This window comes from Panthera leo, chromosome B1 (assembly GCF_018350215.1).
Source record: "Panthera leo isolate Ple1 chromosome B1, P.leo_Ple1_pat1.1, whole genome shotgun sequence".
In the NCBI taxonomy this organism is placed as follows: domain Eukaryota; kingdom Metazoa; phylum Chordata; class Mammalia; order Carnivora; family Felidae; genus Panthera; species Panthera leo.
This window is the reverse complement of record NC_056682.1, coordinates 69,563,963-69,636,051: the sequence shown is the minus strand read 5'-3', so window position 1 is coordinate 69,636,051 and position 72,089 is coordinate 69,563,963. Positions and strand designations below refer to the sequence as shown.

General features: G+C 37.8%; 1 protein-coding gene across 3 annotated transcripts; it reads right to left on the bottom strand.

The window, feature by feature from the left end:
• Positions 1-25,004: 25,004 nt before the first annotated feature.
• GASK1B (golgi associated kinase 1B) lies at positions 25,005-71,851 on the bottom strand. Of its 3 annotated transcripts, none has more exons than XM_042935200.1 (5): positions 71,723-71,851; positions 69,325-70,463; positions 52,926-53,140; positions 28,642-28,868; positions 25,005-25,781 (listed from the first exon to the last, which is right to left on the bottom strand). In XM_042935200.1, exons 2-5 carry the CDS (start codon positions 70,220-70,222, stop codon positions 25,574-25,576), a joined length of 1,548 nt encoding a protein of 515 aa, XP_042791134.1. In that variant the 5' UTR covers positions 70,223-70,463; positions 71,723-71,851; the 3' UTR covers positions 25,005-25,573. The 3 variants fall into 3 exon arrangements, with proteins under 3 accessions (XP_042791134.1, XP_042791135.1, XP_042791133.1); XM_042935201.1 differs by lacking the exon at positions 71,723-71,851 and adding an exon at positions 71,185-71,334; XM_042935199.1 differs by lacking the exon at positions 71,723-71,851 and adding an exon at positions 71,194-71,334.
• Positions 71,852-72,089: the final 238 nt, after the last annotated feature.

The window sequence follows — 72,089 nt, the reverse complement described above, 5'->3', positions numbered from 1 at the left end:
CAGATAATTTTATTTTCAATCTACATAAATTCAACTAATTTCAATCTACAAAAATAACTCTGCAGAGACATAACGTGGCATAACATTCAAATCAAGACCTCTGAAGTTAGATTTCCTGGATTCAAGGCCAGAGATGACAAATTACTAGCCATATGACCTTGGGCAAATGAATTGACCTTTGTAAGCCTTCCTCAATTTTCCTGTGTATAAAACAAAGATTATAAATAATGCTTGCCTCAAAGGTATGTTTGTGTAAATGTAATGCCACTACAAGTAGTGCAACTATAACTGATTATTTTTCTTTTTTCCCATTTTCCAAAAAAAATTAAATTCAGTTATACTGTTTAAAACAGAATATGATTTTATGAAAGTCATTAGAGCAAATGGATTACAGTGGAAAACTTTAAGTTACTGTTAATGTTTCTTTCTGTATTGAATCTTCCAATTTCTACAAATAAGCCTCTTCCCCTCAAAACAAATACTTCTTACCCCAAAATGAGGCTTTACTACAGTCTAAACCCCACAGGGCCTATGCAGGGACTCACTGCTTGGCACAGATTCAACCAACACTTCACAGTTAAAAGTTCTGTTTTAAAACATCCCAAGAATTAAAAACCCATGTTTTGCAAAAATTCAAGAAAAACAGAGCTGACTTATTTGTATAAGATATGGACTGGTTTTATATCAAATGCTGAATTTGCATTAAACATTTCCTTTAATATATTGTCCAAACTTGATCTTACTAAAATTAACTGCTATGGATTGACTATTGTGTTAAGGAAGTGGGGAACATAGATATTCATTTAATTTCAGGAATGGCTTTTTTGATATCAAGATTATTCATGTCAAGTTCAGTATCTGGAAATCTAAAAGAATACATGATTTTAGGTGGAGGAAAGGGAATAAAATCTACTCACTTATTCCTTAACAATAAGAAATGGAGAAGTGATTTAAGGAAGTTTACAAAAATATATTTAGTAAGAAAACAAACGAAGCAACAAAACACTATATCCACACAAGAGAAACTTCTCTGGAAACAACTAGTGGACTTATGAATAACTCACTTTAAAAGTATTCAAAAGCCATTCCTAATGACCATATTAAAGCTGGTTATTTGATTTCTTATCTTACATGAATTTTGGAGCAATATTTTATAAAAAGGACAGAAAAGTTATGCATAAAGATAGGCAAGAGGTTTTTCATAACATTTCTTAATAAGGTTACAAAAGATGAGAATTTGGCCATGACCCATAAAATTTAATCTGAGTTCATTTCCATTTTTTTTTTTTTCCTGGTAGTGTGTCTAAGAAAATGCCTCATTGTCTCCCCTGGAATTTAAAAGTGTAAAATATCAGCACATTGTTGGACTTAGCTTCTCTGGAGATGGATGAGTAGAGAAGATAATCCAGGAGAATACTAACAAACACAGTGTCACCCCTAACAACAATTTGTACAGGAGAAATTAGGTAAAAATAAGTGTCTAAGATATCATGAAGTGACAAATAAGTCATACATAAAACCTAACAATCTGCCAGGATTCTTTTCCCTTGCCCCAAGCTTCTTACAGTTTGTGAAAGACCCAAGAAGTAGCCGTAGATGCCTCTTAAAGATGATAAGTGGAGTTCTAAGCACTGGCTGTGCACACGTCTTTTTTTTTTTTTTCCACCTACAGACAGGGGCCACCTCCTTATTTCTATCCCTGAAACACGTTATTCTCAATAGTACACACACCAGTACAAAGTATGAGTAACCCTGAAGGCACATGTGCTTGAGAGGTACATTAAAACGAAGAAGTTGGCTAAATGAAGTGCTATTTACTTCCTACAGAGATTTGTGAATACCAACCTAAGCAAGAAAGCACTATTGAAATATCATTGTTGAGGCTATCACTCTGAAATTTTTACAAGATCAAATGCAGACACCTCTGAGTAGGGAAGGTGAGATAGATTTTGTGCCCATCCAACAAGCAAATGTATAATTTATAAGCATTTTTCTTCTCCGAAAATAGCATATTCTCCATTGTTTTTTAACTGCAAAATATTCCCATTCTGATGAAATCATTTTTTAAAGAATTTTTTTTATTAAAAAAGAAGAATTTTTTATCTCACGGAGTGCCTGGGTGGCTCAGTCCGTAGAGCATGTGACCCTTGATCTCGGGGTCGTAAGTTCAAGCCCCATATTGGGTGTAGAGATGACTGAAATAAAATAAATATTTTTTAAAAAAGAGAGAATTTTTTATTTGCAATATGTTAAAAAAAAAAAAACAAAACAAAACCTGTGTTCTGTTCTTGGCAAATAACCTTGGCCAACTGCAGAAGCAGATGCTTGCCCACACTGTTATCCAGAAATAATAACAAAAACAAGGTCAGAGCTATCTGAAAAAATCCAGTAAATGAGAGACGAAGAAAATTACAGGAAAGGAGGGATAGACAAGAATGGCAGCTACCAGTAATTCCATGACTGAATTACACTGAATTCAGTAGTGCACGTTCATGACAGAAGGAAAGCAGACAGCCTCGTAGCATTCATTATGCTTCATTCTTACTATGAGCTCGTCACCTGTAATTATAAAATAATAGCTAACAGCTTTGTAATTAGGTTCAAGTGATCACAATTCCAACTTTGCAAAAGTCATTTTCCCTACTCTTTGTTGAAATAAAATAATTTAAAAAAAAATTTTTTTATGTTTATTTTTGATAGAGAGAGAGAGAGACAGAACGTGAGCAGGGGAGGAACAGAAAGGAAGGAGACACAGAATCTGAAGCAGGCTCCAGGCTCTGGGCTATCAGTACAGAGCCCGGTCGGCCCACGAACTGCGAGATCATGACCTGAGCCGAAGTCGGACGCTCTACCAACTGAGCCACCCAGGTGCCCCTGAAATAAGATAATTTTTTAAAATATTATTAAATATCAACTCCAATCTGCAAAACAGACTATGTACCCTGAGGAACAGTCAACAACAGAAATTCATGAATTGCTGGAATTAAATGGGATCCCTGTGCTGTTAGGACAGATATCTTTGAAAGGAACTTTGAAATTTTTTCATAGCTTCACAATGGAAATGCCACACAAATGATGCTCATTTGCAAGTTTGTTTAGACATTTCTTCTATGTACCTGGGTTTAGGGAACGAGTTAATCCTCAGCAAAGGAAAAAAACATAATCGCAAGGTTATTTGAGAATCAAAGCTAAATTCTACCAAGTGATTAATTTGCTCTAATTAAAAGTAATTCTGCGGAAATATTTGGAAATCCAATGGTCTGTAAAAATGGTAAATAAATGCTCCCTGACCAACTGTTGCATAGGATTTCACTGTGATTTTGGCACTTACTAATGCTCTCTTATGCTTGTCTGATATTGCTTATGTCTGCTTGGTTATGAGTTTCCAGGTTAATTTCCAGGTTTCAGACACAGTCTCTGTGTTTAGAGATGGAGTAGAGAAAAGCATACATTAGGATCAAGTGAACATGTCGATTAGCTAGGAAAGAAGCACAATTTTTATCTTCTGATAGTAAGTTCAGGCAGGCAAATATCTTGACCCAGATTTGAGTTCCAGGAAGTGCTTATTACCATTGGTCCCTAAGCGAAACGTTCCAGTTTTTACAGCTGTCCTTGTTCCTTTACCTCTCCTCCAGGGAAATGGGGGCTGGAGAGTGCTAGAAGCACCTGGGCCCAGGGGCAGAAGTGGGAGGTGGTTATTGAAGCAATACCCATTCAGAGAAGCTTTTTTCCCCTCCATTATATGGCTGAGAAATGATGGGAAATATTCCTAAAATACTAAAGAAAATAAAATCTTTAATAAGGAAGCATTTCATAAAGAAAAATATTGACCCAAATTTAACTAATATTTGGTTCATACGATTATTTAACTCAGGTAATATCTACCCTCTGATTACTTTTACTCGGGAGCCACTTGATATTTTATGTCTGTTTCTTTTTCTCAGAGATACCACAAGGTACTCCTAAATTTTTTAAAGGTGGTGACTTCACTGTATTCATGTATTTAATCTCTTCCCTGTTTATCCAGCACAGCAACATAAACAAATGCCTGTTACTGTAATCAGATATCAGCACCATATTTCACTGATATTTTCTTACCTCTTATGATATGGAAAGTCATCGAGTGTACATAGTTTATTCCAATAGGTTCCATGCCCAAGACTTATTTTCTTTTAACTCGCCTCTCCACCCATTTGCTCCAGATCTATTTTGGGGGGGGGGTTGTTTCGCTTTTTGTCTTTTGTTGGCTTTTTGTCAATCCTACAGAGAAGATGCAGGCCTGGAAGGTCATCAACAAATACATGGCATTGGATCGATTGAAAGTCATCAGGAAAGGCAGAACAAGTAAAGTCAAAGAAGGTATTTCAGGAAGAAAAAGGTACATAAAACATAAACCAAAGTGGTGCTTCAGGGATGCTTGATCATCCACTAAACATAGAACAAGAATCTCTGATATAAAGCACAATAACCTAAAATTTACTGTACAATTTGGTCTTTATGTTCTGAGAGTCAGAACCTGTCAAATGTGTGTTATTTACAGACACTAGTTAGTGAGAAGGAGCAGCCTGACTCTCTGCTGGGACATTCATGAAAATATCCCCACCGACACTGGCGTAGCTTTCTCATTAAAGTCCCAGGAGCTTCTGTTTTTAAGACCAAAAATAAAAAAGGTTGCTTTTCAATTTTTACTCTTCTCTCTCCCAAATAAAGATATTCTTCCAGAGAACAGACTGGATGATCAGCATGTTAAGCTTTGTGACAAAAAAATAACTTTAGAATCAAACATCAGGATAGGAAAATTATTTGTTTATATTTGAGTTGTTAATTGTAACTGCTCATAATATTAAAAGCCTATACCATAATGATAAGTATCTGAAAATGTGTAACTTATCTAATAGATCATTCCATAGAGTATGCTAAGAGAGACAAGTTTAAGGCACGCTTGACTTAATATCCTATTGGTTTGGTCACGTTGTGTGCAAATAAGTCTTTGGGGGCTAATTATTCTTTCTTGTCATATAGAGATCTTTCTCTAGGGTTGGGTTGATAGAGAAGAGTAAAAACATCATAGAGTATTGAAAATTCCAAAGAATAACATAAGAAAACTAGATTTTCCAGGGACTGTGAATTTCAAATTAATTTCTTACTACCTTAAACTATATTTCAGTTATACACTCACCATCTCCAATTTCTCTCCCTACATTTTTAATTTTTTTTTATTTTTATTTTTTTACTCCCTACATTTTTTAAAACCACTCCACTTGGACTTTCACCACCACTATTCCAATGAAACTGTTTTTAAGGGCACTAATGAACTGTCAATTCTCAGTCTTCAGACTCAGTTTCTCATTCCTTTCTCTTTGCTATGTTTTATTTTTATTTTTCTTGGTTCCAGGACACTAAAATAGCTTGGTTTTCCATCTATCTTGCTGGTCACTCCTTTTCAGGCTTCTCCATGCCTGATAAACACCACAATCTTAAAATTTACAAACGTGAACCTCTCTCCAACCCAATACCCATCCAACCTACAGTCTTCCTCATCTTGGTCGTCACTGATTCTTCTATATGTCTCATACCCACATGCAGGCTGCTAGCTCCACCATCAAAATGCATTCAGCATCTGACCACCTCCCTCCACTGCCACTGCTTTCACCATGAACCAAACCATCATCATGACCCACCTGGATCACAACAACCTCTTAACTGGCCTCTCTGCTTCTACTCTCACCCATGTAGTACATTCTTCACACATCAACTGAGCCTATCAAAAGGAAAGTTAGATGGTGTCATCCCTTAAATCCTTCAATCTGAATAAAAGCCAAAGTACTTACAATGGCATACAAGTCCTTACATGGCTCAACCCTTTGTTACTTCTCTGATACTATCCCTTGCAAGTCTTCCCATGGCTCCCTTTGCTCCAGTCATGCTAGCCCTCTTGTTCTTTCCAGAACACATGAGGCAGTTGTTACCTCAGTACCTTTGAATGAATGTTCCCTCAGTTTGAAATGCTTTTCCTGCAAATATATGTGTGCCTCAGTCCCTCCCTGCTTTCACAATGTCACCTCTTATGAAGGTCTTCTAATCACCCAGTTTAAAATTACAACCCTCACCTTGGCTCTCCTGATCTCCTTTAACTTGCTCTATTTTTTTTTCCATCCCATTTACAATCTTTCAACATTCTGCACCATTAATTCTTTTATCATCTGCCTTCTTCCTCCAGAATGTAAGCTCTAGGAGGGCAGGGATTTGTAAATTGTTATTTATAAATTAGACTCTATTAATAAATGATTAATTTGCAACAATAACACACTGTTTTCTCATGAAAGATTAAGAGATAGTCCCCTATAATGGTCCTGATCTCTTTATATGTATTTCTTCTTTCATCCTCCCCAACTGTCTCCTTTTCTCCTTCCCAGTGAGTGCTGACAAGCCCTGCATCGGCAGTTTGCAAACTGCTGTTCTAAAAATCTAGCGTCAGACCCACCCCACCCAACAAAGCAGTCACCAGTCTCTACTCAAACATCCTCAGAAGCAGAAATTTATGAATAGCTTTGATTGTGAAAAAATGTCTTAAATTGGAATGAAATCGGGCTCCCTATAACTTCCAACCACAGGTTCTGTTTTTGTTTTTCAGGAAATCCCTGATTAATTATTTTTCCTCTTCCACATGAAATCTCTTCAGGCATTTAAATAGAAAAATATTTTCCTTTTGCTTCCAAAGTTTCTCCTTCTTTTGCAAAATATCATCCATTCTTCCTATTACTTGAATGGTTCAAAATTTTAAGCCATAAAATTTATTCTAGAGCAATTTATGGCACTTACTCTACAGCAGGCACTGTATTAGTGGGCGTATCAAATGCAGTATCTCGTTCAATGCTCACAGCACCTCAGTCAGGTACTACTATTCTCACTTTACAGATGGAGAACCTGGGCTTCAGCGGAGCTTGGCAATTTGTCCAAGGACACAGAGCAAGAAAGTGGCCCAGCTGGAATTCAATGTCAGGCTTTGTCTAGCCCCGGTACTGGACTCTTATCTGCTGCACTTGATGTCTCTTACAAAATTACTACACAATTAAAACATCCAAGTTCCAAACATTTCCCAAGGGAACATTGTTCCGTAATCTTCCCAGTCAGACCTCAGCTTTTGGAATCTCTGGTTTACTGCTCACGCTCCTGTGCGCACCATACTGAAGCACTCTGGGTACTGTGCCCTTCATCTGTAAAACACGATAACGTGAAAGTTAGTTGAGTTAATATATGGGGAGGAAACCCGCAGTTAAGAGCACTAGCTCTGGAGTCCAGCACTCTGGGTTTAAATTCAACTCTGTTCCTTATGTGTTCTGATCTTGGGTGACCTGCCAATTTCTCTTAGGCTTCTCACCTGCAAGTCAGAGATAACGATAACACCTTCCTCACAGGTTGTTAGGAAACCTAAAAGAGAAAATCCTCACAAAGTATTTGCCACATAGAAAGTGCTAGATAAACTTGAGCCATTATTCATATTACATAAAAACATCTGGCAACTACAAATACTAATTATTAATATGTGTAAATAGAGCAAGTGTGCTTGGCACATGACAAAACAGAAATAAGTAACCTAAAGAAACCCAAAAATTGCAAAATTAAAGTTATACCAAGGGTAATGATCTTGACAATAACATAATATGACTAAAATTGACTTGTTTAAAAGCAGTCTATCAAATTGAAGTATAAATTTAGTGTGATGTTACTTACAGAGATACATCTAAAGTCAGATAATACAGAAACAAAAAATAAGAATATATTGGATATAAAAATAACATATTTATGTTACAAATACAAGGGCATAGAAAAATACATAAAATAAAGTCTATGTGAGATTAAAGAAAAATTCAACAGTAATATTAAAGAGGAAAATTCTAACTAAATGCTGTCAGCCTATAGTGGGAATCAAAACAAAAATTTTTAAAGTCATTGGGTATTTTTTTTAATTTTAAAGATGACATTAACAGAATCTACAAAATCTTCTATGATTCAGAGAATATATCCGTTGCAATGAGTCATGCAATATTTACCAAATGTATTAAGATACAAAGAACATCTCAAATAAAAAATAAATAAATATAAAGGCTATATTTGATTATCATAATTCAATAAAACCAGAAAGTTATTTTTTTTCACACAACAGAGTTGATTCCTTACCACTTTAATAAAAGAAAAGGGAAATTAAAATTTAAGACTGTTTACAGTTCTGGGACACCTGGGTGGCTCGGTCAGTTAAGCATCTGACTCTTAATTTTGGTTCAGGTCATGATCTCACAGTTCATGACATTGAGACCCATATGGGGCTCTATGCTGACAGTGCAGGGCCTGCTTCGGATTCTCTCTCTCTCTCTCTCTCTCTCTCTCTCTCCCCCTCGCTCTCGCTCTCGCTCTCGCTCTGGCTCTGGCTCTTAAAAATACATAAATAAGCATTTTAAAAAAAAGACTGAAGTTAACACCAAGTGAAAGTTTGGGGCTGTGGTTGAGGACCTTTGATAGGTGTGTGTTGAAACAAGCAGAAGGTCCCAAGATCAAACTAATATATAAAGAAACAGAATAGTTTTAGTCCTTGAGGTATATATGTTGTCCATGTGCTCAGGAGGAAAAAGAAATATATAGGTAGATTGATTTTTTTTCCCTCTTTTTGCTTGTATATAGTGAGTAGCAAAACCACACAGGAGAAAACTTACTCAGATTAATCTCCAAAACATTCTCTTAAACTTGATTTGCCTTCTCTAATTTTTAAGGTTCCTCAGGAATTGTTGGTAAATCCTCTTCTCTTCTGTCTCTGTCCCCTTTACTTCGATGACCACTCTTTTTAAATGCTTTGTATTTCATTTCACCAATCTGCAGTTTCCGACCCAGTACTTAAGCTGAATTTATAAGCATTGTTTTTTCAGTTCTTGCCATTTTTCTCTTTTTCCTATCCTAGCCTTTCAGAACTCCTAACAGATATGTGCTGGTCCACTTCATGCTATCTGCCATAAAGAAGTCATCTTTAGGGGCGCCTGGGTGGCGCAGTCGGTTAAGCGTCCGACTTCAGCCAGGTCACGATCTCGCGGTCCGTGAGTTCGAGCCCCGCGTCAGGCTCTGGGCTGATGGCTCAGAGCCTGGAGCCTGTTTCCGATTCTGTGTCTCCCTCTCTCTCTGCCCCTCCCCCGTTCATGCTCTGTCTCTCTCTGTCCCAAAAATAAATAAAAAAAACGTTGAAAAAAAAATTAAAAAAAAGAAGTCATCTTTAAGCTCTTTGATTGTCATCACCTAGTATCTATAATCTGGGATATTTCCTCAGCTCTATCTTCCATAGCTTAGGTTTCTGCAGAGCAAGAAGCTACTATCTAATTTCCATTGCATTTGTAATTTCACTTGTTATAATTGTCTTTTTGAGAATTCCATCTCCTCCTCTTTTTTCTGTCCTGGTGTCTCATTCTTCTTCTGTATTTGTTTTAATATTTTTAATTATTTTCCACATTACTGATTTATAGTCAGCTTTAGGTTATTTATTGTTTCAAGTGATTAGAGCAATAATTCTCCTGTGTACTGTGCCTATAAATTTTGTTTCATGATAAATGGGTTCTTTATATTTTAATTTTTAATTCAGTACTCCTGGAAAGGGGCTTGGTTTTTGCTGGAGTCTTGTTGTTGACCAGTTGTGGGAATGATCCTCTGAGGAAGTTTTGCCTCACTTCTATTTACACAAAAGGTATCATAAAGACCACCTTTTAGGTTAATTTCTCGGCTGGATGATTCTGGCCTTCTCAGATACTCCAAAGTTAGACTCCAACCAAAATGGGACATAACTTTAGGCTTCTGATTGCTTGGAGTAGCCTTTTTCCCAGACACTAGACAAGTATCAGTTTCCTCATCAAATCCTGGGCCATGGGGCAGATATTTACGTCCACCTTTCACTGAAGTTTCAGCCTTCCATGGTTCAGACTTTGTGAAAGAGTATTTTTCACAAAGAGTTCTGAACCTTTGCCTTGCACAGTCCATATAGAAGAACTAAAACTCCAGTCCTGTGCTATTTCACAAGGAGTATGGAACCCCTCTAACTCAAGTATCAGGGCCACCACAGCATCAGTTCTATGTTTATTTACTTAAGTTTCATTCTTCTTTATTATTTATTATTATACTATTGCTTGGATATTTTCTTTCTTTCTATGTTCTCAGTGTTAAATCTGTGATAGTGTTCTATTTTATCAAGCATTTCAAACATGGTGGGAGAGTTTCTGCGTCTATTTGCTATACCAAAAGGTGGAACTTAAACTCCCTGGGTGATTTCTTCTACCTGAATGGATTTTAAATTCCCTCTATATTCCATTAATTCCCAAAGTATATTGCTAAATTTGTCATTCTGAATTAGTGGTGCTTTGACCCCCAAAGGACATTTGGCAATGTCTTGAGATATTTTGACTGCCATAACAAGAAGTCAGTGCTATTGGCATCTAGTGGGTAGAGGCCAGAGACGCTGCTGAATGTTCTGTAATTCCCAGGACCTTATCTCAGCCCAAATATCAGTAGTGCCAATGTAGAGAGACCCTTGCTGAGCCCATCCGTCCCATTTGTTCTTGACACCTCCACTCGCATGTACATTGACATGTATCCAACCAAGTATTCTTTTTCTTTTTATCCACAAATTTGTTTCTCACTGATCTTTTCCATTTCAGTTAAGGGCACCATAATGAACCCAATTATTTAAGTTAGAAATCCGGCGGCCATTCTTGAAACCTTTGTTGCCAATCTTGTTGACTATGCCCTCTAAGATGTACCTGACATCACCAGATTTTCATCTCCACTCGCCTCATCATAGTCTACCATATCTCACTAGAGGTGCTAAATGGTCTTCTAATCTGTATCCCTTCCAAACTTGCCCATCCCTAGTTCTTTTCCACACAGGGTAATCTCATTGCACTCCTAGCAAAATTCAAAATCTTTAGCAGGGCCCTCAAGTCAGGGGTTCATGATCTGGGCCCTGCGGATCTCATTAACCACCTTTGTACTAGTCCCTGATTCATCACACTTTAGAGAACTTAGCTTTCTCTTTTTTCCTGGAGGATGACGCTTTTTTCACCTCCACAATTCTGCGCTCTGTTCCTTCTACCTGGAATGCTTTTCCTCCAATTCTCAGAGTAAATGCTGCTCAATCTACAGATCTGTTTAAATACCTCTCCTCCAGAAGGCCTTAACTTGTTCCCCAAACTGTAACACATCTTCTCTATTATTTCTCACAACATTTATTCAACTTTTAATGTTATTGTTCATATTTTCCCCTAAATGTAAGTCTCATGTAATCAAGAACCATGTCTGTTGAGTTCACTCTTTTTTATTGGGCCTGGAATAAGTATGGCAGGCATTCAGAAAATGTTTGTTGAAGGAATTAATGTATACCAGAAATTTAACAGGAATCATTACTTGGCTAACACCAGCTGTAGAGGTTCTGTGAGACTTGAATGTATAAGGACTTCAAGTTTTAGGTGTATGCCTGAATACAGACTACGTATGGACAGGGTATGTACAGCCGCTAAATCGTTAATGCATTATATAATATAGATACATATATGCATACAATATACATATATATATTATAAATGTCTGTATATATTATACGCATACATATATACATATGTGCATCTATGTATATAAGATGTATATATCTTACGGGTATATATGTGTATTAAATATATGCATGCACATATATAATATAGTATGCATAATATATAATAATATTTCTAATATAGTGCCTTAAATTCATATTCATATGTTCTATAATGTAAATATGTCTTATATATTATAATTTGGTTCTAATCTTCAAAACCAATCTTGGAATTAGTAAAACTTTTACATGGCTTTGACATCAGAGGCATTTCTTTCCCATATCTTCGTAAATCTTTTACAGTTTGATTGTCCTGGTCCCTAAGTGCCTTGCTCACTTTTTTCCTGTTTCATAAAGTCCTATATCCAATGCCAACATCTTCAAACTAATCACTTTATTTCCTAGTCTCTTTCTTTTCTATTTTCCAAAATTCAGGTTTTCATTGTCATTTGTATTTTTATAGCTTTAGGTATTTTGCTACTCCTACCTGGAAACTAGGTGCTCCAAATCCTTTTTAGAATGACATAGAGAAATACATTAATAAAAATAAGTCAATTACCATATAAATGAATGTCTTGATAGATAAAATATAGAGCTTTGTTTTCCAACAATAGCATTTTATAATGGGTTTATTAACTAGTTCTTTGGGAATGGCTTCTCTCTCTCATTTCCACATTATGGCAGTGAAATAGATTTGAGAGACTCTTTTGGCTTTATAAGAAAGAATATGGTATTCTAGGGGTGCCTGGGTGGCTCAGTTGGTTAGGCGTCCGACTTCAGCCCAGGTCATGATCTCACGGTTTGTGGGTTTGAGCCCCGTTGTCGGGCTCTATGCTGACAGCTCAGAGCCTGGAGCCTGCTTCCGGTTCTGTGTCTCCCTCTCTCTCTGTTCCTCCCCCACTCTCACTTTGTCTCACTCTGTCTCTCAAAAATAAATAAACGTAATAAAAATGTTTTTTAAAAAAGAAAGAATATGGTTTTCTTAAAAAGCACCTCATAACCGCCCCCCCCCCAAGAAACTGGACTGAAGCCATGAATTTCATATTGTTTTGTGTGTCACAATCTCAGATACCCTATTGACTATAAACTTTGAAGCTGCTTCACGCTCACGATGAGACAGCTGCATGGAGAGTCCCAATGTTCTTGAAAAACCGTGCATGCCTATTTATAAAAGGACATGTGTATATTTTACCTCTCAATCTTCCACAATCCTCAATATAAAGTTCCAAAGCTTTATTTAAGCCAACCAAATAGATATTTAATTGTTGACCATATATGTTGAGGACTTATACCATTTTTAAGAGTGCTGTCACTCATACAACTGGAAACAAGAATGCAAAACAATGTTTCAATTGCAGTAGTGGTATAAGAGTTTATCAAGTATCACTGTTTGGTCATGGAAATAAGCTTTTTTATATGACTCTAAGTGAAAGTAAGAATTCTTTCCCAGCACAGAGCTGATTTTATAGGAGTTTAAATGTGTTCTTTATTTTTTTTTTCAATCTCTTGCTTTAAACACACTAACTAATCAGTTGACCAAAGCTCTAATGGCTATTATATCTACTTGCAAACTAGCAAATTCAATTTTCAACATAACAACACAAAGTAAAATGAAGTGGAATGCTGTGATTTTAAGGGGGCTTTGCCCTCCTTTGTTCTGTGAACTTTACTGGCTTTCACACCACAGCAGTCTCACAGCTCTTTGTTCAAACCCAACATCGAATGTAAAGAATGGCTTTACATTGTGATTTTCTTACCAGAGGAATCCAAATGCATCAAGAAAAATGCTCATCAAGGCTTGGAACAGAAAGAGGTATTTATTTTACATGTGTCCTAGTTCCGTGTAACTCAACATCATGACAAATGAATTGAGATGGCAATTGAGAGTTGAAATTCTCTTTGTCTCCTATGAATCATAAAGCCTCAACACATGGCCCAACATAACACTTCTAAATATTAGTTACTGATAGTGGGAAACATGAAGGATCACTATCTCACATACATAAGTAGGACCAGACATGTCTGAAATATTGCAAACTTGAGTGGCTTCTGCTTATCTCTATCAGATGTCTATTAGTCCATTTTTCCACTTAAACACCTGGCCATAGTTTCTGCAGTTCATCTCAATATGTATAAGAAAGACAAATTCTATCAGGGAGGTCAGTCACTGTGACAGAGGGGAGAGAGCACTGGATGGAATTGGGAAGGCAGTGTGGCCTAATCATAACAAGCATACGTGGTAAAGTCACGTAGATTTGGACATGAATTTCAGTTTGGTCCTCTTTGTTCCTGGACAAATTATTAACTCCATTCTTCTATTTCCTCATTTGTCAGATAGAGTCATGAGGACTAAATTGGATGGATAATATTTTTAAGTGCATCAAACCATGCCAATTTCATAGTAGGAACCTGTTATGGGTGGCTGTTGTTATTAAATTAGAAGAAATACCCTATTTCTTTCATGCCACAACTCTCTGGAACTCACATGTAATCATTTTCAAAATATAAATGAAAAATTTGTACCAAATAAGCCTAAATAACAACCAGATCTCCAACTGCGTCTGTACAATCCAATATTTGCCTCTTGCTTTATCTCATGCTCTTTCAGTTGATTTAAATGGCATCTATACTTGTATAAGAAATTTTAAAGTGTTAAAAGATAAGAAAAGCAAGAGTTTTGTAAAGTATTCAGTGAGAACAAAGCTAATTTAGCTGTCATTTGTCTAAGCAGCAGAAACAAAGCTATGAATTTTTTGAGAACAAAAACATAGAGGGGAAAAGTAGATAGGAGTGAGGAAACCATGAGAACAGAGAGAATTCCAAATTCTGCATCTCTGTGTCCTAGAGAAAGAGGGGGGAAATCAGCATTATTGAAAAAGAGAAAGAGTTACTGGAAATTTTGCAAAAACGATATGGCTATATATTGCAGAAAATTATTCCAATGGCCAGAAATTACATTGAAGAGGCTTCTAGAAAAGATAAGATAGAAGTGGCAATTCTGCCATGAACTTAAAAACAAAATGTAAAGACAGAAAAGAATACTGCTCACAATAGAGCAATGATCTGAAATGCTGAAGGCTCTTGAAAAGGATTATGTTGCAACAAAGGAAAGCAGGCTTAAGGAGGACAGCTTCTTGAACTATGCTGTCTGGTTCCCATTACTCTTACTCTTCAAAAAATGTCATCCATTTCTCTCAGAGGAGAACATTTGGCCAAATACGCTATTTAAATATTGATCGTAGAACATTTCCTTGATTTGAAAGTAGACTACCAAGATTGGCAAAAATCCAAACTCTCTTTCTGTAGTCTTTGTCATGATTGATACAGGTAGTTTTTCCTACCAAGACAAAATGGAAGAAGAGCAGAATGCAAACTGTGCAATACACACAATTCCTGATGATAAAATACATTGGCTGGAGGTATTGTGAATGATATTGGAGATATTACTCGAAAGATTCTGATTATGTACACAAATATATCTGAGCAATCATGCTTCTGTTTTTAACAGGAACATTCAAAAGCAGAAAGGAAAGGTTAAGGGAACCCTGTAAAATTAGTTCTTATGTATGCAAAACTTTGGCTGATGCCTTTGATTTCTGTTATACCACGTATACACAAATATCAACCATGCAGTTTAATTTTCAAAGATTTGAAGAAAGAGGGCTGCTAAAGATTCCAGTGCTCACTTATTTTTCTCTCCTGTATCTTAAGACCTAAAGCAGTGTTTGGCACCTACCTGGCACTCAACAAATATTTGTTACATGAATGAATAAATAAAGCCCTAGAGAAGTCAAATTAGCAAATAAACTCTGTAATCATCACCAACTGAGAGCTAATTAGGCCAGAACATCCTGAGATATAAATTTGATCTCATAGTTTGGGGCACCCCAACCTGAGTTCCGAGCCTCAATCCTGATAATAGTAAGTAGTTTGATTTATAATCAACTGAGAAGAGAAATCAGCTTGTTCATTATGAAAAAAGAAAAAGAAACAATCTAGCTCTTTATCTAGATGTATCGGTTCATGTATTTGGCCACATGTTCATGTGTGTGTGTGTGTGTGTGTGTGTGTGTGTGTGTGTTGCTTCATCCATCCTTCTGAATGTTTCTGAATAATACAAACTCAAGTGACCTTCTCAAATAGTTTAGATAGGCCTCTGTAGATAATACTGGGGTGGTGACTATATTTGAAGAAAATACATCTAAAGCCCTAAGCATCCTGTTTCATGTAGTGTTTCCAGAATATCTTTTCAAGTTGTCTCCAACAGCAATGACATTTTTTCTCAGAATTGTTAGTTAATTCACTTTGAATCTTAAAATATGCAATGGTCCACAATTATGTGTGAAAAATACTTCAAAATTAGACCCATCCTACCTCATCCCTTGATTATCTTATGCCTAAGTAATTTCTAAAACTTCCTAAATTATTTCTCCATGTCTTCCCAACCTTGTCCTCCCAACACACATGCCAATCAACTCTAAGAAACACTTTTATGACATGGCTTCCTTGCCTAAGAACTTATAATGGCCTCTCAGTAAAACATGGCAGGAGAAAAATGGGATAACGTTATTCTTAGGACCACTGAAATTAATACAGAAAACTAAAATATGGGAAAGAATGATATATCTTGTAGAAAGCTGTAAAACAACTACCACCAAACCAGAAAGCACTGTGTAGATTTCTTTGAAAATAAGCAATAGGGTTCTCAAAGACCTAATTAAAAGAAAATGGGATTATACCAGCAATGACATTGCCAATTTAGACTAAAAGGGACAAGAGAAAGCAGGACAGATGAGAGAAGGCTATCAGGCTGGCTGACTGCAGATCATGAGACTTCTCAACCTCCATTACTGCATGACCAACAAGATGAGACTATAAAGCTGTTGGGCTGTAAATGTGTCCTATTCTCAGAAAGAAAAGGGAAGAATGGTGCTGAAGGTGATTCAGAGATCACTGTTATTTTCACCACAGGCCCAGGGGGCAGAGCTGGTTTCTGCTGGTTTCAGCTGCCTCAGGGGAAGGCTGCCCTCCCAGAGAGTCAGGAGGGCAGGTCCCTTGCAGAGAGCCCTGGGGTGATGGCAAACTAAAGGAGCAAGACCAAGCCATGGACCTGTGAGAGTGATGTTGCCACCCCTATGGCCCTGGGAGGTGGGACATCAAGCCAAAGAGGATTGTTCTTGATGCTTAAAGGCCAGTGAAATTTGCCTTTGCTTTTTAATTTTTTTCATGTTTATTTATTTATTTTGAAAGAGAGACAGAGAACAAGCAGGGAGAGGGGCAGAGAGAGAGAGGGAGAGAGAGAACCCCAAGCAGGCTCTGTGCTATCAGCTCAGAGCCCAATGCAAGGCTTGATTTCATGAACAGCGAGGTCATGACCTGAGCTGAAATCAAGAGACAGATGCTTAACCAATTGAGCCATCCAGGTGTCCCTAAATTTGCCTTTCTACCTTTGGACTTACTTGGGACATGTCACCCCTTTCTTCTTTTCTATTTGTCTCTTCTGTAATGGGAATGTTTCTCCCATGCCTGTCCCACCTCTGTATTATGGAAGCACATAACTTGTCTGGTTTCACACGTTCACAACTGGAGAAGAATTTTGCTTTAGGACAAATCATAGCTCAAGTCTCCCCTCTATGTGATTTAGATGATATTGAGATGAGACTTTCGACTTTAGATTTTAGAGTTGATGCTGGAAAAAGTTAAGACACTTTGGGCTCTTTGGTATAGAATTAATGTATTTTGTGTATGAGAAGGACATGAATTTGGAAGGGCTAGTCCTATGGACTGAAATGTGTCATCCTGAAATTCATACATTGAAGTCCTCGGTGTGATGGTATTTGGAAATGGGGACTTTTGAAGGTTCAGATGAGGTCATGAAGGTGGAACACTCATTGTGGGTTTAGTACTCATACAAGCAGAGACACCCAAGAATTTGCATTCTCTCTACCACCATACACCAAGGAAAGGCCATGTGAAGACACTATAAAAAGGTGGCCATCTACAACGTAAGCAGAGAGCCCTTTCCAGACACTGGCCCTGCTGGCATCTGGATCTTGAACTTCCACCGTCCAGTATTGTGAAAAATATATTCCTGTTATTAAAGCCACCTAGTCTGTGGTGTTTTGTTAAGGCAACCCAAGATAACTAAGACAGAGACCAAAACCCTAACCTAGATATGCTGCCTGGCAGATAAGGTAAGGGAGAAGAATGGGGGGACCAAGCAACTCCTGCTGAAGACAGAAAATACAAACCCCACCACACAAGAAAATATACAGAGACCTGTGTTCTACAGCAACACCAGCCAACACACTTTTCTACAAAGTTGGAAACGTTCTACATCTGTGCTGATAATATGGTATCCACAAAGCACACATGGTTCCTGAACATCTGACATGTTGTTAGGATGACTGAGGGAATAAACTTTTTAGTTTAATTTAATTTTAATTTTAATAGTTTCAAAATCTATTCCCTACAGCCTCAAAGAATATTTTTAAAAGTTCTTTGAAAAACGAGTTCAAATAAAAAACATGAAAAATGAAAAGTCAATAAAGAGTTAATAAAGCAGCAAAAGATCAAAGCTGAGCTCTCCAAAAAGAAATTTGAAGATAATAAAATCATTAGGAGAAATTAAGACTAATGGGAAGCAGGAAGAAGTAGAACAGATGGGGCTGAAATAAAGTCAGAGATAGAAAGGAAACACTTGAGAAAATAGTACATTTTGTTCAAAAAAATACAGAGGTAAGCAAAAAAGGAAAATACAGTTGATTCAGAGGCAGAGTCCATACACACATAATAAATCTCTTTATCTGAACACAGAACAAATAGAATAGAACCAAAAAATATTCAAATATATATTGCAAAAATCTTCCTAAAGTAAAAGAATATATAAATATGTTGATTCTGTGTTATGTTCCAGAAAAATGTGATGAAGAACGACTAACTTTAAGACACATTCTGAGAATTTATTAAAATTAAAGTTTAAAAAAAAAAAAAAAGAATTCAACATACATCAAAACCAGAAAAGCAAATCACCTGCTAGTTAGAGGAAAACACACACACACACACACACACACACACACACACACAGTCTGGCCTCTGAAATCTTATCTGCAATGTTTAATGCCAAGCGATAGTGTTATAATGTCTATAGACTTCCAAGGGTATTTTGTTTTGAAAAAAATAAAAAAATAAGTGTGGAATCCAAATTTTAAATCGCCAGGCTGTTGTTTACCAACATAAACAAAACAGAATGCTATACACAAATAAGCAAGGCTCACTGAATAATGGAACTCAGGGGTAAGTCTGCAAAAATCATTTGATGACAAAGCCAGTCAGCAAAGAGATGAATGAAGAAAACAAACAAAAACCTCAAGAATGAAGAAGCTGTAATTGATGGTGGGCAGGAAATCCATTCAAAAATAGAATTAATTCAGCTGTGACAAAGTGAAAACCAGAAAGTAAATATTAAGAAGATTAACATGTAAGCATGATAAATATTTTAGAAGTTTTTTTGCGAAGGAAAGAAGTTGTTGGGGGGGGGGAGTCAGCGAAATTAAGAGCATGAACATCTTTATCTGTCATAGGAAGAACTCATGATAAATTTCTGAAATTGATAAGTTAGAAAAAGACCTAATTACTTTAGAAACTAATTACAGATTTGCCATGCGTTGCAATGATCACAAAAGCTATCCACCTAGATTAAGTTGAAGCAAAAAGGTGAATTAAGAAAGAACTTCAAGGAAACCAAAAATTGGAAGGGACCTCCAGAGCAACTAACACAAAGGATTAAAAAGGCACCGGACCTCCCCATCTCATCTACCAGCCCCTCTGAGGGTTTCACTTGATCTGTCCTTTTCCTCTACAATTAATTTTCTCCACTCACATAGAGGAAAGTCTAAGATCTCCAGAACATGACCCATAATTGCTTTAGTCCTGGGTCTTGGTTTCTTTTTATCTTTTGCCATTCTAAAATTCTGAGGCAAGTTTTCTGATTGACCTACTTAGGTCAGGTGTTCAATTTTGAACCAATCGTGACAGAAAACAGTTGAATAGAGGGAGTGTGACTGGCCCAGCATTAAGTCACAGGTACATCATTGAACTTATCAACTATGGCCTAAAAGCCCAAGCAGAGGTGAAGTTGGAGGGGGCAGGAAACAGGAGTGTCCCCAAAGAAGAGGGTTATTTGATAGACAATAATAGATTTAGGATATGTTTGCCTCCAATATAATCAGAACCACCACTGGAAGTTTTCACCATCCTCTGTAGTTACCAACGTTACTTATCAGACAGTTCAAATTTCCCTGCTCTCCAGACTGTTTTTGTCCAGTTAGCTGTGACAATGTGTAAAGCCCTTCAGAACTTTCTTTCACTCTGGTACAGAAGTGGAAACATCCAGGCTGCCTCATCAGGTTGGGTGTCTAGGTGTTTATGCAAAGCAAAGTTTCCTGCCAAGTTGTGGTGGACATAGGCTGTGAGAAATCCACACTTACTGCTTTAAGCCACTGAGATTTGATGGCATTTTGTTACTACAGCATTACTTAGTCTACCCTGTTGATATTCCATTCTTCTACTTCCCACTGTGATTCTTCACCGTCCATTGGCTACTGACTGTATCACAGTGGAACAATTCCACTCCAATGCACTTTGCTACTCTTTTCTTCCCATCCTGCTAATAAGGAAACACCCTCCATTTCCTTTGACACTCTGTCAGAGGAGGCTCCCACACAGCTGTCTGGGTCCTGATGAGAGTATGGCTTCTTTATATTCCAGGCATCTTCTCCAAGATTTAGATATGGGCCTCTGGAACAGAGGAAGGTAGAGCAGATTTTCAAGCACTTCTGCCTCAACTACCATCCATTCCAAAAATTAAACCCCGATACTTAACTGTATTCTCCTAGATTTATTCTTCACCTAAAATTTTTATTTCAGAGCCCAATATGTCCCTTCCTCCTATTATACAGCTTCTTTTATTGATCTCTTTCTCCAAACCATAGGACCTCTTAGGTTTCTGAGTGATGCCATGCACTGTGGCAATACAGTCTAATACAAGGAATTCGACAGAGAAAACCTTCATTAGCTGAATGCAAAAGGACAAAAAAATTAAAAGGTTTACCATTTGTGGAAGACTTTCTGTCAACGAATGTACTAAATCACGAAGAACAAATGGTTCTCAACCGCGGAATGGCGTTGCCTCCTAAGGGGACATTTTGCCATATCAGGAGATATTTTTGGTTGTCACCACTTGGAGGGCGTTACTGCCCAGGCTAATGTGAAGATTTAATTAGCAATTTATGTCTTTAATTAGGAATTTGCTACACCAGCCACTGCCATGTCACTCGTCTTTAAACACAACATGCTATCTCCACTTGCAACCAATAATAAATAAGACAAAGGAAATGATACAATATGAGCAGCAAATAGTATTGTCACAATAGTCACCAAAACTCACGTCCTATATTGTAACTGGCACTTATTACCTGATTAAGAGTGGAAAACTGACACTTACGAGAGGCTATACATTATTCCATCATTCTCTTAAGAAAGGCCCGAATCTTGCAAGCTTAATGATAATGTATTTCACAAAGTTGGAGAGGATATCTAAATCAAAGTTTTTGTTTTATACAAAGTTACTATGAGGAAAAAAAATAAATGCTGACCTCAATTTTAACACCCCTGAGGGCCTGAAACAAGGATACAGAACAAGATCTCTTGTTCTAAACAGAAGTTGAGCCAATAAAATAGGGTACTTTATGAGCCAAATAATGTCTGGTGTCCTGGAGCTAAAGAAAATGTTGGCACATCTTGCAAAATCACAGCTGTTTCGGTCTCATTTAGTGACTGGTCCCACTCTTTGCAGCCCAGTTTGCCTTTTGAAATATAGCCCAGCTAGCTATTCTGCAGCATGTGATTAAAGCCACTGACAAGGGAGGTTTTATTTTTTAGCTCTTTGTCTCAAAAGCTTTAGAAATCTTGACAAGTACTGCTAAGAAATACAGATTACTTTTTTTAGAAAGGAGATGCATAGAGATTTCTTAATGTGCACATAATTGTGCATTTTTTTATCAGTAAACTAAATGCACTTTGGAATCACAATGGTAAAAAGGTAACTTTCTAAGATGGAAAAAAAAATGGTTGAACTAAGTTAACCATATGCAATGTTGTTGTAAGAAAAGACTTCTGTGACTTCATTCACTTACCATGTGCATTTTTAGGTTGCAAAACAGTCTGCCAGCAACCCCTCTGAGTCAGACCTTGAACTAGATAATCAGCTGATAATCTTTAAAAAATTAAAAGATTAAAGGAAAATAAGCTCAAAACGCTAATCACATGGTACCCTTCAGTTCTTAAAGTATATAACAATGTTTTGAAAGATTATTAAAATAACATTTTCAAAAATTTAAAATCATGACTATCAAGCAAACAGAATAGGACTCTGTAGTCAAAAGTTTATACAGGCAAAATTTTCAAAAGAATGAAACTGCAATCCTTATGCAAATATAAAATGAACATATGTCAAAGATTTTATTTAAACAATTAAATTAATGAGAAAACCAGTAAGATGGTAAAACCATTTCAAAGAGTATTTCAAAAGCCAAGTATCTACAGGCAATGTTAGGATAAGATTGTTGGACTAGATATAAAACTGGTCAATGTCCAACAGGGTAATAAACTGCAAAACCGTTAGGGTTGTCTTTTCCACCAGGCAGAAATTATTTGCATCTCTATGGGATAAAAATCTACAAGTTGACCTCTGCCCTACAACATTGTTAAATAGACAATTCAATACAAAAGCAAGCCCAGCATTGCACTGAAAGAACACTCAAAAATCTCTTCTGGCTATTTCAAAGTGTCAGATAACTTTTCTAAGAAGTCAAATTGTCTTTCATGAATAAAAGTTCTTAATTCTTGATGATACTAGTTTTTAGAGGAGGGTCTTTATCATCTTTATTTGACCCATGTGCAATTTCCATATCTTATTTTCAGACTAGTGCTCTAAATGTGCCCTACCTTGTTCTGCGCTGAGATAAACATTAGAATGTCATAAGACACTGTAGATAAATCTATATCCAGGTTATTTTAGTCATTAGATATAATGTAATGTATACATTGTTAAAAAGCAAAGGTGACTAAAATAAACCTGTGTTCCTGGACCTTTAATATTAAGCATGTCAGAATAAACAGGCTATTATACAGGCTCAGAGATCATAAATATTTTGAACATAAGTCTAAGACATTTTATATTTCAATAAATTCCCTGGGTACCTAATAAACTTAATAAATAAGAATGTTCTTTGGAAAACCTTAACTTTAATTCTAAGAGTCACCCCCAGAAAAGAGAAACAAAAACTAACCTCTCACAGTTTGTGACATCTGTTAACTAATTTGCATACCACCTAAAACAATGTTGTGTATGCACCAAGAGAAAGCATGATATCACTAGTAACAATACCAAATATATGCATACATAAACACAATCCAATAAAACTCTTAATGGTTCAATTGTTTCTTTCACCATGGGCAACGGTAGCAAACAGTCTTCTATACTTAACTTCTGAAGAAGAGTAATCTATCAAAAGAAAACCCATTTACAAAATAAAAAGCACACATCTTTAATTTCTAATATTTTTATTATAGATTTTACAGATATGCATTTATTTGCATATTATCAGCTTAAAGAAAATAAATCACACAACAATCAGCTTTTGCATGTCTGCCAAGGTAAATTGTTTTATTTTAAATTTATCAAGTTATAAATAAACCACATAATATGCTTACGTGAACCAAACCACAGCATAATCTGAGTGCATTTGAAAGGCTCAGGGTACTCTCATTGTTTCAGTAAGAGAAAAGAGCATTACTTAAAATTAAAAGCCTGGCGCTGCAGCTATCCATTATTCAAAAATAATGCAGCATGAATTATTCACTGATTATAACACAAAATACATTGTTAAAAAGCAAAGGTGACTAAAATAAACATGTGTTCCCGGACCTTTCATTTAATATTAAGCATGTCAGAATAACTGGAGGGAAATAAGGAAAGCTAGATCCACGTAAGAGTGAACCCGGCTGCCCAAAAGCAGTGTAGCTTGAGACACAAAATTAAAGCTCATTTCTGAGGATATGGAAATTCCCACCATTAATTTCACAAATTTAGATAAAGATGATATATTCCATAAAAAGCATATGAAAATGCAAACATGCCAGCTTGATAAGGCAAGGTATAAGGCAACCTCACAAATAGTTATTTCAAGTCAATGGCTCAATATAAAACCTGGGTTGCCAAACTTTTGTTAGGCCAATTTTTTTTAGTAATATACTGATTAATGAGGGAAAGGGGGACTTAAAAAGCCCAAATACAACAGGTAAAAGAGGAGACTCAGGAGAGTCAGAGTTTGCTGATTGCGTAGAATCAGAGGGAGGAACTCAGAGATGTAGAGGGATAATGGAAGAAAAGAATGGTCTGAAGACCACTTTTCCAAAGGTCAGCCTAGCAAATAAGGATGCTAGAAAACAGTACATGAATGTGAGCCTAGAAAAGTTATAATTAGATAATCAAATGACCCCTCTCTCCTTGGCCTTACCAAGGTAACTACCTCTTGTAGTTACCATGTTGTTTTGACATTTTGCCTCAACACGTTTGTATAAATTGGAATATATAGTTATATTTAAAAAAACAGTCTTCATTTTAATGCCTTTAATAGTTCTAATTTATGGTGATATTAAGTTGCCCTTGATTAGGACACAGAAAACGCAATGGTATCTTGCCAAAACACAAAGACCCAACACATGAAAACTATATGTCCACGTCCCTATGCCTAATTAAAATGAAGGTAGAGGGAGTTTGGGGAGAATTATTTGAGCCTGAATAGTATCCAAATTCACTGTTAGTTCTAGTCATTGAGGAGAATTGAAAAGAGTAAGGTTTTAATTTATTTTGTTCATATTTCTTATATTAGAATAAGCCAAACAATATATTTAAATACATTCGATATCTGGTTCTATTGTCAATATCTGAGCAAGATCAATTAAATCAGTCTAAGTATAATTAGAACAAATCTGAAGAAATCCACTATTATTTATAAAATATACAAAAACTATAGTGTATCCACTGTAAAAATGACAAAATTTTTCAAAAGAGCATCCATTAAAAAAGGCATTCTAAAATTATATTTTCAAATAGGTAACTTGTACCTTAAAATTATTTAATTTCTAAGCCACTAAACATAAACTGGACTCAAACTGAGAAAGCAAAACTACCTAATATATAAACCGTCAGATTTGGATGATTTCTATATTGAAAACAAAATAAATTTACTTAAAAAATGGAAAATGTGATTCTTGCTGCTCAGAATCAGAGATGGCTGATCATTTATAGATAAAATAAAATAAAATATATACTGGTGCTTTTGCAAATAACCCACCATTTCTATGTAGAATTATCGCATACCCTGATGTTTTTTGCAGATGGCAGCCTCAGGTTTCCAATGTAGAATCGCCTCTGGTTCATATTGAGGCTGCCCTGTTTTAACAATCAGCAACCAAAGAATATCAAAGCCATTCCTATCAGTACTCAGTCAGACCAGTCAAGATGGCATAAAATATGCCTTGTTAAAGGAGTCCGCACCTCTGGTTTACGCTGTTCCGTTAAATGGCATGACAAAGCTAACTGGAATAATAATTGCGGCCACCTGTAACCAGATGTTGAGACTCCTATGATGTGATGTTAGAGAAAAATATAAACAAATATTTTTTGAACAGTATGTTTTTTAAAAGGTTTTAAGCCTGCTTATAGAGCTCAGATCCATCATATACACTTGGTCAAATTCATTTCTTTTATGTATTCCTCCACGCTGCCTCATTCCTAAAAGGACTTGAGGTTTGTGTACCTGATTTCAAAACAAAACAAAACAAAACCAAATGCATAAATATATCTAGTATTCTAGCCAGAAGATCCTTTTGTTATTCATTCATAGGTAATACTTTGGCCCCATGTGCGTTGATGTAGGTGAGAAGGATTTTGGCTCTCTGTTCTATTACATCAATAAGCTTTTCAATTCCTTGTCTACCTCCTTGACTTTCCCAATAAACTTTATCAAGAAACAGGGACTGAAGGAGTTTCTGCCGCAAGTGCTGGCTCTTCAAAACAGAAACTGCAGATTCGGGAAACCTGAGAAGATAAAATGATATTTCATTCTTAGTAATTGCTTAGAAATATTATGCCTTACCCAATTGCTTTGCCCTTCATTAATCTGGCATAAATCACACTATCAAATGGTACCTGGAGAATGAAAACATTTTTGTCACTGTCAAACTGACATACTTCTCTTAATAATAATATACTAGAAGAATATGTTTCAAGGGAACTGAATTTTCTATGCTGAATTTTCCATTGAGAACTTGACACACTAATGTCTTACTTAAGGTCATTATCTGTAGGCAAAGAGAGGCACAGAATTAAAGAGTTCTGTTAGCTGGGCAAAAATACTTTCCTCCATCTTAAGCTCCATTTCACCCATGGAAACCTCTTTAATCTGTCAAGTAGAATAGTATCCTCATAAGTGTCAATGTGGGGTTTTATGCAAGAAAATGTGAGAAGCAAAATGCTGACAAATGCACGCCTGAATTTAATGTGAAATAATCCAAAATGTAGGTAGTAAAAAAAGAAAGAAATCATTACATAATGCCCAATTAAATGAAGAACTGCTTCTGATTCAGATTATACTTCAGGAATTCTGAGGATCTGGGAGCATGTCACTAAACTGGAATATTAAATTGTTTTCAAATAAATTTAGCAAAACTCAAGTTTTAGAGCCAAAGCATACCACAATGAACCATCCCTGGAAAACCTGAGGCCAATCCGGAAAGGTCCTTGCTGAACTATGTTAAGAGGGGCAATATGTCCTGCTCTTCTTTTAGAAAGTAAAAACAGAGGGTCTAGCACATACATTATTGGAAGAACTTTGTCAAGTTTCTGGTTCAAAATCTTAAGGAATGTTTGAATCTCCCATTGGCCCCATCCAGCTTTCATTGAAATACTGATGAACGCACAATAAAATCATGGGGTTTAATAGTAATTTTCAAGTAAACTTAGTTGCTCCTTAAAAACGAAAACAAGAATATACGCTTGTTTGAGATGTACAAATAGCCGAAAGTTTCAGGCCTCTGAAACACCTTTTCCAAATTTCAATGGAGTGAGCTAGGGGTGGCATTCAAGGGGCATGAGTGCTGCAGAAAGACCAAAGGCCACAATGCTGGACGTGCTTAATGAATCTGAGTAAGAATGGAATTAAATAATGCTGATAAGATGCTCTTAGCTCCCTAGAGACATGTACGATATAATTTAGTGGCCACAGTATTAATTAAGTAAGCATTTTCCTCTATGAAATATTAATAATCCATGATATATAAGTTCTATGACCCTTCAACTAATTTAGCTGTGTCAGAGTGTATGAGATGAAACTGTTAAAATCATGGATCTCGTTAGTGACTAATCCTTTTCATAAAGGAAAATCAAAAAAATTACCTGTCTGTGCATTATATTGATTAATAGGAATAGTCTATGCATAAATCTGGGCTAGCAAAGTCCTCATTTTTGCTTTGCAAAGTGTGATTTACCTATTCAAAGAAAATTTCACTTTAAACTCATTACTCCTCATATTGCATTTAATGTTAAATCTTCTTTGAAAGCATAAATAAAACAGTATTCACATTAATATGAATGTATAGAATGGATGGACCATATTCTCCAGCACTCCTAATTCCTAAAGAAAATTTAGAGATTTAAGAAGATTCCATGACATCAACTCAGTAAGTGATGCATTTTGTAAATTTTTCTGCATATAAAATTTCCTTAGTTTAACACTTTAAAGAAAGAATCTGCTATATATTCACCTAAAATCCACAAAGAGATGTGAAAACGAGTATTAACAGGGCAAGACATGGCAAAAACTCATGAAATTGGGGCTCATGAAACTCTCATAGGAACAGTATTACCTTTAGTCTTGAAAGTACATAAAATACACATTAGCTGATTCGGAGTGCTAGGAAGAACTAAAGAAATAGGCCTCAGTGTTATTAACAAGAATAAAAATAACAGCATGAACCACACAAGTTACTGCATGAAAATTATTGGACTTGGATTTGGAAAACTGGAGTTCTACCCTCAGTTTTAGACTCATCCATGTGCTCTCTAGAAGTCACTTAGCTTCACACAGCTGGCTCAGTCTTTCACCAATGCACCCCCTTATTTTCAAGTCTCAAACATACCCCAGTGTCCCAGACACTCTGATTTCTGACTAAGGTAGGAAGACCAAGAAGAGTGGCTATGAACTGGGGCCTGAAATTCAGCCTCAGTGGCTGCAGCCAAGGTTGAATAGCCCAGACTCTATAGGAGGGTTCCCGTTAGTTTCCTTTATTTCCAAAGAGATAAGCTTAAGATACTTTTCCCCATAGTCTATGTCTACTGGAAAGATTTCTAAATGTTCCAAAACCTTTCTACCTGAATTAAATGGCCACTGTCCTTTAATACTGTGTCCTAGTCAGCAGATTAGCTCTAATTTCCTACTGCATCCAGAAGTCTCTTGAGTTTATTGTGCCTTTGGACATCCCGCCGTGTCAATATCTGCATGCCTGTTAGTTTTCCTGCCCCATGGCCTGATAATGGAGCTTCTGCCACATGCTCATCCATGCTCTGTCAATTCCTATTACAGAGGTCCCTGCATGCTTCCACCCTTACCCACATGGATTTCCACTGAGGGCCAAGCAACATGATAGATGTGAAATGTAGCAAGAGTTTTCTAGGTTGCATGGGTTGGTGATAGTGACGCCATGACTGTGATCTTGTTCGTTTTGGCTTAGGTCTGTTTCCCATTACGGGACCTCCATTCCCAGATTCCAGATGTACAATGCCATTCAAGGGTTAAATCGGGATTAAATAGGTTAAATAGGATTTAAGTTTTCTCAAAACCGTACTACTTATATAACAGAAATGTGATGTCCTGCAGATGTTACTATAGCATAAAACTTACTCTTTGATGCCTTCTAACAATTTGAAGTTTAAGTTATCTTCGCTTCTGTCAAAGAAACCCTTGTTGTCTATAAAGACCAAATGCCTTGGGTCATGCTTTCGCTGGATAACGTGTGCTAGAGCCACAGAATCTTGGTTGTCACACTTTGGCCTCAGTCCATTCTGTACACAGGCATCTTCCTTTCGAGGTCTGAATCCACAGCAATTTATATCTAAGCGATTATAAATCTGAAAATGGAAAACGAAAACAATATCCAAGATGCTGAGCAAAAACAAAACTTGGAAAAGCTAGATTTCCAAAGAATTAGTGTTTTCTAAATAGCTGCCTTGCCAGAATCTAATAAGGTCAGGCTCACTTAATTAAAGGCAACTGTCAGAATAAGTCCAGGGTTCATATCCTTCTGACTCAGCCATGGTTAAAAGCATTTCCAGCTTCTAACAGTTCCAAAGTCAGATCATCCAAGTTAGACATCTCCACCCTTAGTATTAAAAATTCCCACTGACATCATATGTAGACACATGGCCAGAAGAATCTCTGACTGTATTCATGACAAAAGATGGAAACCACTGCACTTTCACATAGCTAAAGGCTGTATCTTGTTTTCTTCCTTGGGTTGGGTTATAGAAAACCTGAATTATCTCAGTGGCTCTAAAAGTTTACTGCATCCCCTAGTTTCTCTGGACTTTAGTATTATACTAACTAACCTGAAATAACATAGAACAAATCTTTGGAAAAGATGTGACATTCAATAATGATAACAAAAAAACACTACCTGCATGGACCCCACAGTTAGATTCTAAATAAGTGAGCAGAATGAACAAAGCTATTGGGCCCAGTGGGGTTTATTACAGGGATAGGGATTCTACCCTACAGAAGAGGTAAATAGATTAATTAGAAAGGGAAAATTGTGTTATTTTCATTTCTTTGGGGCAGGAAAGAAATAATATTTATTAATCAGGGTAAATTAAAGCCTCAGCTTAGGGGCACCTGGGTGGCTCAATCAGTTAAGCGTCTGACTCTTGATCTTGGCTCAGGTCTTGATCTCACAGGTCCTGAGTTTGAGCCCCACACTGGGCTTTGCACTGGGAGTGAAGTCTACTTCTGAGTAGAGGCTCAAAAAGCCTCAGTTTAGGAATTAGATAAATTTCAAGTCAAATCTCTGTTCTCACACTTAGCTATGCAATCTTGTGTAGATTCCTTTACGTCACTGACTCTCAACTTAATTACCTGTATGATGGGAATGATACTATTGTACTATACCTTTTACAGTCAGTAAGAAGATTAATTAAAATATGTATACACCCTCCAGCCCTGACGCAGGCACCCAGAAGATATTCAAAAAAAACCTGAAAACAGTTATAATTGTTGACACACACACACACACACACACACACACACACACACACACACTATATGACATGATTTACCTCAAAACAAGCTTCGAAGACAAAAGGCAATTTCTCCACGCTAATGAAGAAAAACTGAGCCTCAGAGAGGTTAAATAATCTGCTCTTGGTAGAATATACGTAAGTAGCAAAGATTGGCACACAACTATATTTGTCTCCAAAATTCCATGATTTACCCCCTAACACATCATGGTGAACAGTTTAAGGCTAGTCGAAGAAAGTACATATGCTCATGATTCAAAAAACAGCTGGACTGAACGCTGTCACTTTTATTCCTTTGGCAGTCATTCCCATCCTTTCTCTTCCCTTGTGTTTTTGCAGATCCTGTGGGGCTAGCCACTCGAGGAGGCCAATTGCTCAGGAAGGAATGCTGAGAGAGTAGTGCTAAAATTTAGCCTACTTTGAAATGGTACCCACTCATTCACTCATTCATCCAACAAATGTTTATTGAACATCTTCTACCACCTGTCAGTGGGCTGGGCACCAAGGAAAAGAGTTGCCCATGGTCAGTACCTCCCCACCACCACTACTCCCAAAGGGAAATGAAGTGGTCATTTAATTTTGTCTCATTACCACAGCAAACTTTAAGAACTGGACGAATGACCTTCCTCTGTTTTCCGCACATAAGTGGACTTTGTACCAAATAGCAATATTTTGAGAAACAAGGATTATAAAAGAGGTCAGCCTAAGCCAATTTTCTATGACATTTGCATAAAACCAGTCACATGGGGCAGGGGTGGTCAGTGAGCCAAGAGGCATGTGGATAGCTCAGGGGGGTATACTGCTGATCCACAAGCAACCTACAGATAAAGGGAGGCCTCTGTCAGGATTGGCTCCAGGCAGCTGATCCATGGGGCTATAAGTCTCAGCAATGATTTCTCCAAAAGGTCACAGAGGCCGACTACAGAGAACAGTAAGTTCCCACTTCTGGTTAAAGTGTATTTGCCTGACATGAGGACAGGGGTTCCCCAAAGGTGAGCAAGAGTGCCCCAAGCAAATCACTATAGGTTAGATGAAAAAAGCATAGATCAGAAACTATTAGAAAAATTTATTGTGCCCTTTCTCTTCACACAGTCTGATTAATTTTGTGTAGTAACTTGACTGCCTTTGAATATAAGAGAAACCAAGTGACATAAAGAGATTGTATCTGATTGGCAATTATTTAAGCTAAGATCAGGGAATCAGGGGGGACATGAAAAATAGGCTTTCTAGAAGCTGCTTCTCATCCAATCTCCCCTTTTTTTGCTACATTAACTATTAATTCTCCAAAACTCTCTATACCATTGTCCCCTCATCATCATATGTTTATATGCGGTCATAATGGCATACACGGGGAAAAACATAATACATGGGAAAAAAAATAAATCCTATTTACTTTTGACTACAACATCAAGGTCTGTTATGTTGGATAAATGGTTTAGAACTTAAGTTATAAGGACCAATCTATCAAACTCTTCACAAATGGTGTCCTGAACCCTGAGCTCTCTTCGTTTTTGATTTCACACCAGTGAAGAAAGGACTAAGACCTATAGCTACATTTCTGTCATTTCTACAACAAAGCCATGAGTATCAAATATATTAGTGTTAAATGATAAGCACTTTAGAGTTTAGACCCCAACTTTCGGTACTTCTATAAATATTATACTTTTCTATTTTTAAACTACAAGGAAGCATTAAAAGTTAGAGGTGGAAAAGACCAAGTTAGGTCATTTTTTTATTGCCTTCCCAGCATGAGATTGTTTCCTACAGTGTATTTTTAAAGTGCTTTATCTGATCTAATTTTGAATCACTCAACAGTCTGTGATGATTTCACCACTTCCCCGACAGACTGTTGTGCCATTCAAGTCTAACAGACCTTATTATTAAAAACGGGTGTGTGTGTTCAACTCAACTCCTCTTCCATAAGATGTTTACCCCTCCTTTTATTCAGATTTACACTTGAAGTTGGTGGGTACAGTAACACGTGTTGAGTGTGTGTATGTGTGTATGTGTTTGTGTGTACACCTACAGATACAGACCCAGTCTGTAAGGCCTAAATAATCTGGGTTTTACTTTGTCTTTCTTATCCTCTAACTATAGTAAATTATGTCTTTGTATTATTGCCCTTGTCTAGCAAGGGCTTACGTAGCTCTTAAATCTTGTTCCCTAGCTCTTCTCAGAATTTTGCTTATAGTCTTCCTTTTGAATTCACATTCAATATACCCAAAATAATTTGACCACAAAACCATCATCCACTCCCTTAAATTCAGTGCCATGTGCCTGGCATTTAATTTAGTTATATATTGAATATATATCTGCTTACTGCCAAGAGAGTGTACCTATTTTTAAAGCCTAATAAAGCATATCCTAGATAGCTACGAATCCATAATATGGTGCTAATATACTTTTTAGTGCACACATTAAAACAATCATTTCACTTAACTATCGCATAATTAAGCACTGTAGTTCACATGAACATGTCTGCATCCTTAGATAATTATCTTACAAAGAAGGCTCACTGGGGGTAAATTGTATCAGGTAAGTGACTATGAGTATTGATCATCATCTCTGCAACTTGTTCAAATTCACAACCTCTCACCCTTTAAACAAGGAAAATCTTTTACAAAATTGAACTTCTGAATCGGAAGATTACTGCCAACCATCATTTTCCATAAAATTACTCTGTCCTCTTTTAGGAAAATATATCTTTTCAATGTTTACCTAACTAAAATTATACTCAGAAAAATCCAGGTGTTCCAGCCAAATTTTTTTTTTGGTTGGTCGTGGCAATATTTTTAGATATACTGCCTTCTCCTAAAGTTTCTTTTTTTAATTCCATTTTCCTTTTGGTGGTGTTACTTTTGCCTGCATGAAAACATCTCCTGAGTGACTCAGTTATGTTTACAGAGCCTAAACAAGGATGCCTGCACTGCACTGACTAGCTCTCCAGAGCCCCTTAGGAATCTACAGAAATCCAATGACTTTCCACCCTTTGCACACCACCCATTCTAGCTGTGCCTTCAAAATGTGGGTCTATCAAAGCAATTGAGGTACTTTCTTCACATTTTCTTTTTCCTCAAAATAATGGGATTAAATGACTAATTTCAGGCAATGCCTGAACAAAAGCAAGAAAAAAATATTCTAAAAGTGCTCCTCATATTAATGAAAAACATAACAGCAGTCATTTACTGAGTATTTACTCTGTGCCAGGAACTGTGTGCGGAATGCTTTACACGTGTTGCTTCATTTAATCCTCAGAGCAACCTGAAGATATGGGCGCTACCCACAGTCTCATCTGATAAGCAAAGACAGAGAGGCACAAGGAGGCTGGTTGACTGACCCAAGGTCCCTGTGCTCATAAATGACAGAACTCAGGATTCTAACCCAGATGTCTATGATCTCAAAGTCCATGCTCTTTCCCATCCTGGTTGTATCTCTCAGGTGTAGCCAAGGTGGCAGGCACTGCAAAAAAGCCAAGTGCCTTTGTATAGAATAGTAAATGTTACTGCATTCAGCAAATGCTGGTTATAAGCTTTCAGCAGAAGTACGAAGAACTGCAGTGTAGGAGTTTAGGTAAAAATGCATGAAGGAGAAGATATTACAGTTGTGTTTTGAGAGACAGGAAGTTAGCTAAAAAAAAAATGAGCAAAGGCGTGAAAGTAGGAAATCAAAAGACACCTTTAGAAAAACTGAGAGTACATTAGACCAGCGCTTCTCAGACTGTCTGTAGTGAAAGACCAAGCGGTTTTGATTTTTCTTTCCCTCAGCCCCACAATTCATGTGGGTTGTCGTTTGTTAAATAATAATAATAGGGGCACCTGGGTGGCTCAGTTGGTTAAGCACATCTGATTCTGGGTTTGGGCTCAGGTCGTGATCTCATGGTTGGTGGGATTGAGCTCTGAGCCCCACATCAGGACCTCGCTGACAGCATGAAGCCGGCCTGGGATTCTCTCTCTCTCCTTCTCTCTCTCTGCCCCTCCCCTGCTTGCGCTTGTGCTCTCACTCTCTCTCAAAATAAATAAATAAACTTAAAAATAATAATTTATTACTAGAGAAAATTTTAGTTTATTTATTTTGAGAGAGAGTGAGCGTGAGTGGGGTAGGGGCAGAGAGAGATGGAGAAACAGAGAGAGAGAGGAGAGAGAGAGAGAGAGAGAGAGAGAGAGAGAGAGAGAGAGTGAGAGAGAATCCCAAGCAGGCTCCATGCTCATGGCACAGGGCTGGATGGGCCTCAATCCCACGCAAGATCATGTCCTGAGCTAAAGCCAAGAGTCAGATGCTTAACCGACTGTGCCACCCAGGCACCCTCAGAGAAATAAAATTTTTAAAAGTACAAAATACCAGCCAAATAGTTTGTGAGAATAAACAGATGAAATTACTTTACCAAACTGCTACTAAAGTTTCTAAGTGTTGACTTGCAATTTTTGTACTTGTCACAGACTAGTCAATCAGCAGGGTCCTTGAATCACACTTTGAGTGGCACAGTGCAAGACTACACTGTCGCTAAGGTGAAGGTGAAGGCAGGTAGCAGAGGAAAAGCTGAGGGAGAGGACTGTACCTATAAGGGAAGCCAAAAAATCTGACGTGTCTTCACGTTTCACTATCATTTTCTCATGTAGAGCTGGAAGAAAAGGCAAGGGAACAGGGCATCGAGGGAAATGTTAAAAGAACAAAAACTAAAGGGAACCCAGGCAAGCTGAAGAGAATAAAATGAAGATGTTCTTCCTAATCTAGATGAGAAATTCCTCTGATCCAGCTATTTTCCTCACTCAACTTTTTTAGTTAAATTACATAACCTGTAAATTTTTTCGACCTCAGTTTTCGCATACCTCTTAAAGGGTCTCAGTGAGCATACATGTGTATGTATGTGTGTTTCCGATTGGGAAGTCAATATCACCATCTCTTTTCAAGCTGTTTGCTTTTTTAACCACTTAAAAACAGAACCTTTATAAAGAAAACTGCATTTTTAGAGAAAGAGTTTAAGTAATACAATAAGACATGGAATAGATGGAATTTCACAATTTACCATAGTAACTCATCCAAGGCCTGGCACCTAGTAGGCACTGGATAAATGTCTATTATGAAAAGAACTATTGAAAGTTGGCATTCACTTTGTTTTTATTTTTGTTTTTGATGTTTATTTATCTGTTTTGAGAGAGAGAGAAAGAGAGTGTGTGCATATATGGGCGAGGGAAGGGCAGAGAGAGAAGGAGAGATAGACTCACAAGCAGTCTCCACACTGTCAGTATGGAGCCCAATGTGGGGCCAAGAACCATGAGTCATGACCTGAGCTGAGATCAAGAGTCAAACACTTAACCGACTGAGCCACCCAGGTGCTCCTGAAATGCAAAAAGACAGTGAGAATTGCTACCATTAACAGCCCCACCCTAGGTACAGAGAAACACAAAAACATATAGACTTACTTATAAGCTATTAACTCACATTGGAAAATCCTTCTACATGAATTTGTCTTGATGTGAACTAGGGTATGATTGCCATGCTATCAGTGAAAAACTCGATGGATCCCTGTAGTCTAATGAATGTGTGAAGGTAGACCAGATCATAAAGAGGAACTTCAAACAAATCCTACAGTCCCCGTGGTAGGATAATACAGTCTTGTTAATACAGACTTAGTGTCTTACCTTGGGAACTACACACAAGCAAAATCAAAAGTGGTCTCACCAACCTACACCGGTATCACTTGGGAACTCTCACCTCATAAAATAATAGATTTCATTTGTGTTCTGTGCTGCCATGGCAACAGGTGCCTGTTAAATTACTACGCATGTAAACGTGACTAGCAGAACATTTGATGAACAATGAGAAAAGTAAAATGAGTTTGCAATACATACATCTAACAGTGGCCACAGGCTCTCTTTTGCCTCTGCCTCTAAATAGCAGTCATTGCTCTATACTACCTAATCTTAGAATTCCATAAAGATATCTATCAATATGAACCAAGTGAATGCAGAATCTCTAGTTTCTTCCATGTTACTGAATCATAAGCAAAGAAATAACAGTATTTACACACAAAAGCATTTTTTAAGGCTGCAATATATTTGGATCTATTTCTATGGATGCAATGTTTAGAATCCATATACTGTACCCCAGAAAAAGTACCTGAAGTCAAACATCATTCTGCCACATTAAGACTCTGGAGAGAGTCACCAAACAAGTGAAAATCTCCTTTTAGACAAAGAAAATTCCCTTTCTGTAATCTGCACAAGCAGGGCTGCAAGGAAGCAGCCTCTGCCAACGACACACCCACTTTCCTGTAAAGATTTATAAAGAACATTCAGACTAAGGAAAACAATAATTTTTATGTTTCATAAAGTTCTGATTTATGGAATGAGTTTATATTAAACAAATAAATGTAAACCAAAAACAAAGTAACCTTGGTATAAGTAAAATGTTTAAAAAGTGCTTTCTTTTGAGGAAATGAAACACCATTTTTAACAATTTAACATTAAATAGAGTTGTAAACAAGCTTAAGATTACGAACATTTACATCTGAGGAAACACTGTTACTGAAAACTTTTTGCTTGACTTGACTGTACTAGCTTTTAGTATTTTTACGGAATTTCTATCAATTTTAGTTTCCCCAATAATGTGGTATTTTATTATAAGGAGATTGGCAAAAACAAGATCATCTAAATGACTACGCGAAAACACAATTCTGATTACAGTGACAAAGATTCTTTGCTTGATGTAACTTTAGTTAGGCTCCTGAAACTTTCTCCCTGGCCTTCCATATCAAATCTAGTTTTAGCAAAACCCTGTAAATCAGTTTAACCAGAACCCCCCCACCACTGATACCTGATCACTCTCAATATCTCATCTTCCTCATCTTCCACTGACCCCAGGGCAATGTCTGATCACCCTGGTCTGTCTTCAGCAAGCATATGGTTAGGCCATTTAAACTAGAACTCCTCTTACCCCTGGTGTTTCCTCTTCATAATTTGCCATCCACTGACCCCTATCCTGCTCCTTGGCTACACATTCACACTTGACTATGCTGTATTCAGATTGGAGCCTTATCTGTCTCCCCCACTAGAAAATCCCATTGCAATGGTTCCTATCCCTACAAGGATCATCTTGAATCGTCTTCCTTACTATCTTTAACAAGTGTCACTGACTCTTTCTTTAACCATGATTAACACAAGCTAATATAGCATATCCCAAAGCTATTTAAACGCATATCTTTCGATGGAAATTGGTTCTTTTTATAAAAAGCTAATTAATTCTGACAGATGGATTATTCTCTGGTTATTGAAAAATAAGTACTGCTTGAATGTGGAGTGGTGGTTGCCAAGGGCTGGAAAGTGGGAAGATGAAAGGATGTTGGTCAAAGGGTACAAACTTTTAGCTGCAAGAGGGATAAGTTCTGAGGCTCAGACTATAGATAATAATACTATATTACATACTTGAAATTTGCTAAGTAGATTTTGAGCATTCTCTCTCATACACACACAAAAGGTAACTATGTGAAGTGATAAATGTTTAAGTTACCTTGATTGTGGTAAATATTTCACGATGTAGGCAAACATCAAATCATTACATTGTACACTTTACAATTGTACAAACACAATTGTGTTTGTCAAGTATACTTCAATAGAGTTGGGAAAATAGTAAATAAATAAATTCTGCTTTCCTAAATTAAACTTTTTTCAAAGACTATTGCTACATGTACACACAGAAGTTCCTATTTGAAGATAGATTTGCTTTTATGCTCCTTGAGTTAGCAAATAGCTATAAAATAAAGCCCTTTATGCAACTTGGATACAAAATCCAAGTTTATATCATAAAGTCTTTATCAAAATAACCTAAAAGGATACATATCAGTTTTTCCCCACATTACAAGTAAGAAAAAAGCTGAGATCCTAAGTAACTTGTCCAAGGAGATACAACTAGTGTATGATGTGAATTTCTACCAATTTCTGCCTGACTCATCATACTGCCACCCGAGGTAGAAAAGACAAGTTTCTTGTTTTCATGGAGATTACAATCTGGATGCTTCTAAGTATGATTCACTGTGTATCCTCCACATCGATCAATATCACATCTTGCACCATGCACATACTCAATAACTGTTGAAAAAATGAAGGAATGATTGCCGGCTTCACTCAGCTCACCTATTAAAACCTATCTAATGCAGATAGCTAACTACCAAAAGACCTCTCCTTAGACAAGACCTTCATGTTTTCCTCTATCTATTTTCTTGTAAAAAGCTCAGAATCATAAAATCAAAATCACAGAATCTTAGAATCACAGAGCTGTAATACTTGTGAAGTTATAAGCTACTATACAAAGGGAAGTTTATTTCAGAAAAATGACCCTAGGCCACGCTTCTCAAAGTTTCTTTAAGAACCTTTGACACATACAGTCATTGAAGACACCAAAAGGGATTAATTTATGTGGGCTACTTACTATATAGAATTTAAACCTAAAAAACATTAACTACCTATGTATTAATTCATTTAAAAATAACACTGGGGGGGCACTTGTGATGAGCACTGTGATGAATCACTAAATTCTGCTCTTAAAACCAACATTACACTATATGTTAACTAACTAGAATTTAAATAAAAGCTTTAAAAATAACAAATAAATAATTTTTGAAAAAAATTAAAATTAAAAATAACACTGATACATCCACCAAATGTTAAACTGTTTGAAAGAAATCGCTACACTTTCCAACAAAATTAATAAGAGAAATGGAATTGTTTTATCAAGTTAAAATAATGTTTAATGAAAAAAGCAGCTAGTTCAGCTCACAATTCAAACAATTGCATAAGCAGTTTTCCTCAAGACAAACATTGCACTGTGGGAGGCATTACAAGTGCCTTAGGCATTCTTCCCATGTTACCACACAGAATTTTTAAAAGATGCATATTTACAGTAGAGATTTAAGAAAATCAATAGTTTCATTGCTTCATCAAGGAAATTCTTAAGTGAATCAGGCATTTTTTTCCTGTATTTTTTCATGTGAGCACAGTGGCAATGAAGAGTAGGACAGCTGTTGGTACAATTTGGTGCCAGCTTTGATTCATGCTGAGGCACCAACAGATTCACCCACTACTGAGAATATCCACATAATGAAAAAAGCAAAAAACAGTCTCAACATTATTATGGAAATAGTGTTGACCTCACGGACCCCCTGAAATAGCCACAAGAAAGCCATTGCCCTAAACAATCCCATCTGGTACTAATTTTTTCAAGTTCCATTTATCTCTTAGTTATTTATGTCCATAAACAAACACTTGAATATGGTTGCCAAGGGCATGGAACTAACAGCATCTTTATGCACCAGCTCTCACTTAACCCTCTCTGAATCTACTTCATTGGGCAAAATTATTTTTTTTTTTGATATTTACTTATTTATTTTGAGAGACGAGAGAGAGAGAGAGAGAGACAGAGAGGGAGAGAGAATCTCAAGCAGGCTCTGCACTGACAGTCCAGAGCCCAATGTGGGGCTTGAACTCATGGACCGTGAGATCATGACCTGAGCTGAAATCACTTAACCGACTAAACCACCCAGGCACCCGTGGGCAAAATTGTTTTCAAAATAAATCTTTTAAAAATAATTACATCAAAAAACATTGAGCCAGGGGCGCCTGGGTGGCTCAGTCGGTTGAGCGTCCGACTTCGGCCCGGGTCATGATCTCGCGGTCTGTGAGTTCAAGCCCTGCATCGGGCTCTGTGCTGACAGCTCGAAGCCCGGAGCCTGTTTCGGATTCTGTGTCTCCCTCTCTCTCAGACCCTCCCCTGTTCATGCTCTGTCTCTCTCTGTCTCAAAAATAAATGAACATTAAAATCAGCTGAAGAGCTTTTAATATTAAAAAAAAAACAAAAACAAAAAAAAAAAAAAAAACATTGAGCCAGATGAACATCTGCCTGTCCTCTCAAGTGTTCCTATGAAAATACAATTTATATTGAGTTTTCCATGCTTTTCTTATTTGCTTCCTGGTGGCTTTATGCAGGTCCGATGTTTAGACCTCCTATTTTCCTGGAACACAGCAGTTAAGGTTGGTTTCAAATTGTCTGCGGTTCAATGGCATAGGATTAGTGGGGAAGCCAATCCCAAAGCTAGCTCAAATGATGCATTAAACAATCTTTGAATATTGAAAGGTTGTTATGGAATCACACAGGCTGCCTCAAATCATTGATCTCTCCAGCCCAGCTATGTATACAAGATTTAGGATTGAGACATAGTAATTATGCACTAATCAATTTCAGCCCAGTCTATAAATTCCATGGCAAGGGTTGAAATAAGTAAAAATGGCATATCATTAAATAACATATACTGTGCTTTTGATTAATAATTAAATTAGAATTGACCCCGGAATGCTCAGTTGGTTGTCACTTAGCAATATGAAGCTTATGAATATAACTTACCTGACCAGACATTTTCCCCTTTGATTCAGACTGATAAAAGAGCAGACTCTGTGAGCCAATTTCCTAGTCCACGTTTTATGCAAATTAGGCTTTAAGTATAATCAATGCCAGAAATCTCTGAGAATAAATGCTAGACAGTAGGCGGAAAGAATATATAAAATTCTAAAAGCTTTTAAGTTGGAAGCAGACATCTGAGGAACCCGTATGATCCTTAACAGGAGGGATATGCTTTGAAACACAGAGCAGTCTTAACACAGGAAGTGGACCAGGATCCAGAGAAATGCATTCTTGTTGTAAAGGCCAGGTAGCTAATAAGCCATGCTTCTGTGATAAACCAGGGTCAGTATGGCTAGACAACTGTTTCTCTTCAAAGTTGTCTCCATGAAGAATCAAAAAAATAGCTTAAATGCTGTGAAGTAAGAGAACACAGTTTCTAAAAGTCAGGCCTTCACTAGAACAATGATGTCAAAGCCCAAAACAGAGATTCACAGGCCGGTGCCTTTGTGTTTACTTTCTCAATCCTGTCATATTGCTGTAGAAAGTTTTTAGCAGCAGACGTACATTCCACTTGAAGGTCAGAAAAAGTGAAACTATTTGCCTTTTGAAGTACAGGCCAATACAATTCTACTTTTGGTTTCATAATCTCTCCAAGGTTTTGAGGCCTAACTGCTAAGGGGACAGGTACAAGCTAGCAGGTCAGTTTCTTCAGTGAGGGGGACAGATTTCACAGACTTCCAAAGACTTATATCAGACTGTCTTTGGAAGACAGGATTCTGAAGGAGCGAGCATGTGTAAATGGGATGTATTCCATGAATAGTCAAAGGGGAATTGACTGTGTGGATTAACCAAGAGGACATCTGGAGAGGAATTACACTGAGAAACAAGAGTACAATAGTTCCCAGGCATAGAAATGACATTGTGTCAGATTCAAAGCCAAGTCTCAAAATCTCAAATGATGACTGAGCCTCACAGATTGATTAGGAATTGTCTAGACAGAACACAGAAATTCCTCAATTCAAGTTTGTTGAATTGAATTGAACCTCAAAAGCAGTACCCTGTATGCTTATAATTCCTGGGTTTTGTTTATAAAGTAAAATAAAAAGTACTATGCTATGCAAACAGGAAACAGAACAAATGGTTATAAAGCAAACTATTTAAATAAAACACCTCCGAAGCCAAGAAAGCCTTTCACATGATGTTGAAGTGGCCAAAAGCAACAAATAAATGCCTTAAGGTATTTGTTACGTTAAGAGGCTGTTTCAACCTAGGGAATATTTCTTGGCTTCTGACCTTTAGATCGATGTTCTCAGGAATAGAATCTTTCTAATATCCACCTCCCACACCACCCCTTTTATTGGCATCATAAAACCACAGAGAACCCTGCTTCTCTCGAATTTTTAAAAGCATAGGAGTAATATGTGGTCAACTGCATTTAAAGTATCTAAGTTTTTAAAAACACACAAATAATCCACTTACTATGCATATAAAATTATTTTTCAATTGGCTGAAAACATGCACACTCATCTCATGACTGTGATCATCTGTTTGGAGAGAGTGTAGGAAGGGGACTTGAAGACATGGCCAAAGGGGACTTGAAGTATTTTTAATGTGTTTATATTTTTTAAGTAAATTATAAAAGCAAATATGCAAAAAAAAAAAAAAAGTTGACAGGATAATCCTAGAAGGTGGAAACATTGTGTTTGTTATGTTAGTCTTTGTTCTTTGAGGTGTTTTTGTTTTGTTTTGTTTTGTTTTGTTTTGTTTTCATTGTCTCAACAAAGGGAATGGAGACATTGAAGAACAGAATCTCAGAATATAATCCCAACTAGTTTCCCAGGTTCTGTAGCCTGAGAACCTTTCAGTTAACAGACATGTAAGGAGGTTTTCCTGAAGTTCCCCCATCTGTGCAAAAAATGACAAGCCTTTTACCCCAACTTGACCTGAGCAGCAGGTCCATGGAAACAACCTCATAGGATCACATGGTTTCCTACAGCATCAAATGCTATATAGTGAGTAGCTCTTTATTGCAGAAAATTCACAGAAAAACCTACATGACCCCTACTACTAAAGACTTGCAGTATTTGGAGATTCAAGAAATCATAGCTATGTGTACATATATACGTTCAAATTCTTATAAACAGGGTGATTCTAGATGATATCTGAGCTGATCTATTGAGTACTTGCTATCTGCCAGTGTCTTAGTCCATGTACACTGCCTTAACAAAATACCACAGTCTGGGTAGTTCATAAACATTCATTTCTCACAGTTCTGGAGGCTGGAAGTGTGACAACAGGGTGCCAACATCATCTCTTTTGGGTAAAGGTCCTCTTCCCAATTGCAAACTGCCAACATCTCACCCTGTCCTCACCTGGTAGATGAGACTTGGGAGTTCTGTCAGGCCTCTTTTACAACAGTACTAATCCCACTCATAGGGCTCTGCCCTCATGACCTCGTCACCTCCCAAAGGCCCTACCTCCTAATATCATCACCATGGGGCTGAGATTCAACATATGAATTTTGGTGAGACACAAACATTCAGACCATAGGGAGGCAGGTACCATGATAAGCATTTCATGTGATAAGCATTTCATTTCACATCAGTCTCCAACTAAAGTCGCCTTTCTCCATTTAAGTAATAAAGAAAGCAAAGCTCAGAGATTATGAACTTGCCCAAGATTACAGAGCTAACTATTGAAGAAGCTGGGATTTGAAGCCAACATTATATCAGTACTATTGTTTTACATCATTACTATTCTATGTTGCTGCCCTGTGAATTTAATGTACTCAAAACTTGTGGAAATTTTTTAGAATGATATTGGACATTCAGAGGAAAGAGGAAGCTTAATACGACTGAGTTAGTTCCAGAAGACTTTGCAAAGAAGGGATTTGATTGGAGTGTGACGAACAGGCTGCATATTAGCTGAGAGAGCAGAAGCAGTGGCACAGTGGTGAGTAAAGCATGGCGGGGGGTTGGGGAGGGGTCCAATAGACAGTAAATTAACCAAACTATAACACAGACACATGCACACATAACCCTGCAGTTAACCCTTCAGCCTACAGTGCAGAAGTACATATAAGAGATGGAAGATAAGAATGGAAAGGAAGTTAGGAGGTCAAAGCATGGTGCTTCTTTTTTATTATTATTATTCTTTTTAAGTTTATTTATCGATTTTGAGAGAGAAAGAGAAAGAGAGAGGCAGAAAGAGAGAGAGGGAGAGAGAATCTCAATCAAGCTCTGCACTGTCAGCACAGACCACAATGTGAGGCTCGAAACCGCAAATCATGAATCATGACCTGAGCCGAAACTAAGAGTCAGACGCTCAACCAAGAGAGACACCCAGGTGCCCCAGGTCATAGTGTTTCTTAAAAGCGGTGTTAATATTTTTCTAGATAAATGGTACCACTAGACAACCAGGTATTATGTCAGCCATACCAACTATAACTAGGTAAGAGATGAGGGGAAATTACTCCTTAGAGAAGTACTCCAACTAATAAAGGAAGAAGAGATGAGGAATTAAAATATCTCTGTCTCTCAATGCCTACTGAATTGATGGATCAACATTGAGCATCAGTAGCTGCTACCATTGCAAAAAAGAAAGACCAAAAGACATTATCTCTCCCAGCAGAAGAATACATCACTATCTATGAAGAAGTCTTGAGAAAATAAGTGAAATCTAAATGTGATCAAGTCTACAAACTCCATACCAGTGTATATGGGATACACATGACAGGAGGACAAATAAGGACACCAGAGAAGTGTAATTAGCAAACTCCAGAATCTAGAACTTGTAGAAAACAAGACATATGCTTTCTTCAATAAGTAGGCTAATAGGGGGGAAAAAATAAGAGGTGGGGGGTGGAATCCATAGATTAAAAGACATATCAACTGATCACAAAGTCTAGGCTTTCTTTGAATCCTGATTCAAAGAAACAACCTGAAATAATAAATACATAAGCAAGCAAGCAAACAAATAAATAAATAAATAATTTATAAGACAAAAACTTGAACATTGACTGGATATGTGACTGGCATTATTGTTAATTTTTCTTTTGAGTGTGTTTTATTTTCTAGTGATACAGACTGAAATATTTACAGATGAAAGAATATGATGTCTGGGATTTGCTCCAAATTAATGTGGGCTTGGGAAGTAGCGTGGGATACAGCTAAAACAAGCCTGGTTATGAGTTCATTAATTGTTGAATTTGGATGACAGGTACCTGGGGGTTCATTTATTTTTGTATATGTTTAAATTTCTCCAGTAAGGCACGAAGGCATTTAAAATTTATTTTCCAATCCAATGGAAGTCTTCTGAATTTTATTTATTTATTTATTTATTTATTCATTCATTCATTCATTCATTCATTCATTCTTGTGAGAAGCAATTAGTACAATTAAAAGGAAAGTAGGAAAAAATAAACTCAGCAATAATTTGCACAGCAAATCGCAGTTGGGGAAGATAGAGACAAGGAGATCAACTAGAAGTCCCTTACAACATCTGGACCCATATTGATAAGAATCTGATTAGAAAGTATTAATAGAGATAAAAAGAAAACCATAATTGGAGTGATTTTGAGGAACGGACACTTGAATTTCATTTTAATAGGCATACTTAGCTTTATACAATTAAAATTCTCTAGAAACCATAATGTTTCAGTTCTTAGCACGCCTACACCTTCAAAGTTTAGAGTTGGTCATTTTTAATGCCTAGAACAAGACACTCCCATGTCTTTTACCTTAGCAAGATATTCTCTGTAATCAAGTGAACAACTGTGATTCTCATCATAAAAAGAAATTGTGAAGATTTTTCAACAAAGAATAAAAAGCAGTAACATATATTTTCCAAACCTTTGGGCCTTGGCCATCTTTGCTCCTTAGGTCCCTGCCAACTCAGCATGTCAACCAGTATTGCCAAAGCTAATCCCAGACTTTCTTCACTACTTGAAGACAAGACAGTATCTGACTTACATCATCTCTTTGTTTGCTAGCAAATGAACAAAAAACTATATTAATTGCTTGCTTGGACTTACCAATAAATACAAGGCTACCAGTCACCAATGTCCTAGTTCATCAGGAAACATGATCACCAATGTCACTGATCAATGTTTTTCTAATAGTTGATAGATCTGAGCACTCCCATGTGTCTCCAATATCACCGATCACACTATTTTCATCACCAGTGTCTCCTTAACAATGACGTTGGTCACTTGTCTCCAGTCACCAACATCTCTAACCAATAATGTGCCTGATAACCAATGTCACTGATCATGGGATCCTCTTCTATCAAATTTTCTTGACTGTCCGTGTCATTGGCAGTATGCTACTTCTGCAAAACAATAGAACTGATCCAAACTCTTAGAAATCCCAGTGTCCAAGCCCCTGGATTGGTATGTCTCTTGTTGTCAGAGCACCTATCTATGAGTGATCTCTGAAAGTCAGAGGTGAGATCTTTGATCACTGAGTAGTAGGGATAAAAGGTGGGGGATGCTTGGAAGACCCTCATAATCTATCATGGAGGCTACAATGGGAATCTTTCTTTGCCTAGCATTTGGATACTCCTACAGAACAAAATATTCTTTTAGTGAGAACTTATATTTCTCTTGTTTAGGTGATAGTTGGTTGGAAGTTTTACTTTTACTATTATCACATCATTAAGTGAAAAAAAAGTGATGCATAGAAAAAAGAGTGGAAGGCAACACGTCAGAGATTAACACCTATTAATCTAATGTGTTATATTCAGGAACTAAATCATTAGAAGCCAGGTAAAAGGTAGGAGAGTTGACTAACAAAAGACACCTCTAGGGGGAAAAGACCTACCAGGTCATATTGTTGTTGTTTGCTGAATTTGTGAACATAAGTTTACTACTCACAGCCACCTGGGAGAAACTTACCTACTGGCACAGGAGGTTTCCATAAGCATAATTTTTCCCACTCAACTTTTTCATACTTTTAGCCCTTTGTTAGAATCCCTCCCTCTCTCTGAAACTCTCTTCCTATCTCCTATACTCACCTGATACTGCAAGATTTTGTTTCTAGATTAAATGTCACGTTTTTCATCCACATTCGCTACCAATCTATAAGAACCAATAGCCTCTTACTTATTTCTAAAGAATTTAACATTCAATTATGATGCCTGATACATTTTATTATGGTTTTCTATTAATGCTATTAGACTGTGTAACTCTTGAGGTCGGGGACACTGTCTCACCCATCTTATCACCAGCACTAAACCTGCCAAGTGTCTAGAACAGAATAGGGACCAAAAAAAGTCTGCGAGCGCAAGTGCAAAGAAATGTGTATAACTTATTTGGTTGAAGGTAGAAGCAAACATCTCCCCAAACACATCTCTGCTAGTCCTCCTCTGTCTAAACACTCCTTAATTTCTCATCAAGTAAATAGCTATTCTTAGAAAATACAAGTACAGAAAGAATTTCATTAAATAGTAAAAATACTTAATATTTTCTATTCATTTGATTTTTTATTTTCTAAACTTCTAATTCTCTTCACAAACCTTATTTCTCTATTGCAATTACACTTTTATTTCTTTCACTTCTGACATCTTTGACACTTTTGATTTAATATTTTAATATAACTAGGTAGTTTTCTTTGACCAAAAATATAACGCCCTGAGTGTGACATTTTCAGATACTCTGCTATTAACTGGAAGGTTACAGAGTTGGATAAGACAGGGACTTGCCCTTGAGAAATTCACAGCTTATTAAAAAAGACAGACTAGTCAAAAATAATTAAAACTTAATAGGATAAGATCTATAATATAAGTATGGAAGTCCATAAGAGTAGCAAAAATTAATGATTTGGGAATTACTTAAAATTTAATGAACAAAAATAATGATAAAATATTTTAATTCTTATATTGGTATCGACCTCTACTATTATTTCTGGATGATCACTTTCTTAATATGTAATACTCACTGAACCTATCATGTATAGGCATTATTCTAAATCCTTCATGTGTGTAAAAGTATTGAATTCTCTCAATGGCCCTCTATATAAACAATATAATTATTCCTGAGGAAACTGAGGCAGAGAGAGATTAAGTAACTTTTCAATGTTAAAAAATTAGTATTGGTAATCAGGGTGGAAATGTAGAAGGCTGGCTCCAGAATCTCAGTTCCTAACCATTATACAGACTATCTCTGAGCTCAAAAAGCAAGTTTTCTATCTCCTAAATCTTTTCCTGTTATTTTATATGAACTTTTGATAGAAATTTCCCAATCTTAGAAATTCAAATGCTCTTTAGAATACTGCCCTTTTTCATCCTCACAGAGGTAAATTTTTGTCTATGTAGTTCATACCCCCACGGCTTCAAGAATAAAAGGTTACTTGTGCCTCCGTCACATTTTACAGGCCCAGTAAAATGGCATGGCCTTTATGAATGTAGATTTGTTAATTGGGTAAAACAATAAGAATGTTGTGTACAGAAAATTAACAACTGGGTTCTGTACTCTCTTGCCTCGCTGTAGCATCCTAGAACAAGTGATTTTCATTTGCTTCAGGCAGAACTTTCCTAAGATTGTTAACAAAATCCATCCAATGCACTCCCAACACATTCCCAGCCACCATTTAAATGAGGCATATATTTGACTTTAAGGTAAACACTGCAGTGTAATTGATGAGAAGGATTGTTGTAGTAAAGATAATTATTATAGTACTCATGAAAAATGGCCTATGTATGTCCATTTATTCATTTATTTGTTCAGCAAACATTTTCCTTTTTTTATTTTTAGCAAACATTTTCAACCAACAACTCTCTGTAAACACCGTATAATGCTAAATACAGGAAGTAAAAAGATAAATTAAGATATAATATTATCAGGAGTACCTAGGTGGCTCAGTCGGTTAAGTGTTGGACTTTGGCTTAGGTCATGATCTCGCAGTTCATGGATTCAAGCCCTGTGTTTGGCTCTATGCTGACAGCTCAGAGTTCAGAGCCTGGAGCCTGCTTCGGATTCTGTGTCTTCCTCCCTATCTACCCTTCCCCTGCTGACACTCTGCCTCTCTCTTTCTCTCTCTCTCAAAAATAAACATAAAAAGATATTTTTAAAGATATAATATTATATAAAAATGTAAAATTTCTCTGGAGTAATATCTACTATGAGCAAAGTCAAATGAAAAACAACAAAGTAAAAAAATTATCTGAGACATACAAGCTTGATAAAGGTTAATTTTCGTGATATAAAAATGTCTTTACAAATCAATAAGGAAAAGGTATGGAATGCAATGAAAAGGGCAATGATTTAAACAACTTACAAAAAAATGAACTATAAATAATTAATATTTAAAAATAGGATATTCTTCATCTCACTTGTAATGAAAGAAATAAAAATGTAAACAAGATCTCGTTACCCTCCATTAAATCACTAAAAACATTAATCAGTTTTCCACTTCCCAAGGTTGGCAACACAGAGGGAAATAGACACTCTCACACCTTATTGGTAAAATAATAAAATGCTACAGCACCTATAGGAAATTAGCCTTTTGTCTGTTGCACTGTGGGAAGTAACTAAATGTTGGATGAATAAAAAAAAAAAAAAACGTAAGTCTATTCTCACAGATGACATCCTCATATGCATAATTTGATATACTCTTTTAGATACTAACCAAATTAACTCTGAACAATCGAATTAACTTCTGACTTTCAGATTCAGTACTTTAGCCGAGCCAAAATTGGAAAGTCCAATCTTGTGTCATGACTTGAACAGGTTCCAGTAAAGTTTTGCAGAGATCACAGCCTCATGGATTATCAAGAATGTGAAAGACACCCTTACCACCTCCCCCAGGCAGAAGGAAAAAGAAGATATACTACAAATAGAACTGACCTGCCAATAGAATCAGTTTCTGCAGAGGTAACAGCAGCCTGATGCCCAATATCTCAAGCCAAATGTGATCTTGCCTCATGCAGTTTGAGTGTACTGGAGGGAATCATCCAGGTAGTAACTGGCAAAGCCTGAACTAAGATAGGAGCACAAGCCATACCTAAAAGAAGATGGATTGGGTAGATACCAAGGATTTGGTCACTGTATGCACGTGAGGATAAGTATCACGAGGCATATAAATGACTCCCAAATTCTTGGCTTGGGAAATTGGAAGATGATGGTGCCATTATCCTATAAAATGAATGGAAGAAAGCATTGCTTAGAAGTTCGTCTCTTAAGCCAGAACTCATGAGTTCGACTCCAAATTCTATTGGATACCAGAGATGTGACTCTAGCCAAATTACTTACTTTCTCTTTGTCTTAATTTTCTCATTTCTAAAATATGAATAATAATAATAATAATAATAATAATATCTACTTCATAGAATTGTTATGAGGATTAAATAAGTTAATATCTCAGTGCTTAGTATAGAATGCTTAGAACAGTACCAAGCACATAGAAAGTGTTATATAATAGTTAGATTATTAATAGTTTAAGAACTTAAAATACTTATCTTTGTTGAAAACTTATACTAGTGAGGTGCCTAGATTCATCCTAAAGACCACAGACAACGGACATGATGATAGAAGCTGCTGACACACTCAGGAGACCATGGCTCAGTTGGAATTTATTCTCACTCAGTCAAGGTAATGAAGAGAGTGTGACAATGTGAACACACCTTTTGTGAAAAAAAAGCTCTCTTCCTCCGTGATCTATGATATCTCTTATAGGCGGGGAGTATCACTACTTCCCTAAATGACTCTGTTTCAGACAAATGGTACATTTAGGATGCCCTAAGCATCCTATGAACATTACCAACCCCATATTCTTCCTCACATTTGTGTCTATCCTCTTTATCATTTACAGCCTGCAATCTTAGTCAGACTCTTCCCTCTTTACTATTTTATGGCAAAATGCTCTCCCTTGCTAACCTTATACCAGTAAGAAATTTTATATTATTTCATCCAGCCATTCTTATAGGTATCTATCTTTATTTCATACACTATTCTTTCCTAAGTGATTTAAAAAACAAAACAAAACAGGGATAGGGATGGAGGAATAAACCATCTTTACTAGTTTGCTACCCTGTGTCAATTTCTACAGTATAATGCACGGTAGGAATTGCATAAATACATTATTATTGGTTGAACCCTAGTTGTTGTTTCCCTCAGTAGAAAGGAGAATGACAAAAACAGAAGGTAGGTTGAGATTTAGTTGAAGATTCCAGAATTAAAACAAATGTCACTAGAGACAACTTCTAAAGGGTTTGCCCTTTATTCGGTGTAAGTTAGCTCTTAATGTGACTCAGTTACAAACCTCAAAGTCATTTCTTTCTCATAGACTTTACTTCCAAGCTCATGAATTTCCTCTCCATCCTGCCCCTAGTCATCACCCTCAGGAACTTCAACATCTATATTGACCACTCCCCAAACACCTGGCCTCATGGTAAATATCTTTACCTACTTAGCCCTAGAAATCTGCACTCATTCTTCATTTTATTCCTAATACATTTCATCACATCAACTCCCTTCATTAACCTAAGGATAACCTGGTAGTTGTCACACAGTAATGGTTAAAAAATATGGAATGTAGCCGAACCTGCTGACCCCTCTCTCTGAGAACTTACTAGCTATGTAATACCAAACAAGTTTTAGGTAACTGTTGAGAAACAATTCTCCATTGCAATCTTATGCAATCTGACATCAGATTTTGCTCTGCACTGTCTCTTCAAAGATGTTAGTATAGCAGATAGCCTTGGAAGATATAAAGAGTATCTCCCTCTGATGTGGAAAGCAGATTTGATTTGTCTGCTGACCAAGATAATGTCTCCTTCCAGGGAAAGGTTGGACAGGTTTGCTAGCAGCCTCTATAAGATTGGGGTTTCCTAAGCTTAGGGTTTCTCTGTAATGACCCAAACCCACTCTATGCAGCATTCACCAGGGCCACCCTGTATCAACCCAATGGGACTTGAGGGGCAAAGGAACATGAAGCTCATGCCACTTTCTCCACCATGAGTAATGAAGTCATTTGTCTGTCTCTGACCCAGGAATCTTTTGTCACCTGCTAGCATCTATGAACAGGTGGCTGGCTAATTTGTTAGCTTTCAAGAAAGGTAAGATCTCAGATTTTCCACAGTTCTTGATAATAACCTCTTTATGCTTCAGTTTCCTTTTACTCAGCTATAAAATGGAGAAAAGATGCCTATCTCACAGAGTCAGTATGTTAATTAAATGGAATAACGATATATATACAATACTTAAAACCAGTCTGAGCCTCATAGCTGGACTCAATAACAGTTTTTGGTGACTCTTGACTGCCTCCTTGCCAAATGGCCTGCTCTCTAGGTCAGTTCTCACTGATGGCTTTGCAGAACTGACAACATATATCATCCTCCTCTTGAAAGTTCCTATGCCTTAGACTGTGACTCTGCACTAAACTGGTTTCCTTCTTACAATTTTAACCCATTCTAGTTCCTACACACACACACACACACACACACACACACACACACACACACAGAATTAACAACAGGAGAGGGGCACCTGCTTTGCTCAGTCCGTTAAGCATCTGACTTTGACTCAGGTCACGATCTCATGGTTCATAGGTTCGAGCCCTACAGTGGGCTCTGTGCTGACAGCTTGGAGCCCAGCACCTGCTTTGGATTCTGTGTCTCCCTCTCTCTCTGGCCCTCCCCCACTTGCATCCTGTCTGTCTCTCAAAAATAAAGAAAAATTTTAAAAAAAATTTAAGTAAAAAAAATTAAAAACAAAAGGGGAATGTTTTGAAAATGTCCTAAGACAGACCTAAATTTCCACAAAATACTACTTAACAATGCAACAACAGCAGTCAATCAGTTTTTCTAAAATGGAGAAAGGGAAAAGCAGTAATCAGAATGAAGGGATCAAGAGTAATGAGATCCTTATCAAAAGGAGATAAGTTATAGGAAACCTGTAGGATTCTGAGTCATTCAGTTAAGTAGATGGCCAATATTTATTATTCTACAATATCCAATCTTAATTAAATATTTGCAAAAAACTACTGGAAAGAACACAAGAGAAATGGTGGCCATAAGCTACATGGCCAAGTGACCAGTGAAACACAATGTGGAATGATGGAACTTCAGTGTGGAAAGAAGACAAATTTTTACCATCAACAGATCCCAGGGAAACCCAGCTCCAGCCTCCAGGTTTTAGTAGTTGTAAGAACTTGGATGAGTTCCTTAGCCTCATCAAACATCAGTTTATCCACCTCACAAATACGAGAAGACCATTCCCCTTGAAGAGTTTTTCATGGGTTTCCTCAACAAATCGGTTCTATGATTATTGCAGAACTGAAGAACTGAAAAATTACTCCTTTGGAAACTAATAAAAGAGCTGAGGGACATTTCTGAATATTTCCCAAAAGAACACAAAATTTTGTAATGTGGTATTATACTTGCCAAATATAGCATTGTAGAACTTAAACTCTGGCTTCACAAAAACTCAAGGTACAGAAAATTCCTTAGTGTCAGACTTCTATAACTCAGTGTCAGTCTTAGATAACCACTAATGTGATTTGATAAACTTACCTGTAACAAAAAATCAAAGAGTGCCAGCTTAGACCACTCATGATGATGTATTTCAGTACAACCCCATTCAGGTTTGGGTACTCGGCCATTCTGCCAGCACTTCTGTTTCAATGACTGTTGGTAAGTTCCCCAGGTGAGCTTAACAGAAGAGTGAGTTTCATTACTTGTTGGAGATAAAGATGAGTCCCAGAGAATGACAGGACATGGGCGGCCATCTACAGAATCCAAAAAACAAACATACTTTAGCATGATATTAACTCAGTATGTGCCTTCAGGCAGTCACTCATAGCTTCAATCTCTCACCTACCAAATGCAGGAGTTTGAGTAGATGATATTTCATGGTCCTTGCTGGACAATGAAAGGAAAGCTTTTTGAAACAAGACGCTTTAAAGATGTGGCCCAGCAATAAGCCACTAATCACCAATAACAACGTCCTCTGGTTAATGTGGTTTTACTCCACATCTAAAAGCCAGCTACCACGAAAAAGGAAAGAAGCCAGGCATTTATAATTGTCTATTCAATGTCTGAGTGGAGCTGCTATTTGTAATAACAACTGTCTGATTTTCTGAGGCCACAGAAAAAGAATTTTTAGAAGTCGCAAATTTAAAAGTGAAATTGTTTGGTTCACATCAGTCACTATATTCTCCAAAGACACAAAAAAGGAGCAAGATGGAAATTTTTTTCTTTTCTGATGGAAACAGCACTCTTCATAATGGACGTTTATTCACACATAACCTCACAAAGTGCTTTTAAGCAAATGTCATTTCTTCAACTGCATCTGTATAGATGATGTTTTCAAAAAAATCTGTCACCCTAATTGCTTTTGTCTCACTCTTGATAGTTTAGAAATTCCACTGCTAAACTATATAAAGAATGATGAGCCTGAGTGAAGTCATCATAAATGTAAAAGACCATGAAGGGTCCATTAAATGACATTTCAAGCTTAAAACCAATAACATCGCTTTCAAGCCCCCATTTCTGCCAAGTAAAGTCACTGAGAGATGATGTTAAGTGATTTTGCTTATCACTTAAAAATCAGAATGATGCTCTTGGGAAAAAAAATAAATAAGTCACAAAGTGCTAGAAAAGCCCACTTAACTCATTCTTAACAGGCCTGGACAAGAGAGGCCTCTCAAATTATGACTGGAATGTCTAAGACACATCACAGGAATTTTTAAAAGCCCTTTCACATAACCTGAGAGATACTCAATCTATAACTGTATTCCTTTTTGTTAAAGGCATTTGTTTTACCATCTAGCTTGTTTGCCTTCTTGTAGAGTTCCTATGTCTGTGTGGTCTTTACTACAGGAAACCATCATCTTCTACAACCTCTCTTGAATTTGCTATTACAGTGACCTCAGTAATGTTAGTGGCATTCACTTAATCATTCTGATAACCTGCATTCCAGTTTAGCTCAAAAAAAAAACTCTTCCTCCATTTAGCCTGGCAATTTAGTTTAGACCTGGGTATGTAAGAAGTCCTTTAGATTTTGGAAATTATGTAACAGTCATTGACACACAATTTAAAAAAAAATAAATAAACAACATAGATCCAAACTAAGGAACTTCATCTGTAACATCAATCTCCCCTTTTTATTTCCTTTGACTTTCCTAAATGATTTGGGGGCTGCTGGGACCCAACTGTCTTCTTAGATAGAAGATAAATATAATTTTAAATGAGTGTACCCCAAATACTGCATCAATGTAAAAAATCATAGTAATAAAATTCACATAAAAGCAGTCCATCGTGCAGTGGGAGACATGTAGAGACCAGTGTAATCAAATATGGGTGGAAGACACAACACAGCTTTCAAAGACACATGTACTTTAGATTTCTAAATATAAACACCAAGAAGTTCTAGCCATCAGTGTCTTTAGATAAAAGTTATACACAGATAGCACTTTAGATTCTGAGGGCTAGGAAGTACTCAAAGGGAGTTGAAACCTAATACTGAAGCTCAACAACACAAATCAATACAGGAGACAGGCCAGCAGGTTCCTCAACAAGTCACAGGAGGCCCTCAGAGAAACACGGAAATGATCTACATAAACAATTGGAACAGTTAACCTTCTGGGCTGTTTTCCTTTCCCTTAGAAACATTTGTTTCTTATTTTTAAAGCAATTAAAAGCAAATCTACTCATTTCAGGAAATGTGGGAAAACATCAAAATGTAAGGCTAAGAAAACAAAAATCATCTATAATCTTCTGTCCCAGTAATTGGTTATATTATTTATATACTGACCTCTGGTATTTTCCCCATCCCTTTCTTTTCACCTAAAAAACTGGAAATTGTTTTTAGAAATTTAAGAAGTATAGCTTATGATCAGAGCCTAGACTCTGGAATCCAAAAGATCTTTTGAATTCTGGTCACATTACTTCTTAGCTTTGTAACATTAGACAAGTTAAGCAACCTCTCTAAGCCTTGCTTTTATCCTCTGAAAAAAAGGGGGGCTGGGGGGTGGCGATAACACACCTTCTAAAACTGGCTTTTAGGATGCATTTAAAGTCCTCAACCTGATGCCTAACATATATGCACATCCCAGAAAGCTTTTGCTGTAACTATTATTATTATTACACATGTTATTACACATATACATTATGCAATTGCACAGTTCATCAGTCTTCGGCTGCCTTTGTTTTTTGAGTATCTACTGTATGCCAAGCATTGTTCCAGAAACTCCAAATAAGAAAATTAATAAATAAATGCCCATTTCTATTTATTTTCTTAGGGTTTACATTTCCACCAGGAGAAAGAGGCAAACAGGCAAAGAAAATAAACATTTGGGACTGTCTTGTATATACAGTGTGTCACAATTGTTTTACTAAATATTTTACCACAAGAGTTTCTCTTATAATTAAATATTTTTAAGTAGCATCACTTTAACTGCCATACAATAATCTAGCCCAGTGGTCAACAAACTGTCAAAGGTAGATAGTAAAGTATTTTAGGCTTTGACAGCCATCCAGTCTCCATCACAACTATTCCCCCAGCAAGTGTTCAACTCTGCTATAGCACAAAAGCACTCAAAAACAATATATCAGCAGATGGATGTGACTGTGTTCCAATAAAACTTTATTATTGACATTGAAATTTGCGTTTCATAGAATTTTCAAGTGTCATAGAAATGTTATTATTCTTTTGATTTTTTTCAACCATTTAAAACTGGAGAAAGCATTTGTAGCTCACAGGGCATTCAAAACAGGCGAGGGGCCAGCTTTGGCCCACAGACCGCAGTGAATCAGCCCCTGATCTAGTCTATGAGCGTACTGTATTTCATTTACCATTTCTCTACTTTAGCACATCGAATTGTGTGAATGATACATTTTCTAAACTATATTTTAAAAGCTGTTCTCGATCTTCCAAAGGGAGCTTTAAGCTGATAGGAATAATTCATTTTCAATTAGTATTCCGGGTTTTTCTCCACATCCATTCACGTCCCCTCAGCAAAATATTTTGAGTACTGACTATAACATAAAAACATTCCATCCTGCTCTGCTGGAAATCCATGCACCTCAGGCAAGGGGGATTTCTAGAAAGCAAGAAGAAAGTAGGATGAGTAGTACCTCTCAGGCTGAGCGTGGGTGGGGTGGGTCCCATCCACACACTGGTCTTCTTGCTGAGTCTCTGTGCATATGGCCCTTGAGATAACAGTAGTCAGTATGGCTCCAGATCTCAGGGCTATAAGTACTACTGTGAAAAGAATTCCACTTTTTATAAAATATGGCTGTTAAAAGAATTAAATGAACTTTGATAGATCCGAAGGAATGACAGAAAAATAGCCTCTGAAAACAGGAAACTGGTTAAAGCAACTTACCCTGAAGTGTTTCAGAGATGAGGGACATTCATCTCTTCACATTCAGGTTTGTCAAAATGATGCAGTACTGTACTCTCTAGAGAAATCTTAACAGTGAAGAGATAAAATTTTAACTGTCAGAGTGGTGAGAAAGCAGGTTTTCAAAGATATGTGGGTGTTCATGTGAATTAAAGGTTATACAGCTGCCTTAAAAATGAGACTTGCCAGAAAACTTATTTTTTCCCCAAAATCTGAATATCTCCTCTACTGCTGGTGTTCTCCCAAGTCATTCTTTATTCGAAAGACAAAGAAGACATTCTTCTGAAAAGATGAACATGAAAATTCACTAAGAATGTGCTATATACAATCTCCTTTGCCTGGATTTATGAAATGCCCTCCACTTGGAACATTGACTGCCTAGTTTTGTTGAACTAAAGGTGAATGCTAAGCACGCTGGGTCAAGTTGTGAGTGTCTGTCTGCATTTCTCCCCGGGCAAAAATTAGTAAAGATGTCCCGAGTTCTGAAATCAAAAACCCTTTCTACCATATGGGCCAAGTTCCAAGACTGCTCCAAGGCTCCCCGCGAACAAGACAAAAAGGGAAGTAGCAATTCAGGTTCAGAGTCCATCATTAAAAATGACTACAAAACCTATCAAAGAAAACAAAGGCCTATCAAAACTTGAGACTCATCTTTGTTATAGGAAATGAATTCTGCCCCATTCCACCACAACTATCCACAACGCATTGAAGACAAACCTCAATGCCTTGGATCTCCAATTGCTAAAAGCAACTGTTGGTGCTGGTGTAATGCCAATGATGATGTAGCAGGTGTAACAACTAGTTGTTAATGATCCCTTAAGTACTGGCTGCTCTAATTTTTTTTCAGTGACTATCCCAGTAGGGTTTTGGCAATTAAAAATATTAGGCTGAAGGGAAAAAGCAGGTAAGATCTCTTGGCTTAGAGTTGGTCAATGTGAACAAGTCAGTGAATGTGAGGGAGGATAAACCAGGAACACAAGATTCTGGGACAGCCTTGAGCAAGGAGGAAATTTGGAGGACTCGATGAGTCCTTCTGCTCAGGGTTTCAAATGTTGTTAATTTACTTATTCAAAACACAAATTTTTACAATGGTCCCTCAATTGTCCTCAAATAGACCTATTAGTTCACGGGTTTCAGACAGAAAGGATTCAGCGAGGCAGAGCAAACACGGAGGACTCGCAAGGTCCCCAGGTCAGGCAAGGCCCAGGCCTCAGACAGTTTAGAGTTTAGTGGAGAAAGACAAGTGTGCACACAAATGACAACCAAACAAAAATATCTGCCAGTTGAATGAGTGTTTGAAGGGAACGAGTGAAGGACTAACATAAAGACTGAGCTTTCAGTGCAAAGTTAAGAAATGAAGAAAGGCTGTACCCTAGAATGGCTGTGTGCTGAAATGTCACAATTAATAGGGGAAGAGATTTAGCTGAAAAGGAGCTGAGAATACGAGGTGTGGTAGAAAAAGAAATCACAAATGTTGATTCTATCCCTGACTTATCACTGGTCTCCACAGGACGTGAGCCAGGTCCTTCGGTCAGCTTGACTGAGGCACCGAGTTCCCCAAGGTCTGAGAAGAGTACCTTCCAAATCTATCTCAGGGGTGGGTGAGAGTCTAATGATATACTGAAAAATACAGCACGGTCAAATATTTAAAAGAACCAAACTTAGGTTAGGTTTTTATGATTTAAAAAAAAAGAGAGGCAGAAGAAAGGCAGAATTCTTCTGCCTCTCTCTTTTTTTTTTTTTTAAATCATAAAACCTATGCATAGGTACATACATAGGTATAAAACCTATGTATAGGTTCTCTATAGCCAACCAAATCCTGATTACGGGGACTTGTACCAGAAACAGATTTCTGGGTGATTTGTAACACTTTTATTCAAACAACCAAAAAAGTATTTATTTACTTATATAACTGTTTTTCACTTTATAAGTTGTTTTCTCTACGTTGGACTGAGTTAAAATAATCTCCATATTTCCTCAAGAGTTAGCTAAGTGTGAAGCTGAGGAAGCAGGAAAGGAGAATGTCTTGTGACTTCCTCCATCACAAACTGCTTAAATAATCTAAATCATCAGCTCTGCTTTAAAAACAAAGTGTCCTTCTCTGTTCTGAACAGACTAATGGACAGGAACTTCTGCTTTCTAGGTCTGCTCTGGACTGCCACTGTATAAATGAAAACTCCCAGAAAATTCCTATCTTGATATTCCATTTAGAAAACAGAAATCAAATGTGACTTCCAAGGGGGGTGGGGGTGATGATGGAGCCAGGCTCCACCAACAATCATATTTTGTGAACAAAGTCCTGGTCACATTAGGGTGACCCAGTCCTGGGCAATTTATTAATGTAGATAATAAGGTAGTGTTTATTAATGTAGATAAAAGAGCCATGAATTCCTGCCCAGGGTGACCTTCCTACAATGCAAAACTCATCATATCACTCCTCTTCTTCAAACCCTTCAATGATTCCCCATTATCTGCAAGATAAAGTCCATGTCCTTACATGACATAAAACCCAGCCACTCTCCACAGACCACAGCTTTATCTTACTTCATCCCCACCTACAACCCTCCCAAACCCTAGTCTCCTTATTAACTCTGCAGTTTCCTAAGCACCTCTGCCTTCACAAGTTTTCCACACCTCTATTCTCTCTACCCTTCCAACACCCACCCCATCTCTCACTCCACCCACAGCGACTTAAGATCCAGTTCTGACATTAGCTCTCTGGAAAGTTTTTACAATGCTCCACCCACCACCCTATGCACACATTCTGGGCTAAATTTTCCCTCTCTATGCCTGCAAGTTCTCCTAAAAATATCTCCACTGCAGTCTTATTATACCCATTTTATATGATACATCTGCTTAGCTGTTGCTACCTTCCAAGCTGAGAGCTCTGTGAGAACAGGGAGTATTTCTTAATCACTTTTGGACCTCCATCTCTTGACATGATGTCTGCATGAAAGCAAGCATTCAAAAAATGTTAGTGAATGAACGAATGAATTTTTCAGAATCCCTCAAGTTTTATCTATAGCTCTGAAGATCCAAGGAATAGTCAATTGTCTCAGAATCGAAGTTTGGTTGGCGCGATACCCTTGCAGTAAACAGTGATTTCATTGTCCTCACTCTAAATGAGTTAAGAAAGATTAGAGAGAAACTTGAGAAACGGAGGTGAGGATATGCAGAGATTTCCATGACCAGGTTCTATTCAGCTTGTGCTCAATAGTCACTCCATGTTTCCATAATCCTGTGAGTCACTGGAATAATAAAAATGGGGTGGTGGAAAGACCCACCAGCCTCTCTCCTCCTGACCCCAGATCACTGTCATAAGAAGGGGAATAGTTAAGGCATCGTGGCTACATTCAGGAGTCAGACTGCGGGACAGTGGGAAAAAGCAGGTTACAATCCCAATATGTGATTAACTGGGAAAGCCCCAGGCTACCACCCTGGAGACTAACACATGATATGAAGGGCTTATGGGAGATAGTATAGTACAGTGATGAAGAACAAGGTTATGGGGTTCCTCCAACCCCACTACACATGACCTGTGGACCTCTGGAGGACATGTGTTATATTCGGAGCCTCATTTTTTCCACAGAAAATCTGTCTAGTAATATCTGATGCATGGGGCCATTGCGAAATTCAGTGACATAATAAATGTAAAGTGTTCAGTGTTCCCCGCATGGTAGATATTGTTACAATCCACTATCAACTCCAAGCACTTTCTTTAAATGACCATGTTAGGTGCCTGTTTACTTAGCTCAAGTAAACATTAATCCAGATAAACAAATTAAGAAAATCTAAGCAAACGCGTCACAAAGGGCTAAATCAGCTTTAAACCTGGATGAAAAGAAAAGGTAACATGTACTGAGACTTATGATGTGTTAGGCACTTTTAGAAATATTTTTTTACATATCAACTCACTTCATTTGCACAACTTCATGAGCTAAGCACTGTCATCATCATTATTTTTACTCTCATCATCCTTATTATACTAATGAAGAAACAAGGCTCACAGCGATTAAGTTAATTTATCCCAGGCTTGATTCACAACTGGTATAGAATCAGGATTCAAACTAGAAGTCTAGATTGCTAGTTATTATGAACTGAATTGTGTTCCTCCAAACTTATATGTTGAAGCTCTCAGTACCTCAAAATGTGATTGTATCTGGAGATAAGGCCTTTACAGAGGTACTTAAACAGTGCCTGGGTGGCTCAGTCAGTTAAGCATCCAACTTTAGCTCAGGTCATGATCTTGTGGTTCATGAGTTTGAGCCCCCCATTGGGCTCTCTGCTGTCAGCGCAGAGCCTGCTTCAGATTCTGTCTCCCTCTTTCTCTGCCCCTTGCCCTCACCCTCTCTCTCTCAAAAGTAAATAAAACATTTTAAAAATATTTTTAAAAAGAGGTAGTTAAGTTAAAGTGAGGCCATATGGTAGACCCTCATCCAAAATGATTGGTATTGTTATAAGAAAATATTGGAGGGGCGCCTGGGTGGCTCAGTCAGTTGGGCGGCCGACTTGGGCTCAGGTCAAGATCTTGCGGTCCGTGAGTTCGAGCCCCGCGTCGGGCTCTGTGCTGACAGCTCGGAGCCTGAAGCCTGTTTCAGATTCTATGTCTCCCTCTCTCTGACCCTCCCCCATTCATGCTCTGTCTCTCTCTGTCTCAAAAATAAATAAACGTTAAAAAAAAAATTTTTAAGAAAATATTAGAATTCAAAGAGACACCAGCGATGGGCACACACAAAGGAAAAGCCATGTGAGAGGAACAAGATAAGGTGGCCATCTGCAAGCCAAGGAGAGAAGTCTCAGAAGAAAGCAAACCTATGGACACCTTGATCTTAGATTACCAGCCTCCAGAACTGTGAGAAAATAAATGTATGTTGTTTAAGCCACCCCGCCTGTGGTATCTTGTGACGGCAGCCCTAGAAAACTAATATGACAATCCACACCCTTAACTACAAAGCTATTTGAATTAGAGAGCTCACAGCTTCTTCCCCATGTTTAGAACAGTGCTTCACACATAGACAGTAAATGCTATCAATTACGACTGAATATGACTGCAATATTTGTCCATTCACTGAAATCAGAATGAGGCTGTCTAGTCCTTCTGCACCCGTGTGGTCCATAGACCAATCTAAAGATGGAAACAGATTTAGTACTAATGGAAAGATCATAACCTTGAGCTCAGGCAGCTTCTGAGCGGATCCCGAAGGTTCTGAGTGGATCCTGAAATCAGTGGCAAAAGATTCGGGCCCCCGAGTTCTCACACAGGCCACTGGTGTCAGCCCCACAAAGATTCTTGACTTTTGTGTTCACTGATGTGGCCCCCAATGACTAGAAGAGCAGCTGGCACAGAGTAGGTGCTCAATAATGTATTTCTTAAAAGGAGAAAAGATGAATGTGAGCAGATTGCATGGGACTGAGGCACGTGCATGTTTTATGCTGTGGTCATGTCATGTCCTTTCTATCGCAGCCATGTGTGGGATCAAGGGACAAGGTGCAGAGGCCTGGCAGACAAGGTTACCAGGTCCCCTCGCTTGTCTATGAAGGTATGTAGTGAGCAAACAAGAGGACATTGGAACAGAGTGCTGCTTGGAGGGGATGCCAGCAAACTTGTGTTCGCCAGGGAATTAAAGTATTAAGCTGACCAGCTCAATTTGATTGCTAAAGATAAAACCTTAGGGCTTTTCTGATAAAGAACACAATCTTTTCCATCCAGATTTTTAACAACAAAACGTGATTCCTACACTCCCAAATAAATATTTTAAGAAAGTTGGTACATACGTCCAAGATTTTTAGGATTTAGAGTCCATGTGTTTCCAGGTTGTAGGGACAGCTATATTATGCTCATTACTCCCTACACAATGCTTCTGTCCTCACCTGAGACCCTAAAACCACATGAAATGTGCAGGTGCTGTCCCCCCACTCTGGCAACTGCCCCATCACTCAGCACGTACAGTGCTGTGCACACAGACTCAAAAAGAGAGTGGAAAATACACACTGGATTTCTCCTACTTTATAATAAAATGAGGCAATGCAAGTTGGGAAACAGTGAGCAACTAGGGATCTACAATGAATTCATATGGAAGTTGGTGGGGTGCCTACAGTTTGTCATCTAAGCAGCCTTGACATACAGAATTCCTGGAACCAGGCTACCTTAATTCGGTATGACAGCTCTGTGGCAATAAGACAGCATTCTAAAAATAAAGCATACATAATGCATCTTCCATGCTGGGCATGAAAAATAGTATAATGCTTAAATGCTACCAAAATGGTGTCCCTTGGGATTCATTCACATTACTGTGCAGACCACTAGGGAAGTTTGGGCAAAGCTGCTAAATCGAAGATCACAGAGGGGTGCTGGATCTTCTTACGCTCTTGACTTTTATATGAATGCAGTCTGCTTTTCTAATCTTAGGTAAACATTTTAGAATATTTTGTTAAAAAAAATTAAATGTATCGGCACCGTATAGTATCTGGTGACCTTTGAAATGATTTAAGACTTTCGCAATAGTTTGGCAGAAAATACACTACTACGTTCAGTCACGTTTGCATCTATATGATCATTTATGGTAAAACAAGAAAATCTGGTAAGCATTGGTTTGCATTAAAAAAAGATAAAAAACAAAAAGCTTGCAGCAATGTTCAGAGTGATATGTCCTACTTTTCTTGCATAAAAGTATCATCAATGTTAAATTGTTGAATTGAAGAAAGAAATTAAGTAGACATGTTGGTGTAGTGGCAAATTAGAAATCACCATGCTAAAATTTGCCCATTTTTGCCACTATCCTTTAATTATACCAAGTTATATCTGAGAGGCAATATGGGTTAAGAGAATCAACTTGAGGAGGCTTTAGTATCAGACAGAATGGTTACAAATTCTAGTTCCATTGCTCATTAGCTATGTGTCCTTGGACAAGTTTCAGAAATCTTGCCGAATTTCAGGATTCCCGTATTTAAAGTATCAGTAGTATCTGCTTTATATAATGGTTAAGTGATACAATAGACATAAGACGCCAAATGCAGTACAGGAATGGTGTGATGCATAACACTAGACTCATTATAAATTCACAATTGAAGAAGGTGTTATTATTTCAGAAAATGATTTTTTAAAAACAGCTCTTTGATGTTATATTCCGATTCAACTGTGCATTTCCCACATAGATAGGCCCAGGATAGGCATCTGCTCCAGTGATAATTGCTAGATTTTGTAGCATGGTACACCACTGGCACTCCCTACCTAATTACAACCTTGCCTTTCCTCAAGTACACCCGTCCTCTTTTCTGGGTTATCTTTGGAGTAGCATCTGTCAAAAACTGGTTGGCATACAGTACAAGGTCAGCGAGTCCACTAATTTCACATACATATTTTTTGTATTCAAGGAGAATCACATAGAAGTCATCAAATTATACAATCAAGGACCTGTCCCAAGCTAGCCTGAGCTAATGGCTCTGTGCTGAAAGGATCACCCACAACAGTTTTAGTAATTAAGAAACAAACAAAACCTGAAGACAAGCTTTATAACGGAGACCTTTCGTCTTTGGACTGAATCAACGGAAAGATCAATCTGAGAGGCTGGGGGCAGGTAGATCATTTAATCATAGCATTTGATTCTCTTTTACATCTCTTCTTGCATCTCACGTATCCTTTTTACATACAGGCAATTTACATGACTTCGAGCAAAGTTCGTAATTACTCTGGGCCTCCACCACCGTGTCTACAAAACGTTTTTCATGGAGTACTCGCCTTGTAAAATTTTTATGAGGATTTAATGAGATAACTCATGAACAGTACCTAAAACGGTGCCTAGTATATCCTAACCTCAACATTACTTTTGCTGTGGTTAGGGTAGTTGACTCCTTGAGAGAAAAAGAGGCTCTTGTAGCCTGTATTGGTGCATCACTGTGTAAGCCATCTATTTCACTATATTAAACAACCAGATACACTAATATGTTGTGGTGATGGAGGGAGACGACCTCCTTAAGGGCCCTTAATGGATTTGTTGAAGGAAGCAGATTGATGAAAGTAGGAAAGACAAGGAAGTTCTTTCTGGATATCCAACTCATTGTGTGACCGAGAGCAATCTTCTTCTATCTTTTTTTTTTTTTTTTTAATTTTTTTTTTAATGTTTATTTTTGAGAGAGAGAGAGAGAGAGAGACAGAGTGTGAACAGGGGAGGGGCAGAGAGAGAGGGAGACCAGAATCCGAAGCAGGCTCCAGGCTTCGAGCTGTCAGCACAGAGCCTGACATGGGGCTCAAACTCACAAACCGTAGATCATGACCTGAGCCGAAGTCAGACGTTCAACTGACTGAGCCACCCAGGCGTCCCTATCTTTTATCAACTTAAAGTGAAGGTTAAAAAACTTCTACTGCACAGGTTTTTTGGAAAGATTTACTTAGATAAGCCAAATATCTATATTTGATTCACAATACATACTAGCTATGTTCTTGGTACTGTGGTATGTTCTTGGTTTTTATTCCCATAAGGTCAGGAATTCCCTGGGCCTGCACTGATGGGTTATTAACAAGGCATAAAGAATCAGAAAGCTATAGTATGCTCACACCCAAGTGTGGGTAAATAAGATTAGGTAAATAGGTATAGAGAGGGCAGGGCAAAGGCCCCAATATGAAGGTATATGGGGTAAACAAGATTAGGTATTCAGGGCGGAAACGCCCCCCAGCTTAGTATAATGGCAGAAAGCTGCTTTCACAGGAAGGAAGAACCAAATTAGGTAAACAGGTAAATAGGGCTATAGACCGTCTGTGGGGCAAGGTTGCCCAGAGCAGAGATAATTAGCAAAAGAAAGGTGCCTTGTTGACCCTGAGGTTGTATGCTCTGTCTTTCTTGTCCCCTAGACCAGTTTAGGTTAACAGACATAGTGCCTAAGTCGGCTGTAAACAACCTTCCCCTGGAACCGGGATTTTGTTTCATATTAACGCAAACCCCTAACCCCACATATCTTCAAAACCCACTTTCCTTCACGTCCATGAGTTACTATTCACAGTTTCATTGTCTCTTTGTGCACGTGCATCACCATGTTTGTAAGCCTTCTGATCCTAATAAAAATGGAACAAGGACACTCAATCGGGGCTCTTGTCTTTTCCCGGACATTAGCCATCTCTCGAATTTTAATCCTGTGTCCCGCTTTCTTGCTAGACAAGAAAGAACTCTAGACCCAGAGTTTACAACGGTACTGAGCATGAATTTATTTTCACAAACATTAATCAAAAGTCAGAACAGAAACAACGCTTAGGACAGGATTACTTACAGGATTTTCTGACTACTCACTCTCCCAGATATTAAAATATCTATTTTAGACCAAGCCCGATCATCAGAGAAATACATACCTAAACTAAATCCAACACTTCCTCCTACAGAAAACACATTATCGAATAACTATAGTGTGAGGCCAGCAGACTATATTGATGGTCCTCATAAGAACAAGCTCTATCAACCTTATTATTTGCATAATACAGAGACTGCCAAGGACATTTCCCACTACCTCTAGGATGAGCTCTTTGTAAGATCCTCCAGGAGAAATCTAGGCCTAAAATTGTTAGTACTAAAACAAATGTTTAGGGCTAAAAATGTTAGTACTTGTCCTCAGTATGGGAAGATGGAAGCAAATACAGGTTTACTGTTAGGAGTCAGTGGAACAGGCTCAGACTATATTCCTGCACTCATTCAAAAATATTTAGTGAACACCTACTATGGGCCAGACTCCCCACTAGAATCTAGAAATGATAAAACAAGACAGGAAATATCTCTGCCTTCACACATCTACAGACCTAGTGGGAAAAAAAGATGATTGAATGAACAACCAAAATACAAAGAGATGATACAGAATGAAGCAGAAATAGGTCGTGGGTAACTAGATAAAATCTATCACTCCTTATGTAGACAGGGAGGCTGAAACAAATCTAAGCTTGGACCGAAAGAAGAATAAGAGGCTCCCAGAGGAAAGTACACACTTCTGTGGAAATCAAGAAAGGGAAGACATGTCAGGAAAAGCCTAGAAATTGGTGGATGGAGAGAGAGATACCAAGAAGCTAAGACTGTCCACATACATCTCCTACCATGAGCAGAACTGAACTATTTATGTACTTTATATCAATGTAATAGCCTACATAAGTAGAATTATATTGTGTAGAGTGTTCATAACTATATTTAAATCATCTCATAGACTCCCGAGGAAATTGGCTTGATTTTACATCTTTAAATAACTACATAGGAGAAGTGAAAAAACAAAGAAAGATATAGTATTGTTTGAGATATAATCTTAGGTATTTAACTCATCACATGGAGGGTCATATCAATGCAACCTCATTGGTTTCTTTCCATCACTACTTACTTCTGAAACAAGAGAAGAATGCTAGGATATATTGGGATTATAAACCTCTCCTTCAAATCGAATGCAACTGCACTCTTTATTCCCAAAAATGCTGGATATTCAGAGCACAGAATGAAATATATTCAAGGAATCCTGGTTTTGAAAAAGTTTAACTGAGCAATCAAGAAACCAGGGTTTTAGACCTGTTCAGGTCACATAAAGAAATGATATCTATGTGAGGACTGGAGGGTATGTGAGTGACTCAGTGAGCTTGGTACCTCATGTGTATAGCGTAGTAACAAAAATAGACAATATTTATTGAAGGTTTACTGTGTGACAAGCTCTCATTCCACGTATTTTTCATGGATTCACTAACAATAACCTCATGAGGCAGGTATTATTGTCACTTTACAGTTGAGGAAACTGAGCCATACAGAGATACTGTAACATTTCTGGGTCCCATGGTTGGTAACAGCTCCAAGTTCCTACCCACTATCTTATTCTTTGGACTTTCATCCAAGAGCATCCCAGGGGAGTGCCATATTGGGGTACTATGCCTCAGGATCTATTCAAGAATTCACCTTCTCTACACAGGGGCTTTTATGACAGGATAGTGAATGACAGTATAGGATAATAAGCGTCACTCTATGCTATGTGTTGCTTTGCCCAAGACAGACTTGGTATATACCCATTATCTCAATGCCCACTAATATCTTCTTTTACTCCAGGGTGTTCCACTTTGGAAAATAAGTAACACAGTCACCTAAGCCCAGTGGTTTAGAGCTTAGGTTGTGCAGTTTGCCGGGTCTATGTTTGAAACTCAACTTAGCCATTTACTAGCTGTGGAAGTTGAGGCCGATTATTTTGGCTAAATAAGTCTCAATTTTCATATCCACTAAATGTAAATAATAGTGGTATCTACCTTACAGCACTGTTGTGAGAAACATACAGTCAAGGCATGTATGAATTGTATGAATCAATTTTTATAGTGCATGGCCAACAGCGAGCACCCAATAAAAATTAGCTTTTACCAAACTTTTGTTAAATGTTTGAGTTGTATCAGCACAATCATGATGGACTATTTTGTGAACTGGAGACATCGAAACATACCTGTGAATCTGAAGCACTTAGACATGAACCAGGATAAGTAAGGAATTCCAAGTACTTCCAAGTGTATCACTGGTACTTCAAGAAGTACTGGTTTTAAGACTAAATTATAATCCTAAAGTCATTGGAAATGCAGTTTAGTTCTTGGCCACTCCCAAGAATCTTAATCCACTCCAGTCCAGGCTCCATAAAATGCTAAATTTTATGACACAAAGCAAGAAAATACTCTTTGAGTTTATGATCCCTTTGTGCTCCTTTTTAGCCCGTTGGGCCAACCTAGATTCATACTGGCAATTTCTGGCATTATTCTGCTTGCAAACACGAGCCACTGACCCACCCTACTTGGTATTCAAAGCCTGGAACAGCCTCAGGATTCAGAGAATATCCTTTATATGGCATAAGCATGGCCACAGATCAGCCCCTTTGCCTGAAACTAAAGTGACTAGCTACATATCCCCAGAACCTACCAAATCGTCCGTCACCTGAGAGAGTCTTAGAAATCGGGCTCAATAAATTGCAGTCACAGGCTTGAAGAAACCGTAGGGCTAGTTAGCATATATACTGAACAAATTACCTATTTTTGCTTCATTTTCTCTGTAAAATAAGGAGGTTAAATCCACTGTAAAAGAATCCAAGGGTCGAAGCTAACATGGTCTGGCTCTGGGCCTTTTAAGAAGATTCCATCTGCTGAAGAAAGATAACCCATTTCCCCTTTCCTTTTAAAAACTCCTAACGAATGAAATTCTACTTACTTCCATAGTAACCTCTCTAATAATATGCCTGACTGTCAGCAAGTTCTTTGCCTCCACCCCGCTTCCTCTTCTCATCATGCAAATTGCCACTGGCTTTAATTAGATTTAATAAGCCACTGGGAAGTGCAGGGAGGGAAATGGAGAGCAAAGATTACACAGTGTGGGCTTACTCTTGCATGTTGAGTACAGCATTTCCCTGGAACTCTCATATCCTCCCAAAGCTGGGAAAGTAAAGAATGCCAAACGTATGGAAAGACATGCTGCTGCTGTCCAAATGTGAAACGTGGGTGGAGAAAATCATTTCGAAAAGGAGAGTGAGGGAAAAGAGAAAAATCAACCCGAATCCCCAACAGCTGCAAATAACGAAGCATGTGAAGCTGTTACCTTGGATGAACTCTGATTTCCTGCTCACAGACGGCAGGGTCCTGTTGAGCCCAAGGATCCTGTCCAGGTGGAAGGCGAACACCTCACTCATGTCCAAGGGCTGCTTGAGCAGTCCACAGGGGCTGGGGCCGCAGCCAGGCACAGAGCCAGCGGCGCTCCCCTCCAGCACCAGCAAGCGGGCTCCGCTCTTAGAGGAAACTGGGTGAAGACCGGCCACGGCACCATCCGCCAACAGGCGCATTCTGAGGATGTCTTCTTTGCTCAGCCACGAGGGGGCGCTCTCGCTGTAGATCCTGATGTTGCTCTCCCTGGTCTCCGGCCGCTGAAAATCTGAGCCACCAACCTGCACCCCTGAACCCCGTATCAACCTCCAGGGTCGTTCCCCAACCTTGCCCAGGTTTCCTCCCTGCACTTCAGCATCAGCTGCCCTTGCAGCTTCCTGTGGCTGAAGGGATGGCCCAACCAAAGCCTCCTGCCCCAGGGCCGGTGATGCCACTGCATACTTCTTTCTGCGCTTGGGTTTCACTGTGCCACGGATATTGGCAGGCTTGCTGCGCTTGGAGCGTAGGGTAATGTACACCACGTTGAGCTGCAGCGTGGTCCCATTGCCCTGGGACTCTGGAGGGGCCAGGGTACCATCCAAGGGTATCTCAGGGAAGGGTGCCTCGACGGTGTCACGACCCCGGTGCGGCCCCTTTTCTGCTGCCCTTCCTTGCTGGAGAGAGGCACGTCCCACCTGGCTCACCAGAAAGCCCAAGTAGATGGCGCAGGCAGTGCCCAGCAGGAGGTTCCTCCGGGTCCTTGGGCGCCGGCTGCTCCAGAGTTTACGCACCCGCGGGACGCACAGGGAGCAGATGAACCAGTTTATGAGTTGCCCTGGCTTGTCTGGACAGGTCATTTCTCTGCTGCATCCACATGTTGAGCAGACTTTAAAGTCTGCAGTTGGTTCCTGCTGACATGATGCATGGTTTCCTGAATTCAGCTGTCGCCTCTGCTTAGGTATATAAGTGGTCTCCAGTGGGTAGAGTAAAGGTGGAAGTGTAAAGGGTTGGTGATGAAGTTGGGAATGTTTCCGACGCTCGCCACGACAAACCGTTTAAACTCCTATCAGCTTCCCCGAGGAGAAGTGTGGCTTGTGTCTGAGAATGAATGGAAACAGAGTTAACTGAGTCACAATCTCAGACGAGTTCAGTTCCTCTTCAAGAGTAAAGGAAAAAAAAAAGTAACCCTTTCCTTTCATAAATATCACCACCATGAAATGTTTTTTTTTTAAGAGAGTTTAACAAATAGACACAAGATAGATGTATAGATTTGATACTCAGTTTAGAGTAATGAAAACAAAGCCCTAAAATCCAAGAATATTTTATAACTTGTAGCTGGAGTCATTTAATTTGATTCTGAAAGAAATGTATTGACATTTGACCAACCCAGGCTTTTCCTTTTTGACATTTAGAAATAATTTAAGACAAGTGATAGGTAGTTTTTAAAAACAATCTATTGCCATCCCGTGTTTACTTTTTAAAGTCCTGCATTACAAATTGGGCAGAAGCATCAAGTATTAACATTCAGTTTCAGAAACATATTATCTTAATCTGATGGTACAGTTTTTTCTTCAGAGTATGTTTCAACATCCTGCATTAGGAATTATTGTAATATGAAACCATAAACATCCATATATCTTAACAGAAGTTACATTGATTCAGTCACACACACATGCACACACACACACACACACAAACACAAAACACAAATCCGACTGCTTTTCATTCCTTTTCTTCCCACAAAAGTCAGCTGAAAGAAAATAAAGGGATCTTTAGCTCTATTTTTTCACATTATGAAAAAGAAGAACTCACAAGCAACCTTACTTACACAGCTGGCCCCATGCTTGGCTCCAGGAAGAATGTAATCCCTGACTGTAATGCAAAGAACTTTTAAAGGCTGAAGCATGTAAGTAGAACATATTTCATGGTCAAGAGTGTTCCACATTTCAAATATTTCAGCTCAGCTTTAAAAGCTCCCTTGAAAACTACTGATTGCAAAGCAAAACAGTTACTTGTGAACTGGCTGCTGCTATCCCAGTTTTCAGATGCCTAAGTTTTTTTTTTTTAAATAGTTTAAAAAATAAACTTTGATTTTAAATTCTGGAACAACAAAAGCCGTACAGAAGCAGTTTTCATTCAAATAATTTTCCACTTATTCTTAACCTCTGGGAGCCCTCTAGTGTCCTGTTTGGAAACAGACTGAGAAATGTCAGTCTCCTAAGTTAAAAAGGGATTGGGAGTGTTTGCTTGGCAGCAGCCGGATAAATACTTTATAAAATGAGGAATCCCGTTGCCCTGCTGTCCCTCCCACGTAGCTGGGGATTTAGAGCACCCAGGTTCCCGGAACTACGACTCACCTTACCATCTTGACTGTTTACAGAGTCACATGTGTCTGCCAACTCTTCTGAGAAGAAGGGGCCTACAGGTTTATAAAAAGGTAAGAAAGGGTTAACTTCCACGAGGAAAAAAATAGAACGGTGAGATAAGAGTACGTACAGATAGGCGAAGACATTTATAGTGTGGTCTTGCACAGTGCAACAGCTCACAAAAAGAAGTCATGGATTCTCTCTGATTGGAGGTTGTTTTAAAAACAGGTTAGTAATTGGCTTGGGGAGATTGCATGTCCTGGCACAAAGGTAGGGTTGATGACCTCTGGGTGTCATTTAAGCTCCTTTTTTTTTTTTTTTTTTTTTTTTTTTTTTTGCTTCTATGGCAAATAGAGTC

Coding starts and splice junctions, on each gene's coding strand:
- GASK1B (XM_042935200.1), bottom strand. CDS start 70,222: ATGACCTGTCCAGACAAGCCAGGGCAACTCATAAACTGGTTCATCTGC. Junction 53,141..69,324: donor GAAATCAGAGTTCATCCAAG/GTAACAGCTTCA, acceptor TGGATTCTGTAG/ATGGCCGCCCATGTCCTGTC. Junction 28,869..52,925: donor TCTTTGATTTTTTGTTACAG/GTAAGTTTATCA, acceptor TTCCATTTTCAG/ATTTATAATCGCTTAGATAT.